The following is a 58,216-nucleotide window of genomic DNA, read 5'->3' on the forward strand; positions in this document are numbered from 1 at the left end:
GAATTCATTCAGTCAGAAGTGTCTTAGAAGCACGAAATGTTAGATATGAGAGCAAGTGAGTGCTGACAAGAGTAACAGTTTAATTTGGAGGAAACGTTTGGGTAGGAGATTAATAATAATATAAATTTAATCGCGTAGTTTTTTCGTAGGAGTCTGAACATGTTCAAATCAGGAAACTAAAGATGTACAGCAGGAATATAGCTGTTCATTCTATCCTATCATCTATTTGTGTGCCAATAGAAACAGGCTGTCATCCTTTGCTTCTTGCACATTATTTCATGCAGTGACAGAACGATTATTACTATCTGTACTATTTTAGTTAATGTGTATATTCCCTGGATCATTTTACTGTGTAGCAAATGTTACCGCACCTTATCAGACTGGCTGGCTGAACTCTCCTTCAGTGAAACGTCATTCTAAAAGTTATTTGCATATCCCTCACGAGATTAAATTGAAATCTAGTTTATAACAATCAGGTCGCCAGTTTGAATATAAAAATGTTTTGCATTATAGTATAATCACCTACATACTAGATTAAATGAAATCTTTTAACCAATTTAAATTATGGCTATTTTATTTCTATCTCAGGTTTTTATCTAATCATTGTTTCTCACTACTCACAATATATTCCAATTCTGATGATGAATGGGTGCTTAGTTTTATAGATTCATCGTATATATTATTTGAAATATATCTATGGTGTGTGGCATCCCGATCTGTGTAATCCTGGAATATTTGTTATGCCAAACCTGTTCAGCTTAAAATCATAAACAAAATCACAAAAACATGAAACGCCCTTTATTCTCAACTAGCTATTGCAAATTATATTATATAAAACCTTTATATATATTTTTTTTCAATAAATTCATCGCTATAACATTGTAACACTATATAGTTTAGCATTTTTTTATTTATTTAAAGTGTAATAAGGACTTTTTAAAATTATTACTATCAACTAAGGGTGAATAATTGTTAGATAAACGTTCTAGTTCCAATTATATATCATTACCGACCATATAAAATGAAAGAATAACTTCACAATCAACATCGATTATTTGGATTACATATTCTTTTTGTATTACATAATAATAATTTTCTATTTCGGGAATATTTTGAATAATGGCCTCGAAATATTTCTGAAGACTGTTTTTACTTTTGCTGAATGGATATCTTCAATGATTCTGAAGGATTTTCTAACGGTCCACCAGTTTCTGTAAAATAGGGATGATAATGCACTAAATTTTATTAGAAAACTGAATCGACAACAGAGAAACATGAATTACTGTAATTGAAAAGCAATGATAAATATTCTTAGCCTCCTAGAAGGGATTTGTGCTCATGTTTTTCAAATCAAAATAGTTCTCTTATGATAGAGCTATGGAGGCTCTCAACTAATGTTGAAATAGCGTTAACAATAAATAAATAAATTGAAAATAAAATATAATCGAATAAGAAAATGGAATGGGTTGGGCCTGTGAAAATTAATAGCTAGACTAATGCTCAGAAGATTAATCATTAAAAAGACGATGTACTGAATGCATGTATTGAAGAATCCATAACTTACCACACCCCTGATCACACGAGCAATTCTGTAGCAGTTCCTGGTAAGCTATACGGAAAGAGAAAGAAACCATTAGTGGATATTATTTCAAGTGATACTCAACTTTGTCCAGCAAAATAAAATTCGTTACAACTGTTTTATATCAGCCTATGCATACAAATTACATATTTTATCATTCTTTTAAGGAAAAGTTGTCATTATTGTGAAAGTTTGTTCAAAAGAGTTGTCAATTCTTTGTTGATATACGTAATCCATATATATATTATCTGTTTCTTATTTATTCGTATTATATTCCGAATGAGTCCTTGAGCTTCTATCAAGGTGACACGTAATAATAATAATAATTTTTAATAATATTAATTTTAATAATATTTTTAATTAAAATCATGATTACTTATTTAGAATACATTACATTACACCTAATACATACATCTCATACATCGGTTACATTACATACATTTGATTATATTGATACATGTAATCAAATGTATTTAATTCAATCCTTTTTTACTATTAAAATTATGATCGCAGATTGTGATTATATATTTACAACGCATATGATTTACATATGATTATATAAAATACAACTCATATAGTTCGTTTTTTTTTTTTGCAAGAATGAAGTTCATACTATTTTTTCCGTTTTTCTATATAATACATTAAACGGTTTTACTGTACTTGGTAGTTCCGGTTGAATAACATACCATTTTACAGCATTTATACAGTAATAATGAATTATATATATATTTACAATTTTTCATTTTACTGTATTTAAGCACTGCAACTACAGCACTTAAATGTAATAGGTGGATTATCCCCATTTTTTTTTTGTTGATCTTGGTTAAAATGTAATTTCTGAGCTTGCATCCTCGAAGCTTTTTTATGAAACTTATCTGAGGATGATACCCGTTAGTTATTATTCATTGGTTTGATTGCTGTGTTGGAGGTAGGCTAATGTTTGATAGGTTTGATATCCACTACAACAGCCGCAGTAACTAACACACGCACGCACGAGCACACACACACACACACACACACACACACACACGCGCGCGCGCGCGCTCACGAAATTGGAATGTATTGATGCGTCGCTGAACTGGAAGCCTGAACGAATATATTGTGTTTCACTAAATTTGTATGATGTGTAGCGTGCGTGTTTCTTGTTCATAGTGTGTCCTTAGGACTCGTTTCAGGCTATTATAGTTTGTAAAGCTCCTGTATTCAAAAGGACAAATGGTAGTTTATTTGCCACGTCTGCGATGTAGATGCATCGTGTGGCCTTTCCGTAGTGATTGTTATATTTATATATGATATAAATAGTTGTCTGAGGTCTTATTATACGGCATGTATTTCTGCCTGTCCTCTAGTTGACACGAAATAACATTTTAGCATAGCTGCATAGCAAAATAAATGTTTTGCTTTTAGTATTTTGTGTTCTGACATTGCAATGTATATAAGGTCGTTATTTTCTCTTTGTTCCCAAAAGTTCAGTTTCATCATTTTGTACTGTAGCGACATTAATCTATTTACTTTGTAGGGTGCACAGAAAGCATAGGTTGTTATAGTATATCTTAGTATATTTTGGCATAGCTTTGTATATTAGTGTTTTTAGGCGTATGGGAACTATGTCTTTTAACCTGTACAGTTTGACAGTTTTTGTTCGGAGTTTGTTTTGTAGATGGTATGTGACTCTTCCAGTTCATATCTACATCAAAGTTAATTCCAAGGTATCATATTGTTACAACCTGATTGATGGTAGTGGATTTAATGTTCTGTGTTTTTTTTTTCTTATGTCGGAGTGTGGTTATGTTTTATGTTATCAACTGGTCGAATCAGGGGATTTCTGAATATAATTAATTTTGTGTTATCTAATTTTAGGTGTATAAAGTTTTTGGTGAGTCAGTCTGTGATCAGATTTATATCATGTTGCATATTTGTTTGGGCTATGTTTGCGCTATTATGTATGGATATTATAGTTGTATAATATGCGTATTGTAATATCTTACGTTTGAGCGGTAGCTGATTAATATCGTGCGTGTAAATGTTGAGTAGCGTTGGGGAGAGAACAATTCTCTGTGGCACTCGACAGGTTACAGTTAGCTCTCTACTTTGGTTTCATCCGATATTTGTGATATGCTTTCTATTTTGAAGGTAGGTTGCAAACCACCTGTGAAGAGGCCTGTCTATTCCAACATGTTGGAGCTTTTCTAATACGGTTGAGGTGTCATTGTGTCGAATGCTTTAGTGAAATCAATGAAGACTACCGTGGCAATATTGGTTTTATTTAAGGCGGTATTAATTACGTCTGCGAAGTCTTCCAAGAGAGATGTTGTTCCCTTATTTTTCTGAAAACCATATTGTGTTTTGGGGATAATATGAAAGTTGTCTGTATATGTTGCGAATTTCCCAAACACGATTCAGCCCATAATTTGATTCATAATTGGTAGTGTTGCTATGGGTCTGTAATTGCTGATTAAATTTCTTTTTCCATGTTTATATATGGGTGTGATTATGGTAGTATTTAACATACTTGGTATCATGAAGCTGTGTTGTAGGTTTTTTCAGAGGCAGTGTTATTGGAAGCAAAATGTAGCACCTCGTTGATCAGTTGCCAGGTTTGTTCCATGAAGAGATTCATTTGTCACTGTAGTAGTTTCTGTTTGCATTTCTTATTTGCGTTGTAAGACGAATCCTTGTAATCTTATATTCGGTTTTTAAAGCTGCGTTATTTGGATATCGCTTTAATTGTTTCCACAGAGTGTCCTATCTCTGTATATCTAGGATTACGTTTTGCAATATCCAAAGATTATTTGGCTTCTTTCTGATTAAATTCTGACTTTCTTTGCAGCTTTCTTATTTATTTCCTCCAGTGTGAGTTTAATGTTGTTGCATAAGATATCTGTTAGATCTGGTGATCTCACGTGTTCCCAGTAGATTTTACTTATTTCGTGGTGAATATTTCTTCGTCGATTATTGTTTTGTGTTGCTTTTCATATCTGGAGCATTGCATGCATAATGTCTTAGTGCGCAGGACCATGAAGTAATGATCTGCTACTTTGCACTTTATGACTGATGCAGTGTAACTCTTTGGTGGTGCTCGGATGTTTATATGATCTAGGCAGTAAGTAGTTATGGTATCTCCGAATATATCTTCTCTATAACATGGGGTTATTGTTGGTATTAGGTTATACATGATTAGCATGTCTGGTATAGTACAGAGTTGTTCTGGTTTTCGTTTGCAATATTTATGTTTATATCGCCATTTTTATTAGGTATTCGGTTGAGCATATTTCTTGGGTTGAAAGCCAGTAATTGAGTTCATGCAAGAAATGTATCACGTTTAACTTTGGGGGTCTGTAAACAGCATTTAGTATTATGGAATACTCTCTATTGGTGGTATTAATGAATCTGATGCGAAGGGTTTGGGCATGCTCAAATGATAAACAGTTTCTTTTGCTATATTACTTTATGTTCGGTAAATACTAATATTCCACCCCCTCTTTTTGTTTGGGGCATGACCTATGCTGTTGAAAGCCTGGAAGTTAGAAAACAGTTCCTTCGCCATTAGTAACGGCTACTTCTGTTAGGACCAATATATCAATAACATCGGTGTAATTCTTCAGATAAGCTTTTAGTTTTAACCGATGTTTTCTAATGCTTCTGATATTAATATGCAGGATGGAGAGCCCTCTCGCTTATACAATGTATTGTTTCCATGCATCGAGCTATTCAAAAGTGCAATTGCTGTTTGTTATTATGCTGTTGTGTTAAAGGTTTCTTTTTTATCTAATTATGAGTCTTTCGTTTCACTGGGCAGCCTATCTATGCCTTCCAAGCTTTGATTTGTATCGACTTTGAAGTTTGTGACTTTCTCAAGAATATCTTGCCGTCTCTGATAACAGCGATATTTTTTTCTGTTTTTGGTTTTCTTGTTTTCAACTGGTCCTGGTTGAATAGTGGTAAATATTCAGATAGAAAGATTGGTTTATTGTCTTTCAACGTTCCTGTCCTTTTCAACATTTTTTTTTCAATCTTGCTGGTTAGATGAACTATGAGTGGTGTGGGTTCTGGCAAGCCTAGATTTTTTCTTCCTGGGAATCCTATTTACGGTCTGAATGCCGTTAGATTGTAGGGGCATCTCAATTGCATGGCCTAACTTTAAAACAACGTCTGTGAGATTTTCTATAGGTGCAGTTTCAGGAAGATCGTTTATAACAAGATCTTCTTTATATTGTTGCTGATTTAAACTTTCGTATTATAGTTTTAGGGAATTAAGTTCTTCACGGTCTTTCATCAAACTGTGTTGCTTGTCAGTTAGAACGTTACTACTGATTTTCATGTCTTTTACCATTTGCAAACTTATGCACTGTTGAATTATTAGATTTAATAAAATTTTTAATCCACGTTGACTTGTAATTCCAGGATGATATCTCACTAGAGACTATGACTTTGAAGAGCAGAAATTAGTCAAGATTCAGGATATCCTATCTGAACCAAAAATGTAGGCATTGATTCGCTTATAGTAGAAATTTTCGTTTATACACTTTTTCTAATGGAGACCTAGCTAAAACGTTGTTATTCTACAGTAATTATGAAGTACAGCTAATTTAAAAATCATAATTTCAAATATTTAAATGTGATCATCGCAACTTTTGTTATGCCTATAATTATACTAAACAGTTAAAATGCAACTGTGGGCTAATTGATACCCTTAATCAAAAGAATTTTTAAAAAATGTGGAATGATCGGAATCCAGGAAGGATTCTTAACTTTCAAGAAAAGGAATGGAAAATAGTTCACGCGAAAGATTTGTAATTTTATAAGCTCTTTTCGAAGTCTAAATTTTAAATGCCAATATTTAAATGGTATTTTCTCACTATATGTAAATTAATAAATCTGACTATATGCAAATGACTTCACAACCAATTTTGTTCCTTATGTTATTTACTCCATGCAATATGTAGTTTTAGACTGTGAGCACAAGGCACCAACTGTTTCTTTCTCCACTGCCAGAGAGAGCAAAATCTTAGAATGTCATCATTGTATTCCTTCAAATGTCACAAGTAGATTCTGCTGTTCTTTATATAAGGTTAGGAAATCGTGCATCAGTGTAGCAGATAACCGTAACCAAAGTGATATCAACACAGTCAAAAGATACCAAACGCCAACAGGTAGCCTTGACGAAAACATCCCCTAAATCGCCTCAGCAAAGCTAAGAAACAGACATCAAAGAATACATGATGAAAATAGTAAAGTAAAAAACACTTTAAAAGGGCAATGCGAGTCAAATATCTAAGGAAATTAGCGATCCACAACTGCACATCTTTGATCTGCCGCAGTACCATTTTCCCTTTGAAAGGAAGGTGAAGGAAATACTGTTCCTGATACTTCTATTACTTTCAGGAACTTGTCTTACTAAAATAGTAACTGACATGTGTTACTTGAGTTTCTGAATTTAGCAATCGGAGCTCGAAACGCATTCAAGTAACTCGAAATAATAGAAAACATTCTGATCTACTATGTTATAATACTTCATTACATAATTCGAGTTATTAAAATTCGTCAATATTCAAAGAATATTAAATAGTTATTTAATATGTATATAATTCAGAGTACTTCGTAATTAATTAATTTATATATATATATAAATTTAAATTATTATAAAATCACAATCCTAATTGCTAAAGACTGTATTATTATTTATTACCGCTCATGAGTTTAGACTGAAGCTGCACATCTATCTGACCCAACAACCCGGATATTTCTCTCACTGATGCACTAGCTAATTTGATATATTCTCGACCGACAGGTTTCGGAAGGAAACTCACAGTTTTGAAACTCTTAATCAACTGTTAAAATAAAAAAATAATAATTTATTTAGATAATGACTTTTAGCAATACAATTAACTGCATATGCTAGACGAAAAGAAACGTAATCAGCTATAATAAAATTCTCATCCGAGAACAATACATTGCAATTATGGGATGCAGAGATACATTTTGTACGAACATTGCTGAGTATATAAAGACACAAAACATGTGGTTGCTAAATGCTTAATAATAACCTTCGAATAACCATTTTTATTTTCTTGATGAATGAATGATAGAAATGTAAACGACAAATTTATTACTGCAAAGTAGAGGGGTTTTAAGAATATTAAATTATCATACGAGGCATTTCCACCATTTCAAAGTAATTTTTAGCTGATTCAATGGGAAGTTACAAACACTCTGAATAAACCTCAGATGAAAATCACGATATTGCCTTAATTAGCGTTTTGAGTGGTTATTGCCAAAACTTCATATTGATGGTTTATTAGGTATGCTCTATCGACTTCAATGTAAGATTTCATCATCTTCGTCTTCTTCTTCGTAATGCGAATTACGAATTCAGATCCTATTAGTCTCTTCAGATCTTATTATCCATCCTGTTTTGAGGTCTATCCGGATTTCACTTTCAACCCTTTGGTAAAAATATAATTCTATTAATGCACTTGAATTTTTTTTTCTCAAGGACTTCCGAGAAAAGACTGTTTCTGTAATCCAGATTATCTCTAATGAAATCCATGAAATCCATTTAATTTAATATTCCTCAGTGCAATTTATAAAGGCTATTCTATTAAATATACAGAACTAAAATTAACAAGGACAAGGTACGTTCATACAATGTTGCTCCAATTAGCCGTGTTACATCCTTCATTGTTGAATTTCGTTTTGTTCATCAGGGGATTTTAACTCTCATCAGTCTTTTACACTAGTTGTTCTTTCTAACAAGATAAACAGTGGTGCACAAACACTCTGAAATCTTTTTTTTTCATATTTCCATAGCTATGTTTCATTTAACATGTTGCTCCAAAAAGCAGTTTGATAGGAAGAGCATGAAACGGCAGGAACAAATTAATTAATGCTATTACAACTTGTGCAGATAGACACCACTTCTATGACGAAAATCTCATAATTATCAAAGAAATGTTTTAACTAAAGTGAAAGAAAGGTAGCTTTTATTATCTGTTTTGAAATATCTGTTTCAGAGATTTCATGAATGATCTTTCCAATTGGTGAAAGTGCAAATGCGGACTTAAGTTCGCAGATTATAAAACATGAAAATATTTTGCAGGCGGAGAATTCTGTGGCTAATTGGTTCAAAAGACATATTTCGGTGATTACACCACATTTTATTATTCAGTTATACAATATACTGAAATAATAGTTCCCGACAAGTTTCGTAAATCGTAGGATTTACATCTTAAGTATTGAATCGTTCAGTATTGTTCAACGTCAATAACGTTACATATCTGCATTCTGTTATTTGAGTTTATGAATAGCCAGACGGTTATGATTTGTATTTATTAATTTCTCTTGCCTAAACTTTAAGTTATACTATTTACCCCTGAAGATGTAAATCTTACGATTTACGAAAATTGTCGGGAATTATTATTATTTCAGTATATTGTATAACTGAATAATAAAAAATGTGGTGTAATCACCGAAAATATTTTATCAAGAAGGGGTATATGCGGTACTTCATGATAAGGAAAAAGCTGAAATCTGTGCGATGGCATAACACACTTCAGGAGAAAGGTCGTTAGTAGTGCATACGATATAGTTTCCAGGTTCATCTTGAGGAAGCAATATTAAATTGTATACCTAGATTTAGGAGGGTTGATTAAGTAGGAGATAGATGGATGAGTAATATAATTAAGCAGGAAGAAACGCTGCGGAAGGTATATAAAGAGAAAGGTGACCAGCAAACTCAAGAACAGTACAAGATTCAGGAAAAAAAGATGACCAGCCTGGCAAAGAAGGCAAAACCAGATTATGAGAAGAATCTAACCGAGCAGGCCAAAAGAAATCCCAAAGATTTATTTTGTTATGGGGAAAGTATGAGCAAGAATGACTATGAAAGATTACCCTTAAGAAATGATGATGGTCACGTGGTGACAGAAACAGATAAAATAGTTGAGTTACTGAGTGACAACTTTGCAAGGATATATCATCCTAATGTGATTGTTGCTATAACATCTGTGACGGACACTGATGTGGGAACAGGTGGATGAATTGGAGTTTCCTTGGATATCCCAGAATCTCAGTGTAAATAGAAATGTGGGACTAGAGGGGATATCAGCTAGATAAAAATATGATACAGTATGAGGATGAACATGGCATGGTGAACGGTCGGCCATGCATTAGTAATTTATTAACTTATTATAATAGAATAGAAGCTCAGTGTAATATAGCAAATGGCTACGCGATAATTCTGCTTTATTTTGCAACGACGTCAGTCAAAATACCACACGGAATTCTGTTACGCAAATTAAAACAAATGGGGATGGATATGACACTGATTAAGTAGATAAGAGGGTGGTGGTTGCTGGAGAGATAACAAAAAGTGGTATCTGGAGCGCAGCATCGAGACGAATACTGGTGACTAGTGGGGTGTGGCAAGGTTCAGTGCTGGGACCATTGATGTTTAATTTGGTCATAAATGATATATAAAATAAACTTAAAGGAAATATTTGGTTGTTTGCTGAAAACACGAACTTCGGTAGAGTAATAATTAATCAAAGCGAATGGTGAGCTTGTGGGATATTTTAAATAGGCTGTCAGTATCGGCAAGAGAAAATGGTTCTCAGTTTAATGTACAGAAATATAAAGCTATGCATTTTGAGATAAATACATTAAAATCATATAGCACATTGATGGCAATGTACTACAGGAATTAGAGGAAGAAAGAGATTAGGGGTTGGTAGTAGACAGAGAGCGGAAATTTAGAAGACATATTGCTAAGGTTGCTATGTTAGTCCATAAGATTACTTAGCTATTGAAGACCACATTAACCCGTACAGATAATGAAGCTGTTGTTCCACTTCAGATGGCCTTAGTACGTTTACATCTGGATTACTGTTTACTAATGGTCTCCTGGACTTCCCGTGAATGAGGAAGCTGGGGAGAGGATTCAGGAGCGAGTGACCAAGATGGTGAGTGATCTGTGGAATGTTCCGTATGTGGATAGATTGAAGATGTGTAGATTCAAGAAAACGAGGGGATGTGATAAAAACATTCAAGTTGCGTAAAGAGTTTTGTAGGTAGATGTAAGGGTAATGTTTCAGCGGTTGGCTAGAAGCACCAGAGCAGGGGTCATTCCTGGAAGTTGGGTTGAAGGAGAGGCATTGAGTGGATGAATTTGTTTTCCAGCGATGAGTCTTCGGACTGCAAGGAGTTGCCTGTATAATAATAATAATAATAATAATAATAATAATAATAATTTTCAGAGAAAACTAGTATATATGATGAGATGTGAAATGTGTCTATCAACTGGAATTTACCAATTTTATTTTTAGCCTGCATATGGTACTGAATATTTCGATAAAGAATCGCAAGCGTTATTCCTTTCCATTAATTACAGCTTGTGCTGTTCGCGAAGTATTGCCACTTATCAGCTTCTACCCGCCTTGATTTTGTTTTGCAAGCATACCCAATCATATGAACAGAAAAGTAAAGTTCCAGGACGAGCATTCTGTTTACTTTTCATCGCGCTATGGTTTAATACGATATTCTAGATTGAGCAAACGTAAACGTAAGAAAGGCAACAAGCGTGCGTCACTCAATATCAGATACCCAGTTATTTATGAATTCTTAACTTTTTTATGCAGTTCTCATAGACGGAAGTTTTATTAATCAACATATAGTAGATTCGACCCTCGGGCGGATAAAGATTAACGTTTGAATTTTCATTGATTATATATATATATATATATATATATATATATATATATATATATATATATATATATATATTCCAGTAATTATATATTTAACCAATTCAATACATATAAATATGTCACTCTTGTGAAGGCTTTTGGAGCCTACCTCTGAATTTTATATGTATATACCTCTGAATTTTACTTAGAGAGAGAGAGAGAGAGAGAGAGAGTGAATTAATTATATAATTTTGTACTTCAGAATGCTACCATAACAGTTTCAGCTGAAATTTCTCAAATGTAACCTACCTTCTTCACTACGACAGCTAGTTCTTCGATGTTTACTTTTCTGTCGGTGTCGATGATTACTTTTCTGTCGGTGTCGATGTTTACTTTTCTGTCGGTGTCGATGTTTACTATTCTGCCGGTGTCACAACCAATGTCACAACCAGGAGGGACAGTGGTAGAAGTTGTTTTGTAACCGAATATTTTCTGGTACACATATACCACAAGCTTCTTTAGCTGCCACAGAAGGTACGCTATAATGCTACCAGGATTAAATACATATCAAGTAAGACAACGTCCAGTTACGAGAACTGCAAATCTATTATGAAACTATTTCCACAATACAAAACATACATTAAAGAAAAACAGCTTCACCAATTATTGTTCTTTCAGGAATATATAAGAATATAACAATCAAAATTTTTAAAAAATTAATTCAGCATGGTGAATGAACAGTTTTAGTAAAATAAACATCACTGTTTTCCTTCAGCATTAAATGTTCTTTCAAAAATTATATAACAGGAAATGATAGGAGTTCTGAAAGAATAAAGTGTCGGTTAATAAAGGAAGTGGTCATCCTTTAGGCTCACGAAAGTCGCTAAGTAATGAATCTTAGAATAGGGATAGTCTGTAGTTTGTTTCTGTGAGAACCTGTGTAGCTCAGTAGAAGAGGCTTTTGCACTCTGCACCGCTTGACCGCACGACGAAAGGCGTTCGAATCTAGTCACCGACTAGAGGAACTTTTTCTAAGTCTTGTCTCGACCAGTTCCAGAGTTAGCCGATCTCTGGCACGGACTAGCGGGTTTTTTCTCCCGGAAAGTCAGGTTTTTCGTCCCGTAAACTCAAGAAAATCGACCGTCGAACCCACACTATTTTCAGACATTACAAATATGTGTTAAGGTTAGGGACCACCAGATGGTGGCACTTACTAGCCGCTTTCTTCACTGCGTGCCGGTTAATTAGTAATATCCTTGCGCCAGCTATCTCTGATTGGCTACCAGTGGAGATTGAACTGCCCACTCAGTCCCGAAAAGTTAGATAGGGCTATGAAACGGCCTCGCCTACTCCCTATATGGAACAAAAAGGCGTTAGTTGATTTTTGATTCTTTTTTTTTGTATTTTGTTTCTTGTGGATGAATCCAAATCTTTGATTCATATCTATCTTTGTTGGTTGGCGACATATATTTCCAAAGATGTACATGCTCTATAGTGCGAAGATGAGACCAGCTACGTTTTCCCTCTTTCTGAGTATTATTTCCCTTGTGTAGAAGATGAATGAAATATCAATCAGGTTTTGTATTTCCTTCCATTGGTATTTCATTATTTCTTTTTTTTTCACCTTTGCTGTTTTTGAAGGGAGAAACTTTCTCAAAGTTATTCTTGTGATTCTTTGTTTTTCTATTTTTCTGAAGGAAGGGGGTGGTCCTTTATTTGTTGTGAGTTTTTACTTTTTTTGATGATAGGCGACTTTAAGGTTTTTATAGTGTATCCTCGATTATTAACAAAACAATAATCGCGCAGTGAAACAAGCAAACAAAAAAAAACTACTTTCCATTCCGTACTTTCAAACAGACAGCTTTTCACCTTTCTAATAAAGCAATGAAATAAAAAACGTTTTAAGTAATTATAAACAGCAAATCCGCATAATGATTGGAATCATGTATTTAATATTCATAATTTTCTGAAATTTTCAAATCATAATTAACGTAATATTAAAAAAAAAACAAAGGAAAATATAAAAATATTAAAATACATAACAGAATACGCAAGTAAATTAGAAATGTGTTTAGATCACAACCAAATAGAAAAATCACGAGTTTTTGTTATTTCGAGAATAATTTTAATATTTATTTTATGATAAATATTAAATAAATAAACAAAATATCATAATAAAAATAATAATACTTGAGCGGTACAAGGTGTTGATGTAGAGGAATAGTTGTAGAATTGGGTGCAGACAGAGTTGCAGAGTATGTACCCTTCCTCGATGAGTTTTGGACTGCCTGGAGGTGTCACGTAATAATAATAATAATAATAATAATAATAATTTATAAAATTAATGAATTATATCATTTTATTCGATTTTATATCTGAATTATTATCTCTGAATTATTTTTATTATTGTTATTATCTCACAATTATTCATATTTAATAAATATGTTTATTTTAATTATTGAATTAATTTTAATATTTTAATAAATTTATTTTAATTGTTTAATTAGTTTTAATAATATTAGTATTTTATACATTTATTTTAATTATTTAACGTTAAATTATTATTATATCTTGGAAAAACTGTAATAATTTAAAAAATATGAATAGTGATATTTTTCAATAGAAAAGTGAGTTAGAAGATCTCATACGAAAGTATGAGTTCAGGTTTTTGTTGGTTTGTTTTGTGACGCTCACAGAACACAACTAAATGCCAGTTTAGAGACAAAACTCTGCTGTCTCTTATCAGAAAGGGCAAACTAAGTACAATTAAAACTATAATTTCTTTGTATATGCCGCGTTGTTGAGAGCTCTCCAGACAGAAATATGAAGACATATTGCTGACAAGAACAAAGAAGAAAATTATGCTCAAAGGAGTCCCCAGGGCTGAAAAAATTACATCATGAAAAGTAATATAAATCCTTACTCTATAGACACCATTAAGACATGTATGAAAACATTCGGTTCACTCAGAGAAGGAAGCGATTCCCTTATCTGGTTCTTTCAAGACAGTCATCCAATATACTCATGCTGAAAATATGCTCTTTCTGAAATGGCAAGTTCTTGGCGAATTTAGAGCAGCGCTTCCCAAACTGGGGGCCGTAGGTTTTGTTGAGGGAGGCCGCGAAATAATGAAAAGAAACTTGAAATGTTTTAAGACCAAATAGATTTTTTTATTTTAAAAGAAACGTATTTAACTTTTATTATTTATTATTTCCTTTTTGTTATTTGTTATATTTTAATGGAAAAATTCACACATTGGTGTTGGTTCACAAACTTTGCTGCCTGCGTATTTCGGCGCTTAATGAATATTAGTAAATATTGCTTATTCATATGTTTCATTTCAAAGCAGTGGTTAAATGTATTTACTTCGAATACGCTCCAGGGAAGCTCCAAATCTTCCTGTCCCTTTCATTAATCAGGGACTCTTGATATTGACTTTATATACATATCAAAACTCGTTTTATATTATCACTGTCATCCGAGCTAGTTTTCTGTTACCAATAAAAGTTTCGCATATACTTCACACATGAAAAAACGATTAAACAAGTTCATGTGGGGAGATAGTAACTCGTTTGCAGTGGTAACACGCCCTCCCTAACAGCCACTATACTGCAGAAGCAATAAAAACAAGTACTTTTATTATTCCAGTGAATAAGTTATGAGGAATCTGTGTAATATATTTCTCAACAAATATGCAATTAGAGACAACTGGGATAAAAATACACTAATTAATGAATCACATGTCCCCTCATATAGAAACTATGCTATATAGACTGAAACAAAACCATATGTTGCATGGGCAAACACAGTATCTAACTAAAAACTATTGTTATTGATTAGATGTGTGTGAGTTCGATTTCCAAAGGCAGCAATGAAATTCAACCGAACGTGATAAAATTCGTAAACGTGTTAAAACTATGTAATATATATATATATATATATATAATAAATGTTATGGCAGTTTCACATATGGCATTCGGTTGAAGAGAGTTAGCATTTCAACTCAATTATCAGCTATGCTTTTATCTTTCAGTTGCGCGATCTTTTGTTAATACCGAACGAATCATATGCACGTTTTATTAACCTACATTTGCTGTCTGTTTCGCATTAGGCTTAATTACCGTAAAGGGAGAAAAGTCAAAAAAGAGAAAAATGTTCCTGGTCCGAGATTTCCCTCTTATTCAGGTAATATACAGTAATTTCATGTTATCAGTCTGTGGTGTGCCAGTATCGGTAAGTGGTGATATTATTTGATCTATTCTACGTTAAAATTTTAACCCTGAGATGGATAAGTGGCTGATAAACAAAAAAAAAATCCCGCGAACAGAAAAAAGCAGAAACAGACACTAAAAAAAAAAACAGGACAGTATTTCATATTTTACCAGAACAGCCTGCATCGTCTTCAGAATCAAACGGTAAGAGGCAAAAAATGTAATATATGCATTTGATTTTTGCAATATTCGCTGTGTATGTTTTGTATTGAATATAAATACAATAAATATTATAATAATATATCTCTCTACTAAGATTTTTTTTTCGAGGGGGGGCCGTGAAATATTTTAATTTTTGCAAAGGGGAACCTGACATCCAGAAGTTTGGGAAGCACTGTTTTAGAGGACAGAATTTCTTCATGTTTATGTGAAGAATGAAAAGCTTAAAAGTCTGTAGTGGCCTTGAACTTCTTTTAGTGTGCCTTTATGGGTATTTTGATTTCTTTCTTTGTGCACGAGTTTTTCAGAAAGGCTCCGTTGAAGTTAATTCCGTATTTTATCACAACAGCAAATATAGTATGTTCAACAGTACAAGAGGAAATTCATTAAAACAGCCACTCGCATTAAAAAAACAAAACACTCAGAACAAATAAACAAAATCCCATCAAGAAAGACAAAAACTGAATACGAAAGAATGTGAAAGCAAACGTTTCGCCTCAACGAAGTTTGCAGATTATAAAACTAACAAAACGAAGTCATAAACAATATCAAAAATGCAACCAAAATATATATAAAACAACAAAAACCCATAGAAGAAAAAAACGATTCCTGACATTTTGTAGCCTTAACACAGTACGAGCGATAAATACCGCCGTCACTACTTCATCTGAAGTATACGATATTTCACAAAAAAAGGGCACAAATCACTCAAAAATACTGTCCACCTTTATTATCTGAACTCTAACTTGCGTAATTTCTTCTCCAAGAAGGACGAGACATGTGTACCCTCATAACATTGATCTTTCCATGTTGAAAATAGGACACCTAGAATTTCTTATATCTCATGTCACTGACTGAAAATCTCTTTGGTTTGCTTTGTTGCCATGGATATCAGCAGCAGCAGCACCTTCTTGGTAGTTAAGAGTACAGGCTTTCCAAGTTTTATTTCCTACAGAATGTCGTGCAACCACACATTTGCAATCTCGTCCTTATCCTTTTGTTCTATAATGCTACCAAATGCGACAGAGCTGTGAATTCTAATGCTCATTCTCATAATCTCATGATTGCTCAACTCTCGAAATCGAAACAATTGTTTCGAATAAATAATAGGAATGGTTCTTGTTGAAATGTTAACTGCTATCTCTCACTTGGCCCAAAAGGAGATATTAATATCTATGCTAGTTTCTACGATTGGTATCCCAAAGCAATTCAGTATAAAAATTAAGCATATTGCAAAGCAAACGGTGTATGCCAAAATGTCTCAGCTTATACCACTTCCTGTAAGATTCGCAAAAAAAAAAAAAAAAAGAATCAAAATCGAAGTTTGAAGATACCAAATCCAAAAAAATCGCCTGCTGGCAGCAAAACTTTGGTTCTTCCCAAAGCTGGGCACAGGTTGTCTAAATTCTGCCCAAACACATTAGTTCAACTTTTGATAAACGAGCCATCCCAGACATGAGTTTAAAATAGGTGAACACGTTGGACGTAGATTATGGCAATAGCTTTCGCAATAGAAAGAATGCGGGTCTAAAATGCGGATATATGCGGATATAGGCCAAATTCTGTATTTGACCTGTTCAATATCAGTTTTCGAGGTGTTAATAGTTTGATGCAGATTTGTTATGAAGAACGAAGGAAAATAGAAATTTCTAAGACCGGCAATTACGATATTGTATATATATATATATATATATATATCTTCGACTCTGGTATGAAATATATTTTCAATACGAATACGAATGCTTCGACAGCACAATCGACAGAATATCTGAAGACTGAAAGCAACAATCCAGCGAAGGAAATGAACTTCCAAATTAAAATTCTCGACAGATGAGTGACAGAGACTGTATAATATTACCTTATTGGGAAAGAGCATCAACATTAGATTGTAGTCATAATGCGCAGATAGGAATAACACTCTACATGGCACAAACATTATCAATATTATTAGTAATATAGGGATACTATTGAGGAAGAGATGTAGAGCGTTTAGACAGTGGTTAGGTATGAGTTATCTCACATTCTGCTACGCAATGAATGATTCGTCTACAATTATTGATGATATAAATGCCTCAGTATCTCTTCCTGATAGATGAGTGCAGCTGGATAAGGAAAGGCAGTGTGAATTTGATAAAATATTGTCCAGAGAGAGACAGATAAACATACAGACAGAGAGGGGGATATGGTTCCTGCAGACTGACAGGGTCACTGAAGGAATGTGATCACCAAAATTTGTTAGCGGAACATAGAGATTTTAATTAATGAACAGGTTTTTCCTACTCTTCGGGTGTTCTTCGTCTTCGCAAGTAACGCAATGAAATATTCATGGCGTGCTCAAAATGTGGATCTGAAGGAAGAGAAAATTCAGTAGAAGCACATGGAGCAGATATGCTGACTGATCTAATGGTCACCAATCCAACATGCTATTATGGGGGGATTCTGAATTTCAATAGTTTTCGATTGGACTACAAAGCAATTTGAATATTTCATACCATTGAAAGAAATTTCACGGTTCTGTCATATTCAGTTCGAATCATCATCGTTGAACAGTGCACAACACGGCTATGCAATTATCAAAAGAATTTGCCACAACGTATAAAGAACTGTAATCACCCAGCGAAATCTCCTCTCAATTAAAAATTATACTTACACGATCGTCCGTTTGGGACGCTTGAGTTCTTTTCCATCTCCAGCAGAACGTTTTTCTACAAGAAACCATGTGAAATATTACACAGCAGAAAATATGGTTAAAATCCATGTTTGTTTTCATAATAAAGCAGAATAATGCATATTTTACTTACGACGGAGATGAGCGGCGGCAGCGATACCAACAAGGCAGACCAAAATGAGAAGCTTCATGGCTAAGAAAATACACAAAACTGGATACTTTTGAATTATATGGATACATATTCATTAGATAAATGTAGATAATAAACCGTTATGTGGAAAACTGTTATGTAATGAACTGCTGTTATGTGATAAAACGTTTATATAATTAAGACGAAACTTTTAAAGACTTCATTTTCTTACGACCAAAGTTTACACATTTGTTGCACACTTTTGTCATTTTATTCTCAAGAAAGATCGAGAGAGAGAGAGAGACAGTAAAAGTCCTCAAGTTATTCTAAGTCATAAAGAAAATCCTGTAAAATACCCCAACTCGATATCAACTATGAAACTTGAAAATGGAATGTAACTAGTAATATTTTAGAAAAACATCGAATAAGAACAGTGTTAACTCTTTACATAATGTAGATGATATTATACTTCTAAATAAATCCAGTAGAAATATGCTGAATGGCCTGACCATATTCAATAACGTTTTAATAAATGTGCTTAGAAAATCAGCAATAAAATTACAAAAGAATGAAAATGAGCACGAGTATTGAAAATATCAACTGGATGCTGAATGGAGAAAGAATAGGAAGTTTCAGATATTTAGCGACAGTTTTAGTGAAGAGATAAAATCAATTATGGCAATATGTAGCAGAATTAGAAAAGCTGGTATGGTAAGTTTTTAAATGAATAAATATATGTGAAATAAATGATGCAATTGGTGATTAGACGTGTAGAGGACCTTCAAACCAAAGATATCTTATGAATCTCTAATGTCGTGTAGAAATAGAACACGTGGACAAAGACGATAAATCACTCTGAGTGTTCTGAATAAGATTTATTTTTCATTTTTTCTATCGTATATAGCAATCTACATACAATTATAAAAGCGAACCAGTCTATTTCAGGTGGTGTCGCTTCCAAGAAGTGATGACTAGTATACAGCGATGATTGCACTCAGTTGAAATATGATAGATTGATTGGTTCGGGTGTCCACAGTCACACTCCGGTTAGGGAATTCCCCCACCCCTCCACTTGTACAGAAAGCTTGCACATCTTCTGTGGCCGGTACGAATCCTGTTCAGTGTTATCCATGTCTTTCGGCACAACTCCCTAACCGGGATATAGAGACAGCTCTTATCAAACCCAAATTTCAAGTTTTGCATTAGTATTTATGCTCTATGTTCGTTTCCATTGTTCTTTGGTATTGTAGTTGGTCGTTCTCACATGTTTAGCTTCCGAAGAATGTTTTTTCTTGACCTTAATCTGTCAGGCTGTATTTCAGATATATCATTATGTATAGGCAGTTCAGTATTTCTGAGGATTTGGTCATATTCTCGTAATACTGTAGAGCATCACATCTTCTTAGATTTGGAGGTATTATGTCACTCACCATTGGACGCTAATAAAAAGGAGTTGTTTTTATGGTTGTAGACAAAATGTCGCATTGTTGTGTTAAGCTGTCGGTCAATTAGTTTAGTATGGCAGCTATTGAGCCAGACTACAGAACAGTACTCCTCCACCGAAAAAAAAACCAGACCGAGTGCAGATATTCGTACTATGTTTGCTGCAGCACCACAGGAAGTGCCATATAATTTCTGAATGATGTTATTTCCAGTTCTTATTTTTCCAGTTATGTTTTCAGCGTGTTTATTATATGATAGGGTACGGTCGAGTGTAATTCCTAGATACTTAAGGTATTTATTATGGCGTAGCACTGAATTTCCAAATGAGATGTTCAACACGTCGAGTGCCAAGTTCTTATTGAGATGAAAAATTGGCGTTTCGGTTTTACTTTGGCTTTGTTGTATTCTCCATTTCTTAAATTAAATATGCATGGAGGCAAGGTCGTTTGTGAGGATACGATAGAAGTTTCGTTATTTTATACATTATGCCCGCTCTCCAGATAAAGTCATATGCAGCAATTAGATCAAGAAAAATGGGGATGTTTTTAGATTTCGTTGAAAGCCATCTTCTATGTATGACGTCAGCGCCAGAACCTGGTCATAACAATTAGGTTAGGCCTAAAGCCTGCCTGTTCAATCGGGACGTGTTCGAGGATGGTATTGCTTATGGAGTTATGCAGTAATCTTTCCAGTAATAGCTCGTAAATGGGCAGCTTAATAGTGCAATTTGTCGAGAGTTTTGTGAGTCGTTAACTGGTTTTCAAGGTTTAGAAGGAGCAATTATCTTAGCTTTCTTAAATTCTTTCAGTAACACGCCGGTGTTCATTATTTCCGCAAAAAAAAAAACGGGGGAGCCATGTTTTGATGTCTTTGCCAGCATGAATAAGAAATTCCTGGTGAACTCCGTCGAAATCCGCAGTCTTTTCCGTATTTGTGTCGTTTAATGCATTGTTGATTTCCTCGTTGCTGAAAGGTCTCGCATATTCTGATTTAGTTTCCCCTTTAAGTATTTGGCTTTTCTTTGAACTTCGATTATATGATTTCTGTCATTTTTACCATCTCTAGATTTTAATAATGTAATTAGCAACTTCGTGTGGTGTAGCACTGTCTTTTTTGTACTCACCATAGTGGTGCCTCCTAGCTCCGTAACACACTCTGAACCTTTCTACTGGAATGCTTAAAGTCCACTCTCTTAATTATTTTTAGTCCCGCATTGCTGTCTTAATGCATCTAATTCATGAAGGAGATCATTTGCTTTTTTCAAATCACCACTTTCCAAAAATTTCAAATAAAGTTGTTCCCTCAATTCTTTCCATCCAGCAGGAATATGTTCCTTTAACCCATAGGGATATGTTTTTAGCTATCTCCTACAAATCGGTTGTAGTTATTGGGTACAGGGTATATGAAGCTCTCTCTCTCTCTCTCTCTCTCTCTCTCTCTCTCTCTCTCTCTCTCTCTCACACACACACACACACACACACACACACACACACACACACACACACACACACACACACACACACACACACACACACACACACACACACACCACTTGTCAAGATCAGTGGCATATTTTTCCCCATCGGCACTTCGGAAATTCCTTCTCAGGCGAGGAGTTAATCGGACAAGGAGTATTTTTATACCTACATCAAGGAGGACTGACCGGTGTTGGCTTTGAGGGAAGTCACTAAGAACTCATCTCTGAATAGGTAGAGGTTCATTTATGTAACTAGAAGTGATGAAACAGAGGTCAAGATTATACTCTCTTCTCCACACTGCTGTATTGAAGGTACCACGCTCTCTGGCGTCAAAGATCAAGAGGAGATTGAGAGACTCAGCCCAATCGGCGAGAGCTATAACGCTTTCATCATTGTGGTCGTACTTCCATAACTCATGATGGCTTTTGAAATCTCCCACATATATTGTTGGATGATTCAAAAGGGAAAGGACTTGTTGAACCCTTCGAACGTTTGGTGGCTTGTAGACATTAAGAAGTGTCAGTTCGCCCAGCTTCGTCACGAGCTGGTTAATATCACCATCGTCATCACTCGCCGCAGTAACAAGTTCGATTTGCTCGATGTTGTTGCGGACATATTTCGCTACGTTATGTGCATGATAGCAGTTTGGTCCCACGAGCTAGTAACCATATATTCTCCCTCTTACAAGTTTTCATCTGTGGCGACATTTGTTTCCTGGAAGAGCACGGTGTCTGTATTTTGGTAAAGAAGGATTTTTGAAAGATATTCACATTTTGATTTATTAATTCTTTCGATGTTAAGATGACAAATTCCGACTTGGGATCCGAGATGGTTTGTTGTTTTATCAAATGGGTCTTGTAAGGACCGTTCACTTCTAACTGCTGCGTGCAGTTAGTAGTTAGGAGATCCGTGGATAGGCTTGCTGCCATAATCGCCCTAGGTCATTTAGCGTTGTCCAAGGTGCACCAGGAGGCGAGCAGATTTGCAACCCGTGAGTGAGATTAAGGGAGTAAGCGGATCGCATGAATGGCAGTAACTTCTTAAAAATGAGGTCAAGAAGAACTTACCTTGTTAGCATTCATTCAGGAATGTGTTAACAGAGGTAATCTCGAGTGATATAGGCACTTAACCAGAAAGGAGGAGGTAACGGTAGTTATGTAAAACACGTGTTCCTTCCGATGATGGTAGTAAAAATTAAAACGAAGAAAATTAACAGATGGATGGAAGGAATACATGGTGACATACGTGAACAAATATTTTGCATTTGCGCTCGTAAGTGACATTCACCTACCTCTGCGTAAAGGTTTTTAATTCATATGTACGTAAGCAATACGGTGTGATTAACCAATTAAAATACGCGGAATATCATCCTATTTTACTTAAACGCGTAAATAAGTGTTTATACGTTTAGATGTTACTTAAACGCGTAAACAGATGTTACGTGTAAACGCGGACACCGGCCGCTTTTACAAGTATTTACTTGAGAAGATGACTGGATTCTTTAAAACAGGAATAAATGAGGTTGAAAACATGAATATATTTCTTATCATGAAACTACGCTGTCCAACCCACTGAAAACGTGAGTTAAAATATTTTCCTAAATACTTTAACCGACTGGATTCTTCTTCAGCATACGACCAAAGCGATGCAATATTTGGAATAAAAGGGTTTCAATTAATAAATGTTAGCTATTATTTTTTTTCCTTTCTATCTGAGAGATCGCGGAAGAAAACGTTTCCCTAGCTATAAAAGAAATAACTCGATTATTGACAAATTAGATAATCAGTCGAATACTGTCCATCTCTGAACCATTCTGAGTGCACCTGTGGCCTGTCAGGATAGGATCGTGTGTGTGTGTGTGTGTGTGTGATAGAAGCATTGGAGAATGGTAGATGCAGATTGCAGCTTCCTACACTGAAGTAGTTGAGTTACGAACCTGTTAAAATGACAGAATGAAGAAATGTTGGAATAGAAAAGACAGATTGAGTCAAGGTGTTCAGCGTACCCATCAAGATCCCAATAGTTATTGGAACTGTAACCAATTTTCCCACAGGAATAGTAGGTACATTCATCTATTTCACAAAAATGTACCACCGGTACATTTTTCTGAAATAGATGAAGTGGTGACATCATCCACGGAGATGAGATTTAATTAAACAGTTGGTTGTGGTTACTTATTTGAAAGAGTTAAATATTAAAAAATTTAGTCAGGCTGATTCCGGTTATTTCTCATTAGTCATATTCATATACTTGTTACTAATCAATAGTAAATGAAATTTCTCCGTTCTATTAGAGTCAGTGGCTTGTCATGATGTTAATTTGCTTCTTAGAAACCTGCTTACTACTTATGATGAGTTGATTATTATCTGCATCCTCTTCAATGTTTGTTAATTTCGCGTGTTCGATGAGAGGCTTAGCCTATTTTACATCATAAACGAATATCTCACTGTTTTTAACACTTTCATTGCCAAGCTGAAAATTGGAATTTCGTGTGGTGGCCAAATTTTTTTTATTTTTTTATTTATTTAGCGACGTCAACGCAATAACGCGTGATCGGACGTTTGGTCAGAACTCTCATTGCCCGATATCGCGTGATTGGCAATGAACGTGTTAAAAGCAATCTCATCTTCTTTAGAAAAATATCTGAAAGATTAATCGTTTCCTGGTTGGGGATCCAACCAGCGTTTTCTGACCAAAGGCCATCATCAATATTGAATAAAATATGGAGAACAAATAAACGCAAATTAAATAGAACTTTATTAGCATTAGTGAGATCTGGTTAACAGAAGAGGATATAATGACAATGATAACATGAGTTAATATTATCAAATAGTTTGAGATTGTTGGAATATATTAGCAAATCCTTTATACAAAATAGATAATTAGATTGGTATCCGTTGATGAAACATGGCTTCGTCACTATGACCCAGACAACAAACAACAGCCAATGGAGTGGAGACACAAAGGTTCTCCATGGCCAAAGAAGTTTCGAACCAAACAGTCAGCAGGGAAAGTTCTTGCCATTGTCTTTTAGGATATCGATGGTGTAATCCTTACCTTACCTCAAGAAATGTGAAACTGTTACAGCAGCTCTGAAAGAAAGAAACTAAGCAGAGGCGTGTTGCTTTTGCAGGACAATGCACCTGCTTATGAAATCCAACAGACAATATAAGACTTGGGATTTCAATAACTAACTCAAATACCATATTCAGACTGTGCCCAAGGCCGGCCCTAGAAATTTTGTCGCCACGTGCACTAGCATATTTTTCCGCCCCTCCCCCTTAAAAAAACTCTTTTAATGACGTCTTAAAAGCCATGATATTAATCTAGGCTTCAACATCTCTGATCATAAATTCTAAATAGCAGCATTTAGAATTTATAGCATCCTACGTTTATCAAGGATGTCAAGCCTTATATCAGGGAGTTTAACCTGAAGGTGAGTTAGCCTGTCTCATAAGAGGGTGGAAGGTTTTTCCTCTCTGAAACTTGGTTTTTTTCTTGCCGAAAAACAATGAACCGAATTGAAAAAACACGCATGGATTTAAGGCCAGTTGCTTCTTCCTTAATTCAAAACAACTCGACCCAATTCCAATTTCCTTTAGCACTGTGTTTTCTAACTGTGATCTGGCGACCACTGACATCCTTCAAAAGTCGAATAAGACTTCCCACCGCTGCTCATCTAAATATAACACCAGATGAGTATGCTTCTAAAAGGTTTACAGGTTTGTTTTTTAAGACTCTTTATTCATCATTCCTATTTTATTATTTTCCTTTCCTATAGAATATTTTAACCTTTTAAACAGATTACCTCCTCAAAACCCATAAATATAGCCATACATATACTCATTAGTATTCTTAGCCTAATCCTCCCTGTATCAAATGCAATTACTTGCTTTCGAGGTTATTCGGGAAATAAGTGCATGTGGCACTCCTGTCGTTGAGGAATAGCAGAAACAGGAGTAAATAAGTGAAACATGATTGAAAATTCTTCAGGAATGAATGTTTTTTCAATTTTTCCAATATTTTTACTCTGAATTCCTGTATATTTTATTATTATATTGTGAAAAATATTTACATCAAAGAATCAATTTATTATTATTAGTAGTAGTAGTAGTAGTAGTAATATTAATGATTAATACTATTTTCCCTTATCCTCCTCAATATAATGATTGTTGGTATTGGAATGCCACTTTACTAAGGAATAATTACAAAACAATATGGATTCTTATTGTCTTTCTTGTCCGATTTGCCTATTTCCAGGAGGAAAAGTCCAGTCATCTCAGTATTAGGCCTACTAACTAACGTTCAGTAAATTTATTTATTTATTACATTCATTAAGGGAAAAAGTTTATTTGGATTCCATATTTGAAACTCTTACAAAAAATGTCGAACCGTTCCAGTTTTCAGTTCAGCTATATTTGGGGATACAAAGAAAAGTATCGAAATTATGTATTACAACAACTCGCAGACTTAGCAGAATTCGCAGAGGTTTTCAGAACAAGAATCTGAATGCACGATTCAGTTTTAGTTCGTAATGGATCACTTTTATCATGACAATTCGGTAAAGAAGTTCCTAAATGATATTAGCAATTTCGCTCTGGCTGGATGAAATTTAATGAAATTTTTAATTTCAATCGACTAGACTTATTGTGACAAGATTTGCTAGAACGAATTTCTTTGCCTATTCCTCCCCTTATTAACTACAATTACATGTTTTCGAGTTTATTCGGGAGATAAGTGCATGTGGTACTCCTTTTTCCCTACCGATAAATCGCTAACTGTACAATGAAGTAGGATGTACACTACATTAAAAGCTCTAAAATGCAAGAAAATAATTATTACGTTTCAATGACCACTTCCATGTGTTGTATGCATCATGAGTAATGATCCGTATTGTTACTGAACATTTTCTAAACAATAGTTTGCAAGAAAAATGACTTTTCGATGAATTATGAAAGAATTCATCGAAAATTTTTCGGTGAATTGTTTTTTCGATGAATTGCATTTTCGACAAAATGTCGTTCGACGAATTGTCACTCGAAGAATTGGTCATTCGATGAATTGCTTTTCGACGAATTGCCATTCGTTAAATTGTCGTTCGGCAAATTGTTTATTCTGCGAATTGCTTTTTCGATGAATTGCTGTTCGATGAATTACATTCGATGAATTGCTGTTCGATGAATGACATTCGATGAATTGTCTTTAGATTAATTGTTTTTCGATGCCTGTAACCAATTAGGTGAGGCTATTCAAAACTTCCGAATCGACAAAAAGAAGGAATTCTTCTTTTAAACAGTTTTGAACTTACAGGATGGTTGAGGTTCATATACTGTTTATATACCGCACAGAGCTTGTCTCATGAGCAGCTGACATTTTAATCTCCACGAGTTTCAAGTAAATTATAGAATTCCACATGATACTGACTTCACTATATATCACCTCCACACACGAAAGATCCCACGATCATTGATCAGACAATCGGGTACTTGGCCAAGTGATGAAGAGAGGAAAGGGACCTCGTGGTGTTATTTTTAAGAAACAGCAGTTGCATTCATATGGATAAAGATTAGGGATAACATTTCCAAAGAAGTGAGATATATGGAATGAAAGAAAGAAAATTGAAAAGCTGGTTTGGTTTCTTTAGACACGAACGGCATGCGTTTGTTGTCATATGAAATTCTCCAGAAATGATATGTGGAAAAATATTCATATATCAGTGACTATTTTTTAAACCAACTATTAAATGTATACATAAATGATATTCGAGAATTGCGTAATGAAATCAAATATATCAACACACTGATTATACCATATTGTTACTTCTACCGAAATTCAGTGATTATGTATTTTACTGCAGCACACAACACTATAACGCAAATCCAAATGATAAAAATCACACACCATACACTACCGATGATACAGTCACATACATGAATAACTATAGCTGCCACTGTTCAGAAATTACTCTCAAAATGGAGGTAAAAACCTCACTTTCTACATGAGCAGCTATATCAAGTGGAAGAAACGTACGCAATATTACTTACAATTTGAACCATACCTACAAAAGTTTCCAAGCAAAATTGATGACGCCAGAAAAAGTGGAAACTTCATATATTACAATTTATTAAACAATGCTAAGTACTGTATAATTGTCTATGAAAATAGAGCAAATAATCTCTTCAGAAATCTAGAAATTGCACAGCGAAGAATCGTTTCAACTGCTTCCCCCTCAAAATCCCAGATATTTATCGTTATTCAACAAAATGCACTTCATTAATTTACGATATTCATTACTTCGTCATTAGCGTAATTTAGACAACTTTATTGATTTGATTTATTAAATTTCTTTATCTATTCGCTGTTTTCGTTAAATACTTCAGAAAAAATAATTACTTGATAGTAGAAAGAGAAATAAATATCTCTTCAAACTCTTGTAGAAAATTATTTGCATTTCCCATCAGCCTTATTTTATAAAAATTGCTAGGCAACGCCAAAATATATTAACAATTCAAAAATATTTGTTTTATTACTACGAAGAGACTGCCTTCTTTCGAGTATTGGAGAGGCAACAAGCTGAAACGAAAAACAAGACGATAGCAGCAATACATTTCGCTTGCAGCACAGCACTTTGTGAATGTTTAGGCGGTCAGTAACAAAATGCCATTATTGTTATTTGGAGAAAGGTTGGTTTTTACATATTAAAGAATCAACTTTGAAATCGTTTGTCCATGCAATGAGAAAGCGTTTATTTATTTGAATTTCGGTTATACATATTTCGTATGTTTGAAAAATTTTAAATAATTTAATTAACAGAAATTCGTTAATATAAAATAATTCTTGTTAAAAATTACGGTGTTGTACATTGCTGTTTAAAATGGAAGTACTCACCTGATTTCTTAGGTGAATAAATCGCAAGTACTGCCAGTGCAGAACAGTTAGGTGTCGAAGAAATCAGCCTTTTCTTAATTTTTTATCTTTTAGAAAGTAGACTAGATATAAGTAACAAGGTAATTATTGATTTGCATTAATAATTCCCTGTTTAAATCATAATCAATTTTTCTGTAAATTCTGACTGAATCTTACAGAAAAATCTTTAAGCCCTGCTTGGGCACTTTTCCATACACGTACAGTAAATAGACATAACTTGCACGGAATGAGAAACTTTAATACACCGCTGTTGGACCTACCTTTTCCGGATTATCGTAGAGATCATGTTTCGCATAGATTCAACAAAGTAGTGTTCAATTGCATCTACCTCTACGACATACCATGACTTCACCTGAGTGCTCCTTAACCGGCTCAGATTTCCTGGAAGGGAGGTTTACTCCTTCTACACTTTCTATAAGAATTTGAATATGTCTAAGAATCATTTGTTTCGATCGAGAAACAAATAAAATTCACAATAATTAAATATCTAAGTTTAGAATTTGGAAATTTGCTGAAAACGATTAACCTCATACAATGGTTTTGTGTCAGTTGAGCATCAGACATCAGTCCGTTCAAATGGATAAAAATGTTCATCGAAAAATACGAACATGGCCGTGTATGCTCATCTTCGCTCTCGAATTGTCTGAGAAAGGTAAATACAAATATGGTTACATAAGCGAAATATGAAAAATTCGATTTTAATTGGTAATAAATATTTTTTCGTTTTTTCGAGCATGTAATAAAATAACAGACTAAAAGGAATGAAATGCGGGTAATGTATTTTACCTTGTATGCCATTCAAAACCCAAAAAGATCAAAAGTATTATCGATGGCATGAAAAATCATCTCTGTAATACATGAATTTGATTTCATTTCTTACTGCTAAATATTTTAAGAGACTTCAACCTTCTTCGCCATTTCATGAAGGCTAATGCAATTTTAGGAATAAAAACGTTCAAATATTAAATGTATAAAATAATTTAAAATTATTACCTTCGTATCTGCCAAGAGTAGGAGGAAACATTTCCCGCAGCAAGTAAAGAATAACACGATTATTGGAGATTAAGATAATCGTAGGTTACCATCCATCTCAGACTCATTCTGTCTCCTCTATTGCTTATCAGAATGAGTACAAATGAGTCATGAAATGAAGATTACTATTTGCAACACTGAAGTAATTGAATTCCGGACCCGTTAAGAGGGGAGAATGAGAAACTGCATACGAGAAGAGAAATCCTACGTGTTTAAGTTTGGTTATTACAGTCCTGATAGTTTTTATGACTATGACAAACTTTACAGCACGAATATTTTTATCAAATTGGGGAAACGGCGATATCCGTGACTTCGATGGTAATTAAGTTTAAGAGTCAGTCGTGATCAGATATTTGAATGGGTCATGTTTTAAGAAATTTAGTAAGGCTGAGTGAAACTGGTTAATTGATATTAGTCAACTTGACCTTTCTGTTCGTAATTTGTTTCGCAACTTTTGTATTCTCTTACACTCGATGGCTTTTCTTAGTGTAACTCATCTTCGTTACTACTTATGAAACTTTTATAAATTGAATCTCCATCTTATGCTGTTTGTAAATTTTGAGGACTCCTCTAATAGAGTTTCCCGGTTTGTAGAATAAAAGAATGTCTTCCTATCTGAACAGCAAACGCTATCTCGTTTGAAAATATTCGGAAATATTCTTCGCTTCCTGGATTTGAATACAACACAAGATTTTTGTTTAACCAAAGTCATCACCAATCTAGAATAAAATATGAAGACGGGAGTAAATGCAAATTAATCAGAATATGTTGGCGTTAGTGTGTCCTAGTTAGCATAAGATGATATCCTTTCTGTAAGAATACGATGGTCACAGTGTATTCAAGGAAAAATGAAAGAATATCAAAGACGGTGAGAAAAGTGACAAGTACCAAAAATGATTGCACCCAACTACAGCAGTGATTGGGGATGACAATGAAAACATAAATAACCTTCATCTAATAGTTTGTTATTGTTTGCTACAAATTAGCAGTTTGTTAGCCGAAATGCACAATTTTGTATTGATAACCAGTTATCGATAGAAAAATGTCTATCTTCCTGTTTCAACCTTTTGCGAATGGAAAGGATGTTGAAGTTTGATAACCTGTTTATATACAACACAGTTGTGGTTTGATGACCAGCTTAAGTTTCGGTCTCTACAATTTTTATGTGTATCATAGAACTCGTCTCTAAGGTACTGATTATAGTATATATATATATATATATATATATATATATACACATCAACTGCATACGGTCATTAAGAGGAGAATGCCATACTGCCATACGTGGTCAAGTGAGGAATGAGATGAAAAGAATCTAATGTTGCTTTTCATAAAATTACATTCATTAAGAAAACATTATTAGGGAAGGCTGTTGCAAATGAGATATTCAAATGAAAGAAAGAAAACTTGAAAGGTGATTTTGTGATTTGGGAGGCGAATTGCATCGGACGTTGACCAGTATATGCTCACATAGCAGAAGACAAAACATCAGGAAAAAAATTAGGCACGTGTCATTTTCAGGGATATAAGTGAAATGAAAATCTTGAAGAAGCGATATTGCTCAGGATTGTTGTTTAGTACAGAATGATGACCATATACAATAAATAATCAAAAATAGCAATGTGCAGATGATACCGCGTTACTGTTTGTATCCCAATTCAGTTATTGAAAACACAACTAAAACGCAAATCCGTAAAATCACACACCCTACACCACTCACGACAAAATGAAACTTACAACTGCAACCACTACTGTAGCTATCCGTGTTCCGAAATCACACTCATAGCATAAGCTAAAACCTCAGTCTCTTCATAAGCAGCTACATCGATTGAAATAAACACAATAAACGTTACTTAACGCATCTCACACGATTGCTGAAAAGTGATTATGCCGATAAAGGTAGAAAATTTCGGAAATCACGGACTTCGTGAAAGAGTAATAAGCTATCAGCGTATAAGTTGCATGCAATACAGAAAATATTCATGTAGGAAATTTAGAAATAATACACCAACGAGTCTTTGCAACGGTGCTTTGAACGGCAAATATACACCGTTCTTATCCGAAAAACCTCTTAGAATACAAAGAACAACATCCTCAGCATAACAACACACTATGCTCTTGAGATCTAATAGTACTATTTCGTAATTGTAGTTTCTTAATAGTATATTACAATAAAAACAAAAAGTAATAATACAAACTCCTATCTCATAACACGTCCTTCTGCATAACTAAGCAGGGTAGCAACTTTTATAGTGCGCAGCTGTGTGACGTCATCTCGTACCATAACCACATCGCTCAGGAATCTGTCACACAATATACAACATCTGCAAAGTTATAATTGACACAACGCATTCAGTCCAAATAAGGTCATCCGTACATTATTAAAATTAGAAATCGAATTAACAAACACATAGCATCACCACTACAACAACAATCTAAATATCTTATGTTGATCACATTCATTTTCTTCAGACTCCCCTCCCCATTCCCAGCTATGTATCGTTATTTAATGAACTCACTACACAAATTTATTCAGTTTAATTTTAGCGTGAAATAGACAGACAGACACGCATCCATCCATTCACCCATACTCTCTCATACACACACTGACCACAGACATTTGAAAATATATGTAATATATATTGTACAATAGAACATTTCTTTATACCATACTTTGGTGTTCACACCAAAGAATTCCAGATCTCTCTCTCTCTCGCTCGCTCTGTATCTCCGTTACTGTTTGTTTTTTTTTTTTTTTCAATTTTTAATACAGTCTAATTTTCTGGGTGTTTAGGACCATAATCATGTAAATGAATTTACCTAACAAAATACAATCAGGAATAAATATGTACTAAGAAAAAATGTATTTTTACTTCACGTATTGTAGGTCGATTGTAGAAATCTCTACTTTTCTATAAATCGTATTTACATTTATTGCAATTAACTCCTTACAAAACTCATCTATTCCAATATTGGAATAGAAGAGTTTCAATTAATAAATGTTAACTGTTATTTTATTTTCCTTTCTATCTGAGAGATCGCGAAGAAAAACACGTTTCCCTAGCTATGAAAGAAATAACCCAATTATTGAAAAATTAGATAATCAGTCCAATACCGTCCATCACTGAACCATTCTGAGTGCACCTGTGGCCTGTCAGGATAGGATGGTGTGTGTGATAAAGGCATGGGAGAATAGTAGATGCAGATTGCAGCTTCCTAGAGTGAAGTAGTTGAGTTACGAATTGGGATCTTGATGGGTACGCTTGTTCAGCATACCCATCAATATCCCAATAGTTTTTGGAACTGTAACCAAATAGATGAAGTGGTGAGATCATCCACGGAGATGGGATTTAATTTAACACTCGGTTGTGGTTACTTATTTGAAAGGGTCAAATATTAAGAAATTTATTCAGGCTGATACCGGTTACTTCTCATTACTCATTTTCATATACTTGTTACTAATCAAGAGTAAATGAAATTTCTCCGTTCTATTAGAGTCAGTGACTTGACATGATGTTAATGTGTTTCTTAGAAACATGCTTACTCTTATGATGAGCTGTTAAACCTATCTGCATCCTCTTCAATGTTTGTTAATTTCGAGTGTTCACTGAGAGGCTTAGCCTATTTTACATCATAAACGAACATCTCACTGTTTTAAGAAGCAATCTCATCATCTTTTGAAAGATATTTCAATGATTAATCGTTTCCTGGTTTGTGATCCAACCCGCCGTTTTTCTGACCGAAGGCCATTATCAATATTTAATGAAATATGGAAAACTAGTAAACGCAAATTAAAGAGAATTTTATTAGCATTAGTAACATCTGGTTAACAGAAGAGGATATCCGTATTGTAACACAAAGCGAGGGGCACAGCATATTCGGAGAAGTAGTTGAAGTCGTAACTCAACTACTTCTCCGAATATCCTGTGCTCCTCGCTTTGTCAGGGGCAAAGGATATTCGGTAATTAGGTGAGGCTATTTCTGAAAAATACTGCAGACAACTAGGGAAATGATTTTAAATGACAATAATAACATAAGTTAATATTATCAAATAGTTTGAGATTGTTTGGAATATATTAGCAGATCCGTTATACAAAATAGATAATTAGTTGGGTATCCAGAGATTTCATCGAATAACAGTTTACCGAACGACAATTCTTCGAAGGCAATTCATCGAACAACAATTAATCGAAAAAGCAATTCATCGAAAGACAATTCCCCGAAAAAGCAATTCACCGATGATCAATGAATCGAAAAGACAATTCATCGAAACGCAATTGATCGAAAAACAACAATTCATTGAAAAATCACAATTCATCGAAAATACAGCTCACCGAAAAATGAATTATTAGGCATGTGGGGGAGAAGATGTGTGTTCATTTTTTTTTGTTTGTTTTGAATTATTTTGAGAGGTATATATCTTTTTATTATCCTACTCTTTATAACTACTATTTATCCTACTTCGTTCGGAAAGAGATATTTTGGCGGGGCATACTGGTTGCAGCGAATGATATCCACTGAGACGGGTATAGTTGAGATGTTAAAAGAACATTTCATAAAGGGATTTAATCCTCGTGAAAATGTTTAGTTCATATTCTTACCGTTGATGAAACATGGCTTCGTCACTATGACCCAGAGAACAAACAACAGCCAATGGAGTGGAGACACAAAGGTTCTCCATGGCCAAAGAAGTTTCGAACCAAACAGTCAGCAGGGAAAGTTCTTGCCATTGTCTTTTAGGATATCGATGGTGTAATCCTTACCTTACCTCAAGAAAGGTGAGTCTGTTACAGCAGCTCTGAAGGAATTGATGGAGGTACTGAAGGAAAATCGGTTCCAGAAACTAAGCAGAGACGTGTTGCTTTTGCAGGACAATGCACCTGCTTATGAAATCCAACAGACAATATAAGACTTGGGATTTCAATATCTACCTCAAACACCATATTCAGACTGTGCCCAAGGCCGGCCCTAGAAATTTTGTCGCCACGTGCAGTAGCATATTTTTCCGCCCATTCCCCTTAATAAAAATTCTTTTAATGACGTCTTAAAAGCCATGATATTAATCTAGGCTTCAACATCTCTGATCATAAATTCTAAATAGCAGCATTTAGAATTTATAGCATCCTACGTTTATCAAGGATGTCAAGCCTTATATCAGGGCGTTTAACCTGAATGTGAGTTAGCCTGTCTCATACGAGGGTGGAAGGTTTTTCCTCTCTGAAACTTGGTTTTTTTCTTGCCGAAAAACAAGTGAACCGAATTGGAAAAACGCGCATGGATTTAAGGCAAGTTGCTTCTTCCTTAATTCAAAACAACTCAACCCAATTCCAATTTTCTTTAGCACTGTGTTTTCTAACTGTGATCTGCCGACCACTGGCATCCTTCAAAAGTCGAATAAGACTTCCAACCGCTGCTCATCTAAATATAACACCAGAAGAGTATGCTTCTAAAAGATTTACAGGTTTGTTTTTTAAGACTCTTTATTCATCATTCTTATTTTATTATTTTCCTTTCCTATAGAATATTTTAACCTTTTAAACCGATCACCTCCTCAAATCCCAGAAATATAGCCACACATATACTCATTAGTATTCTTAGCCTAATCCTCCCTGTATCAAATGCAATTACTTGCTTTCGAGGTTATTCGGGAAATAAGTGCATGTGGCACTCCTGTCGTAGAGGAATAGCAGAAACAGGAGTAAATAAGTGAAACATGATTGAAAATTCTTCAGGAATGAATTTTTTTTCAATTTTTCCAATATTTTTACTCTGAATTCCTGTATATTTTATTATTATATTGTGAAAAATATTTACACCAAAGAATCAATTTATTATTATTAGTAGTAGTAGTAGTAATATTAATGATTAATACTATTTTCCCTCATCCTCCTCAATATAACGATTGTTGGTATAGCAATGGTGCTTTACTAAGGAATAATTACAAAACAATATGGATTCTTATTGTCTTTCTTGTCCGATTTGCCTATTTTCAGGAGGAAAAGCCTAGTCATCACAGTATTAGGCCTACTAACTTACGTTCAGTAAATTTATTTATTTATTACATTTATTAATGAAAAAAGTTATTTGATTTCCGTATTTGAAACTTTTCCAAAAAATTTCGAACCGTTCAAGTTTTCTGTTCAGCTATATTTGGGGCTACAAAGGAAAATATCGAAATTATGTATTACAACAACTCCCAGACTTAGGAGAATTCGCAGAAGGTTTCAGAACACGAAGCTGAATGCAAGGTTCAATTTTAGTACGTAATGGATCACTTTTATCATGACATTTCTGTAAAGAAGTTCCTAAATGATATTAGCATGATATTAGCAATTTCGCTCTGGCTGGATGAAATTTAATGAAATTTTTAATTTCAATCGACTAGACTTATTGTGACAAAATTTGGTAGAACGAATTTCTTTGCGTATTCCTCCCCTTATTAACTGGAATTACATGTTTTCGAGGTTATTCGGGAGTTAATTGCATGTGGTACTCCTTTTTCCCTACAGATAAATCGCTAACTGTACAATGAAGTAGGATGTACACTTACATTAACTGCTCTAAAATGCGAGAAAATAATTTTTACGTTTCAATGACCACTTCCATGTATTGTATGCATCATGAATAACGTTCCGTATTGTTACTGAACATTTTCTAAACAATAGTTTGCAAGAAAAATGATTTTCGATGAATTATGAAAGAATTCATCGAAAATATTTCGGTGAATTGTTTTTTCGATGAATTGCATTTTCGACGAAATGGCGTTCGCTGAATTGTCATTCGAGGAATTGGTCATTCGATGAATTGCCTTTTCGACGAATTGCCATTCGTTAAATTGTCGTTCGGCGAATTGTTTATTCGGCGAATTGTTTATTCGGCGAATTGCTTTTTCGATGTATTGCTGTTCGATGAATTGCATTCGATGAATTGTCTTTAGATTAATTGTTTTTCGATGAATTTGCCTGTAACCAATTAGGTGAGGCTATTCAAAACTTCGGAATCGACAAAAAGAAGGAATTCTTCTTTTAAACATTTTTGAACTTACAGGATGGTTGAGATTCATATCCTGTTTATATACCGCACAGAGCATGTCTTATGAGCAGCTGACATTTTAATCTCCACGAGTTTCAAGTAAATTATAGAATTCTGCATGAAACTGACTTCACTATATATCACCTCTACACACGAAAGATCCCACGGTCATTGATCAGACAATCGGGTACTTGGCCAAGTGATGAAGAGAGGAAAGGGACCTCGTGGTGTTATTTTTAAGAAACAGCAGTTGCATTCATTTGGATAAAGATTAATGATAACATTCCCAAAGAAGTGAGAAATGAAAGAAAGAAAATTGAAAAGCTAGTTTGGTTTCTTTAGACACGAACGGCATGCGTATGTTGACATGTGAAATTTTCTAGAAATGATATGTGAAAAAAATAGTCATATATCAGTGACTATTTTTTAAACCAACTATTAAATGTATACATAAATGATATTCGCGAATTGCGTAATGAAATCAAATATATCAACACACCGATTATACCATATTGGTACTTCTACCGAAATTCAGTGATTATATTTTACTGCAGCACACAACACTATAACGCAAATCCAAATGATAAAAATCACACACCATACACTACCGATGATACAATCACATACATGAATAACTATAGCTGGCACTGTTCCGAAATTACACTCAAAATGAAGGTAAAACGCTCACTTTCTACATGAGAAGCTATATCAACTGGAAGAAACGTATGGAATATTACTTAAAATTTGAACCACACATACAAAAGTTTCCAAGCAAAATTGATGACTCCAGAAAAAGTAGAAAACTTCATATATCACAATTTATTAAGCAGTGCTAAGTACTGTATAATTGTCTATACAAATAGAGCAAATAATCTCTTCAGAAATTTAGAAATTAAACGCGAAGAATCGTTTCAACTGTGCTTTTGGAAGTCGAATATACCCCAAACCTTATCCGAAGATCCCCTTCGCATAACACCAAAAATCCTAATCATAAGAAATAAAGACACAACTTACTATTAAAAACTGCTGTTTCTATATCTTAAATGTTGTTTCTTAATAGTATATTACAATAAACCACACTTACCGTAAGAATATAGACACTTATCTTATAACACTTTCTCCCTCCTTCTATACAACTAAGAGCGATAACAAGTTTCACAGTGCGCAGCTGTGTGAGATCGTCTCGTAATACAAGAACAGTGCTCAACACTCTGCCACGCACTCTGAAACAAGCAGCATAGTCATAGGCGATTAAAACTTCAACTGCGGTTGGAACAGCGCACTTGAATCAACTGTGTGCATTCGTATCGTAATGAAAGGAGAAACCCTGTTAAGAAGCACCTAACATCACCACCGAAAAAGCAACATAAATTACTTATGTTGATCACATTCATTCTCCTTCCCCCTCAAAATCCCAGTTTATCGTTATTCAACAAAATGCACTCATTAATTTACAATTTTCATTACTTTTAGCGTAATTTAGACACATTTATTGATTTCATTTATTAAATTTCTTTATCTATTCGCTGTTTTTGTTAAATACTTGAGAAGAAATAATTACTAGATAGTAGTAAAGGATCTATTTGTAAAGTATACATTCATTGAAAAGTACTTGTTATTATAGGAGTGCTTTAGATTTTAGTATTACAAAAATAAAGAAATAAATATCTCTTCAAACTCTTGCAGAAAATTATTTGCATATCTCATCAGCCTTATTTTATAAAAATTGCTAGGCAACCCCAAAAAATATTAACAATTCAAAAATATTTGTTTTTTACTACGGACAGACTGCCTTCTTTCGAGTATTGGAGATGCAACAAGCTGAACGAGAAACAAGACGATAGCAGCAATACGTTTTGCTTGCAGCACCGCACTTTGTGAATGTTTAGGCGGTCAGTAACAAAATGCCATTATTGTTATTTGGAGAAAGGTTGGTTTTTACATATTAAGGAAACAACTTTAAAATCTTTTGTCCATACAATGAGAAAGCGTTTATTTATTTGAATTTCGGTTCTACACATTTCGTATGTTTGAAAAATTTTAAATAATTTAATTAACAGAAATTCGTTAAAATAAAATAATTCTTCTTAAAAATTACGGTGTTGTGCAAAGCTGTTTAAATGAAAGTACCCACCTGATTTCTTAGATGAATAAATCGCAAGTACTGCCAGTGCAGAACAGTTAGGTGTCGAAGGAAGCAGCCTTTTCTTAATTTTTTATCTTTTAGAAAGTAGATTAGATATAAGTATCAAGGTAAATTATTCATTTGCATTAATAATTCCCTGTTTAAATCACAATCAATTTTTCTGTAAATTCTGTGACTGAATCTTAGAGAAAAAACTTTAAGCCCTGCTTGGGCACTTTTCCATACACGTACAGTAAATAGACATAACTTGCACGGAATGTGAAAATTTAATACACCGCTGTTGGACCTACCTTTTCCAGATTATCGTAGATATCATGTTTAGCATAGATTCAACAAAGTAGTGTTTAATTTCTTCTACCTCTACGACGTACCATGACTTCACCTGAGTGCTCCTTAACCGGCTCAGATTGCCTGGAAGAGAGGTTTACTCTTTCTACACTTTCCATAGGAATTTGAATATGTCTAAGAATCGTTTGTTTCGATCGAGAAACAAACAAAATTCACAATAATTAAATATCTACGATTAGAATTTGGATATTTGCTGAAAACGATTAACCTCATACAATGCATTTGTGTCAGTTGAGCATCAGACATCAGTCCGTTCTAATGGATAAACATTTTCATCAAAAAATACGAACATGGCCGTGTATGGTCATCTTCGCTCTCGAATTGTCTGAGAAAGGTAAATGCAAATATGGTTAAATAAGCGAAATATGAAAAATTCGATTTTAATTGGTAATAAATACTTTTTAGTTTTTTCGAGCATGTAATAAAATAACAGACTCAAAGGAATGAAATGCGGGTAATGTATTTTACCTTGTATGCCATTCAAAACCCAAAAAGATCAAAAGTATTATCGATGGCATGAAAAATCATCTCTTTAATACATGAATTTGATTTCATTTCTTACTACTAAATATTTTAAGAGACTTAACCCTTCGTCACCATTTGATGAAGGCTAATGCAATTTTAGGAATAAACACGTTTAAATATTAAGTGTATAAAATAATTTAAAATTATTTCCTTCGTATCTGCCAAGAGGAGGAGGAAACATATCCCGCTGCAAGTAGAGAATAACACGATTATTGGAGATTAAGATAATCGTAGGTTACCATCCATCTCAGACTCATTCTGTTCGCTCTATAGTTTATCAGAATGAGTATAAATGAGTGTTGGAGTCATGAAATGAAGTTCACGACTTGCAACACTAACGTAATTGAATTCTGGACCTGTTAACGGGGGAGAATGAGAAACTGCATACGAGAAGAGCGATCCTACGTGTGTAAGCTTTCGTATTATAGTCCTGATAGTTATTATAACTATGACAAACTTTACAACACGAATATTTTTATCAAATTGGGGAAACGGCGATATCCGTGACTTAGATAGTAATTTACTTTAAGAGTCAGTCGTGATTACATATTTGAATGGGTCAGGTTTTAAGAAATTTAGTAAGGCTGAGTGATACTGATTAATTGTTATTAGTCAATTTTACCTTTCTGTTCCTAATCTGTTTCGAAACATTCGTATTCTCTTACACTCAATGGCTTTTCTTAGTGTAACTCATCTTTACTACTTATGAAACTTTTATAAATTGAATCTCCATCTTATGCTGTTTGAAAATTTTGAGGATTCCTCTGATAGGGTTTCTCGGTTTGATAACGTTTGCCGATCCCTATCTGAACAGCAAAAGTTATCTCTTTTGAAAGAGATCGAAAGTATTCTTCGCTTACTGGATTTGAATACAACACAAGATGGTTGTTTAACCAAAGTCATCACCAATCTAGAATAAAATATGAAGACGGGAGTAAATGCAAATTAATCAGAATATGTTGGCGTTAGTGTGTCCTAGTTAGCATAAGATGATATCCTTTCTGTAAGAATACGATGGTCACAGTGTATTCAAGGAAAAATGAAAGAATATCAAAGACGGTGAGAAAAGTGACAAGTACCAAAAATGATTGCACCCAACTACAGCAGTGATTGGGGATGACAATGAAAACATAAATAACCTTCATCTAATAGTTTGTTATTGTTTGCTACAAATTAACAGTTTGTTAGCCGAAATGCACAATTTTGTATTGATAACCAGTTATCGATAGAAAAATATCTATCTTCCTGTTTCAACCTTTTGCGAATGGAAAGGATGTTGAAGTTTGATAACCTGTTTATATACAATATATAACCTGTTTATATACAATATATATATATATATATATATATATATATATATATATATATATATACATCAACTTCACATGGTCATTACGAGGAGAATGTCATACGTGGAGAAGTGAGGAATGAGATGAAAAGAATCTAATGATGGTTTTCAGAAAATTACATTCATTAGGAAAACATCATTAGGGAAGGCTGTTGCAAATGAGATATTCAAATGAAAGAAAGAAAACTTGAAAGGTGATTTTGTGATTTGGGAGGCGAATTGCATCGGACGTTGACCAGTATATGTTCACATAATAGAAGCCAAAACATCAGGAACAAACTTAGGCACGTGTCATTTTCAGGGATACAAGTGAAATGAATATCTTGAAGAAGCGATATTGCTCGGGATTGTTGTTTAGTACAGAATAATAAACATATATAATAAATAATCAAAAATAGCAATGTGCAGATGATACCGCGTTACTGTTTGTATCCCAATTCAGTTATTGAAATCACCACTAAAACGCAAATCCATAAAATCACACACCCTACACCACTCAGAATAAAATGACACTTACAACTGCAACCACTACTGTAGCTATCCGTGTTCCGAAATCGCACTCATAGGATAAGCTAAAACCTCAGTTTCTTCATAAGCAGCTACATCGATTGAACTAAACACAATAAACGTTACTTAACACATCTCACACGATTGCTGAAAAGTGATTATGCCGATAAAGGTAGAAAAATTCGGAAATCACGGGCTTCGTGAAAGAGTAATAAGCTATCAGCGTATAAGTTGCATGCAATACAGAAAATATTCATGTAGGAAATTTAGAAATAATACACCAACGAGTCTTTGCAACGGTGCTTTGAACGGCAAATATACACCGTTCTTATCCGAAAAACCTCTTAGAATACAAAGAACAACATCCTCAGCATAACAACACACTATGCTCTTGAGATCTAATAGTACTATTTCGTAATTGTAGTTTCTTAATAGTATATTACAATAAAAACAAAAAGTAATAATACAAACTCCTATCTCATAACACGCCCTCTGCATAACTAAGCAGGGTAGCAACTTTTATAGTGCGCAGCTGTGTGACGTCATCTCGTACCATAACCACATCTCTCAGGAATCTCTCACACAATCTAAAACATCAGCAAAGTCATAATTGACACAACGCATTTAGTTCAAATGAGGTCATCCGTACATTATTGAAATTAGAAATCAAATTAACAAACACATAGCATCACCACTACAACAACAATCTAAATATCTCATGTTGATCACATTCATTCTATTCAGACTCCCCACCCTATTCTAGGCTATGTATCGTTATTTAATGAACTCACTACACAAATTTAATCTGCTTAATTTTAGCGTAAAATATACAGACAGACACACATCGATCCATCCACCCATACTCTCTCATACACACACTGACCACAGGCATTTGAAAATATATGTAATATATATTGCACCATAGAACATTTCTTTATACCATACTTTGGTGTTCACACCAAAGAATTCCAGATCTTTCTGGGTGTTTAGGACCATAATCATGTAAATTAATTTACCTAACAAAATACAATCAGAAATAAATATGTACTAAGAAAAAATGTATTTTTACTTCACCTATTGTAGGTCGATTGTAAAAATGTCTACCTTTGCTATAAATCATATTTACATTTATTGCAATTAACTCCTTACAAAACTCTTCTATTCCAATATTTGGAATAGAAGAGTTTCAATTAATAAATGTTAACTGTTATTTTTTTTCCTTTCTATCTGAGAGATCGCGAAGAAAAACACGTTTCCCTAGCTATGAAAGAAATAACTCGATTATTGAAAAATTAGATAATCAGTCCAATACCGTCCATCACTGAAACATTCTGAGTGCACCTGTGGCCTGTCAGGATAGGATCGTGTGTGTGATAAAGGCATGGGAGAATAGTAGATGCAGATTGCAGCTTCCTAGACTGAATTAGTTGAGTTACGAACCTGTTAAAATGAGAGGATGAAAAAATGTAGGAACAGAAGAGAGAACGAGAGAGAGAGAGTGAGTCAAGGTGTTCAGCGTACCGATCAATATCCCAATAGTTATTGGAACTGTAACCAAATACATGAAGTGGTGAGATCATCCACGGAGATGGGATTTAATTTAACACTCGGTTGTGGTTACTTATTTGAAAGGGTCAAATATTAAGAAATTTAGTCAGGCTGATACCGGTTATTTCTCATTAGTCATAATCATATACTTGTTACTAATGAATAGTAAATGAAATTTCTCCGTTCTATTAGAGTCAGTGGCTTGTCATGTTGTCATGATGTTAATGTGTTTCTTAGAAAACTGCTTACTCTTATGATGAGCTGTTAAACCTATCTGCATCCTCTTCAACGTTTGTTAATTTCGAGTGTTCACTGAGAGGCTTAGCCTATTTTACATCATAAACGAACATCTCACTGTTTTAAAAAGCAATCTCATCATCTTTTGAAAGAGATTTGAAATTAATCGTTTCCTTGTTTGGGATCCAACCGCGTTTTTCTGACCGAAGGCCATCATCAATATTGAATGAAATATGGAAAACTAGTAAACGCAAATTAAAGAGAATTTTATTAGCATTAGTGACATCTGGTTAAAAGAACGGGGATATCCGTATTCTAACACAAAGCGAGGGCCACAGGATATTCGTAGAAGTAGTTGAGTTCGTAACTCAACTACTTCTCGAATATCCTGTGCTCTTCGCTTTGTCAGGGGCACAGGATATTCGGTAATTAGGTGAGGCTATTTCTGAAAAATAGTGCAGACAACTAGGGAAATGATTTTAAATGACAATGATAACATGAGTTAATATTATCAAATAGTTTGAGATTGTTTGGAATATATTAGCAGATCCTTTATACAAAATAGATAATTAGGTGGGTATCCGGAGAGTTCATCGAAAAACAGTTGACCGAACGACAATTCATCGAAGGCAATTCATCGAACAACAATTAATCGAAAAAGAAATTCATCGAAAGACAATTCCCCGAAAAAGCAATTCACCGATGAGCAATGAATCGAAAAGACAATGCATCGAAACGCAATTGATCGAAAAACAATTCATCGAAAAATCACAATTCATCGAAAATGCAGTTCACCGAAAAATGAATTATAAGGCATGTGGGGGCGAAGATGTGTGTTCATTTTTTTTTTGTTTGTTTTGAATTATTTTGAGAGGTATATATCTTTTTATTATCCTACTCTTTATAACTACTATTTATCCTACTTCGTTCGGAAAGAGATATTTTGGCGGGGTATACTGGTTGCAGCGAATGATATCCACTGAGGCGGGTATAGTTGAGATGTTAAAAGAACATTTCATAAAGGGATTTCATCCTGGTGAAATTTTTTAGCTCATATTTTAACCGTTGATGAAACATGGCTTCGTCACTATGACCCAGAGAAAAAACAACAGCCAATGGATTGGAGACACAAAGGTTTTGCATGGCCAAAGAAGTTTCGAACCAAACAGTCAGCAGGGAAAGTTCTTGCCATTGTCTTTTAGGATATCGATGGTGTAATCCTTACCTTACCTCAAGAAAGGTGAGTCTGTTATAGCAGCTCTGAAGGAATTGAAGGAGGTACTGAAGGAAAATCGGTTCGAGAAACTAAGCAGAGGCGTGTTGCTTTTGCAGGACAATGCACCTGCTTATGATTCCAACAGACAATATACGACTTGGGTTTTCAATATCTACCTCAAACACCATATTCAGACTGTGCCCAAGGCCTGCCCTAGAAATTTTGTCGCCACGTGCAATAGCATATTTTTCCGCCCATTCCCCTTAATAAAAATTCTTTTAATGACGTCTTAAAAGCCATGATATTAATCTAGGCTTCAACATCTCTGATCATAAATTCTAAATAGCAGCATTTAGAATTTATAGCATCCTACGTTTATGTCAAGCCCTTTATCAGGGCGTTTAACCTGAAGGTGAGTTAGCCTGTCTCATACGAGGGTGGAAGGTTTTTCCTCTCTGAAACATGGTTTTTTTCTTGCCGAAAAACAAGTGAACCGAATTGTAAAAACACGCAGTGATTTAAGGCCAGTTGCTTCTTCCTTAATTCAAAACAACTCAAACCAATTCCAATTTCCTTTACCACTGTGTTTTCTAACTGTGATCTGCCGAACACTGGCATCCTTCAAAAGTCGAATAAGACTTCCAACCGCTGCTCATCTAAATATAACACCAGAAGAGTATGCTTCTAAAAGGTTTACAGGTTTGTTTTTTAAGACTCTTTATTCATCATTCCTATTTTATTATTTTCCTTTCCTATAGAATATTTTAACCTTTTAAACCGATCACCTCCTCAAATCACAGAAATATAGCCACACATATACTCATTAGTATTCTTAGCCTAATCCTCCCTGTATCAAATGCAATTACTTGCTTTCGAGGTTATTCGGGAAATAAGTTCATGTGGCACTCATGTCGTTGAGGAATAGCAGAAACAGGAGTAAATAAGTGAAACATGATTGAAAATTCTTCAGGAATGAATTTTTTTCATTTTTTCCAATATTTTTACTCTGAATTCCTGTATATTTTATTATTATATTGTGAAAAATAGTTACATCAAAGAATCAATTTATTATTAGTAGTAGTGGTAGTAGTAGTAATATTAATGATTAATACTATATTCCCTCATCCTCCTCAATATAATGATTGTTGGTATACCAATGCTGCTTTACTAAGGAATAATTACAAAACAATATGCATTCTTATTGTCTTTCTTGTCCGATTTGCCTATTTCCAGCAGAAAAAGCCTAGTCATCTCAGTATTAGGCCTACTAACTTACGTTCAGTAAATTTATTTATTTATTACATTTATTAATGAAAAAAGTTTATTTGGATTCCGTATTTGAAACTTTTACAAAAAATGTCGAACCGTTACAGTTTTCAGTTCAGCTATATTTGGGGCTACAAAAAAAAGTGTCGAAATTATATATTACAACAACTCCCAGACCTAGCAGAATTCGCAGACGTTTTCAGAACAAGAAGCTGAATGCAGGGTTCAGCTTTAGTTCGTAATGGATCACTTTTATCATGACATTTCCGTAAAGAAGTTCCTAAATGATATCAGCAATTTCGCTCTGGCTGGATGAAATTTAATGAAATTTTTAATTTCAATCGACTAAACTTATTGTGACAAAATTTGGTAGAACGAATTTCTTTGCGTATTCCTCCCCTTATTAACTGCAATTACATGTTTTCGAGTTTATTCGGGAGATACGTGCATGTGGTACTCCTTTTTCCCTACAGATATATCGCTAACTGTACAATAAAGTAGGATGTACACTTATATTAAATGCTCTAAAATGCAAGAAAATAATTATTACGTTTCAATGACCACTTCCCCGTGTTGTATGCATAATGATTAACGTTCCGTATTGTTACTGAACATTTTCTAAACAATAGTTTGCAAGAAAAATGACTTTTCGATGAATTATGAAAGAATTCATCGAAAGTTTTTCGGTGAATTGTTTTTTGATGAATTGCATTTTCGACGAAATGTCGTTCGACGAATTGCCACTCGAAGAATTGGTCATTCGATGAATTGCCTTTTCGACGAATTGCCATTCGTTAAATTGTCGTTCGGTGAATTGTTTATTCGGCGAATTGCTTTTTCGATGAATTGTCTTTAGATTAATTGCTTTTTCGATGAATTGTCTTTAGATTAATTGTTTTTCGATGAATTTGCCTGTAACCAATTAGGTGAGGCTATTCAAAACTTCCGAATCGACAAAAAGAAAGAATTCTGTTTTAAACATTTTTGAACTTACAGGATGGTTGAGATTCATATACTGTTTATATACCGCACAGAGCATGTCTCATGAGCAGCTGACATTTTAATCTCCTCGAGTTTCAAGTAAATTATAGAATTCTGCATGATACTGACTTCACTATATATCACCTCCACACACGAAAGATGCCACGATCATTGATCAGACAATCGGGTACTTGGCCAAGTGATGAAGAGAGGAAAGGGACCTCGTCGTGTTATTATTAAGAGTCAGCAGTTGCATTCATTTGGATAAAGATTAGGGATAACATTTCCAAAGCAGTGCGATATATGGAATGAAAGAAAGAAAATTGAAAAGCTGGTTTGGTTTGTTTCTTTAGACACGAACGGCATGCGTTTGTTGACATGTGAAATTCTCCAGAAATGATATGTGAAAAAAAAATTCATATATCAGTGCCTATTTTTTAAACCAACTATTTAATGTATACATAAATGATATTCGCGAATTGCGTAATGAAATCAAATATATCAACACACTGATTATACCATATTAGTACTTCTACCGAAATTCAGTGATTATGTATTTTACTGCGGCACACAACACTAAAACGCAAATCCAAATGATAAAAATCACACACCATACACTACCGATGATACAGTCACATACATGAATAACTATAGCTGCCACTGTTCCGAAATTACTCTCAAAATGAATGTAAAAATCTCACTTTCTACATGAGCAGCTATATCAACTGGAAGAAACGTATGGAATATTACTTAAAATTTGAACCATACATACAAAAGTTTCCAAGCAAAATTGATGACGCCAGAAAAAGTAGAAAACTTCATATATTACAGTTTATTAAGCAATGCTAAATACGTTATAATTGTCTATGCAAATAGAGCAATAATCTCTTCAGAAATTTAGAAATTGCACAGCGAAGAATCGTTTCAACTGTGCTTTTGGAAGCCGAATATACGCCACACCTTATCCGAAGATCCACGTAGCGTAACACCAAAAATCCTAATGATGAGAAATAAAGACACAACATACTATTAAAATCTGTTCTTTCTATATCTTAAATGTTGTTTCTTAATAGTATATTACAGTAAACCACACTTATCGTAAGAATATAGACACTTACCTTGTAACACTTTCTCCCTCCTTCTATACAACTAAGAGCGGCGATAACAAGTTTCACAGTGCGCAGCTGTGTGAGATCGTCTTGTAATACAAGAACAGTGCTCAACACTCTGCCACGCAATCTGAAACAAGCTGCATAGTCATAGGCGATTAAAACTTCAACTGTGGTGGAAACAGTGCACTTAAATCAACTGTGTGCATTCGTATCGTAACAAAAGAAGAACCCCGTTAAGAAGCACCTAACATCACCACCGAAAGAGCAACATAAATTACTGACGTTAATCACATTTATTCTCCTTTCCCCTCAAAATCCCAGATATTTATCGTTATTCAACAAAATGCACTTCATTAGTTTACGATATTCATTACTTTGTCTTTAGCGTAATTAAACACATTTATTGATTTGATTTATTAAATTTCTTTATCTATTCGCTGTTTTCGTTAAATACTTCAGAAAGACTAATTACTAGATAGTAGTGAAGGAGCTATTTGTAAAGTATACATTCACTGAAAGGTACTTGTTACTATAGAAGTGCTTTATATTTTAGTATTAAAAAAATAAAGAAATAAATATCTCTTCAAATTCTTGTAGAAAATTATTTGCATATCTCATCAGCCTTATTTTATAAAAATTGCTAGGCAACCCCAAAAATATTAACTATTCAAAAATATATGTTTTATTACTACGGAGAGACTGCCTTCTTTCGAGTATTGGAGATGCAACAAGCTGAAACGAAAAACAAGACGATAGCAGCAATACGTTTTGCTTGCAGCACCGCATTTTTTGAATGTTTAGGCGGTCAGTAACAAAATGCCTTTATTGTTATTTGGAGAAAGGTTGGTTTTTACATATTAAGGAAACAACTTTAAAATCGTTTGTCCATACAATGAGAAAGCGTTTATTTATTTGAATTTTGGTTCTACATATTTCGTATGTTTGAAAAATTTTGAATAATTTAATTAACAGAAATTCGTTAAAATAAAATAATTCTTCTTAAAAATTACGGTGTTGTGCATTGCTGTTTAAAATGGAAGTACTCACCTGATTTCTTAGGTGAATAAATCGCAAGTACTGCCCGTGCAGAAAAGTAAGGTGTCGAAGAAATCAGCCTTTATTAATTTTTTATCTTTTAGAAAGTAGATTAGATATAAGTGTCAAGGTAATTATTGATTTGCATTAATAATTCCCTGTTTAAATCACAATCAATTTTTCTGTAAATTCTGTGACTGAATCTTACAGAAAAATCTTTAAGCCCTGCTTAGGCACTTTGGAATACACGTGCAGTAAATAGACATAACTTGCACCGAATGAGAAACTTGAATACACCGCTGTTGAACCTACCTTTTCGGATTATCGTAGAGATCATGTTTAGCATAGATTCAACAAAGTAGTGTTCAACTGCATCTACCTCTACGACATACCATGACTTCACCTGAGTGCTCCTTAACCGGCTCAGATTTCCTGGAAGAAAGGTTTACTCTTTCTACACTTTCCATAAGAATTTGAATATGTCTAAGAATCATTTGTTTCGATCGAGAAACAAATAAAATTCACAATAATTAAATATCTACGTTTAGAATTTGAAAATTTGCTGAAAACTATTAACCTCATACAATGGTTTTGTGTCAGTTGAGCATCAGACATCAGTCCGTTCTAATGGATAAAAATGTTCATCGAAAAATACCAACATGGCCGTGTATGTTGGTATTTTGATTTGAGAAAGGTTGTCTGAGAAAGGTAAATACAAATATGGTTACATAAGCGAAATATGAAAAATTCCATTTTAATTGGTAATAAATATTTTTTCGTTTTTTCGAGCATGTAATAAAATAACAGACTCAAAGGAATGAAATGCAGGTAATATATTTTACCTTGTATGCCATTCAAAACCCAAAAAGATCAAAACTATTATCGATGGCATGAAAAATCATCTCTTTAATACATGAATTTGATTTCATTTCTTACTGCCAAATATTTTAAGAGACTTCAACCTTCGTCACCATTTGATGTAGGCTAATGCAAATTTAGGGAAAAAACGTTTAAATATTAAGTGTATAAAATAATTTAAAATTATTTCCTTCGTATCTGCCAAAAGGAGGAGGAAACATATCCCGCTGCAAGTAGAGAATAACACGATTATTGGAGATTAAGATAATCGTAGGTTACCATCCATCTCAGACTCATTTTGTCCCCTCCTATAGCTTATCAGAATGAGTATAAATGAGTGTTAGCGTCATGGAATGAAGATTACGACTTGCTACTCTGCAGTAATTGAATTCTTGACCTGTTAACAAGGGAGAATGAGAAACTGCATAAGAGAAGAGAGAGTCTACGTGTTTAAGCTTTCCTATTGCAGTCCTGATAGTTATTATGACTATGACAAACTTTACAACACGAATATTTTTATCAAATTGGGGAAACGGCGATATCCGTGCCTTCGATGGTAATTTAGTTTAAGCGTCAGTCGTGATTACATATTTGAATGGGTCAGGTTTTAAGAAATTTAGTAAGGCTGAGTGATACTGATAAATTGTTATTAGTCAACTTTACCTTTCTGTTCGTAATTTGTTTCGCAACTTTTGTATTCTCTTACACTCAATGGCTTTTTTTAGTGTAACTCATCTTCGTTACTACTTATGAAACTTTTATAAATTGAATCTCCATCTTATGCTGTCTGAAAATTTTGAGGATTCCTCTAATAGGGTTTCCCGGTTTTTAGAATAAAAGAATGTCTTCCTATCTGAAAAGCAAGCGCTATCTCTTTTGAAAATGATCGGAAATATTCTTCGCTTCCTGGATTTGAATACAACACAAGATTTTTGTTTAACCAAAGTCATCACCAATCTAGAATAAAATATGAGACGGGAGTAAATGCATATCAATCAGAATTTTCTGGCGTTAGTGTTTCCTTGTTTGCATAAGATGATATCCTTTCTGTAAGAATTGTTATTTGGAGAAAGTTTGGTTTTTACATATTAAGGAAACAACTTTAAAATCGTTTGTCCATACAATGAGAAAGCGTTTATTTATTTGAATTTCGGTTCTGCATATTTCGTATGTTTGAAAAATTTTAAATAATTTAATTAACAGAAATTCGTTAATTTCTGTTAATTAAATGGTCACAGTGTATTCAAGAAAATCTGAAAGAATATCAAAGACGGTGAGAAAAGTGATAAGTACTAAAAATGATTGCACCGAACTACAGCAGTGATTGGGGATGACAATGAAAGCATAAATAACCTTCATCTAATAGTTTGATATTGTTTGCTACAAATTAGCAGTTTGTTAGTCGAAATGCACAATTTTGTATTGATAACCAGTTATCGATAGAAAAATGTCTATCTTCCTCTTTCAACCTTTTGCGAATGGAAAGGATGTTGAAGTTTGATAACCTGTTTATATACCACACAGTCGTGGTTTGATGACCAGTTTAAGTTTCGATCTCTACAATTTTTATGTGTATCATAGAACTCGTCTTGAAGGTACTGATTTCAGTATATATATGTATACATCAACTTTCCACGATCATTAACAGGAGAATGCCATATGTGGTCAAGTGAGGAATGAAAGGAAAGGAATATAATGATGCTTTTCAGGAAATTATATTCATTAGGAAAACATCATTAGGGAAGGCTGTTGCAAATGAGATATTGAAATGAAAGAAAGAAACGTTGAATAGTGATTTTGTGATTTTGGAGCATATATCAACATCCGAATTACATCGGATGTTGATATATGCTCACATAACAGAAGACAAAACATCAGGAACAAAATTGGGCACGTGTCATTTTCACGGATACAAGTGAAATGAAGATCTTGAAGAAGCGATATTGCTCGGGATTGTTATTCAATCCAGAATGATGAATATATACAATAAATAATCAAATATAGCAATGTGCAGATGATACCGCGTGGTGTTTCAATTCAGTTATTGAAAGCACCACGCGGTTTTCAATAACTGAATTGAAAACACCGCGTTTTCAATTCAGTTATTTCACGATAAAATCACACTTACAACTGCAACCACTATTGTAGGTATCTATGTTTCGAAATCACACTCATAACATAAGCTAAAACCTCAGTCTCTTTATAACAGCCACCTCGATTGAACTAAACACAATAAACATTGCTTAACACATCTCACACAATTGCTGAAAAGTGATTATGCCGATAAAGGTTGAAAAATTCGTAAATCACGGACTTCGTGAAAGGGTAATAAGCTATCAGCGTATACGTTGCTTGCAATGTAGAAAATATTCATGTAGGAAATTTAGAAATAATACACCAAAGAGTCTTTGCAACGGTGCTTTGAACGGCAAATATACACCATTCCTATATACACCATTCAAATATACACCATTCCTATCCGGAAAACATCTTAGAATACAAAGAACAACATTCTCAGCATAACAACACACTATATACTATTAAGAACTAATAGTATTATTTCGTAATTGTGGTTTCTTAATAATATATTACAATAAAAACAAAAAGTAATAATACAATACAAACTCCTATCTCATAACATGTCCTTCTGCATAACTAAGCGGGGTAGCAACTTTTATAGTGCGCAGCTGTGTGAGATCATCTCGTACCATAACCACATCGCTCAGGAATCTGTCACACAATATACAACATCTGCAAAGTTATAATTGACACAACGCATTCAGTCCAAATAAGGTCATCCGTACATTATTAAAATTAGAAATCGAATTAACAAACACATAGCATCACCACTACAACAACAATCTAAATATCTTATGTTGATCACATTCATTTTCTTCAGACTCCCCTCCCCATTCCCAGCTATGTATCGTTATTTAATGAACTCACTACACAAATTTATTCAGTTTAATTTTAGCGTGAAATAGACAGACAGACACGCATCCATCCATCCACCCATACTCTCTCATACACACACTGATTACACGCATTTGAAAATATATGTAATATATATTGTACAATAGAACATTTGTTTATACCATACTTTGTTGTTCACACCAAAGAATACCAGATCTTTCTTTTTGTTGTATCTCTATCTCTCTCTCTCTCTCGCTCGCTCGCTCGCTCGCTGCTCTGTATCTCCTTTACTGTTTTTAATAATGCAGTCTAATTTTCTGGGTGTTTAGGACCATACTCATCACGTAAATTAATTTACCTAACAAAATACAAACAAGAATAAATATGTACTAAGAAAAAAATGTATTTTTACTTCACGTATTGTACATCGAATGTAGAAATGTCTACCTTTTCTATAAACGGTATTTACATTTATTGCTATTAACTGTGTACAATTCCTAGCATAGCTGGATTTAAAGCCAATTATGTGTAGAAAGGAAATATGGTAGAGTATTATTTGTTTTGTTAATTAAACTATTGAGAACTATAAATAATTTTCATTTTAAGCATTGCGTAGTAATGACACCAATGCGATTGTTCACAGAGAACACTTTAGCAATCATAAATTCTTGACGATTATTTCGGATTCAAAAGAAGTTTACTCCATTTGGGCTTCATCCCAATCACTATAGAAAGGATGGATTTAGTAGATTTTCAACCATCTGTGGTTTGGGTCAAATACTTCAGAAGGAATAATAATAAGAACGGATTGTGCTTTCCACTTTCAAAATATACGACCATGGATATTAATCCTTTGCAAAAAAGTTTCTCCAAAAAACAGGTATACATCATGTTAAGTAGTTCATCTGCGTAAAGCCATGACAGAAAAAAATTCGTTAGAATTTTATTCCACTATAAGGAGAATACGAGACCCTTTTAAGCTTATCTAACTCTTTGGAGGCTTAGGGAAGTGGTTGAGAATTCACCATAGCCAATCATAAATAGCTGGGCCAAGATTTTCACAAATTGTAAGCGGCATCCTTTAAATCGATGAAAGAAATATTCTGTCATCTCGTGCTCCTTAATCCTATCGCAATACTTTATTATCTGAAATAGTGAAAATGGTACGGTCCATGTTTTCGGTTTATGAGTAAAAAAAAAAAACCGTACCCTTTCTTTCACGGGTTCTAGACACTGACAATCCCTAGAACCCGCGGAACAAAGTAATCAAAAGGTTTCTCTAGACGACTATTAGAATTGAGATTGTAATGTCTTTCTTCCAGTAGCCTATCGCTATGAATGCAAACGCCACTTCCACCGGTCAATCAACATTGGAATTCTAAGCCTTTAATGAAGACATATTTCGATTACGGTTATGAATTCAGTTGTCAAGCGTGTTACCAGGGGATTCATTTTATACAATCAAAAACTGACCCCCGTTATGGGAACAACTAACATGCCTTCATTTGAAAAGTCCTTTAAAGGTTCTTCGAATTCTATATGGAATTAGAATAGGCTCCTTCCCATCTAAAAGAAAATTCTGGTGCAAAATTTACTACCATGCTCCGTATGTGCCATTTGTAAAACCGTCTTGAAATGGTTATGATATTTTCACTCTTGCTTGATTCATTTCAATGATATTTCGGTTTACTATAAAATGTTTTTACTGCCTCCTTCTCCCATTGCTACTTTCCTTATTTGGAAAGAGTGTATACATTTTCATATATGCTGCTTCGAAGAAACATAACATACTTCTCCATGGGAAAGGCGTATCGTCCCGTCTAACGAATAAGATGTTTGCACCCGGTAGAGATTGGAGGATTATGATGCTCATAAGTGAGAGCAAGGGTACTGAAGGAGTTTCAAAGAGATATTTTCCTAGGATACCATGTTGCTAGCTTTCTCTCTTTCTGGAATATTGTTGACAAATTGCTCAATCACTGGTAACCAGTTCGAGATACTACACTGGAGAACAGTCACACTGGAAGCGCAGGGAATCAGCTGCAATTGCTACGTGAAATAGATGACCCATCACACTCACCGAATAGGGTGCAAAGTAGGATAATATGTTAAAACTGCCATTCCCAGGCCGAAAGTTTAAATGTGGAGTTCGAACCATCGAATGGAATAATAATCTGCACAAAAACATTCAGTAAACAGTCTTACATTATGGGGATTTCCATGAGAGGATCGCAAAATGCAAGCACTACGTTACCCGAAGATGTATGCGTCGTCCTCAGTGGCCCAAAAGACGTGTACAGTGGGACGTGGAACCTGGGAAAGCTGTTTTATGAAGTGAAGCATTACCCTATGTTCTCTATCGAGTAGATGGTGGTGTGTCGGATGCCCGCTGAACGTCTCTACCCACTATGAAATTCGGAGGTGGCAATGTGATGAGAGGATTCGCATTTTCCTCGTTTCGCCTGGGATCTCCGTTTGTGTGCTACACGAAAATTGAACTCCGAGAAAAATATCAGCATTCAGAACAATGCAATGCTTTTTAGTTTTTTTAATTTATACGCAACTGACCGTTGTATACTGCAGCAAGAAAAATGCACTGTCATAAGGTTGATGGTGTATCCGCGTATTTTTGGACATGAAGTTGCTCACTATCCTCCTCTGACTATCCTCCACTGATCCATGATTTCAACCCTATGGAATGTATTAGGATAAACTGGAGTGTCGGGTGTGGTCAAGGGACTTCCAACTCAAGTCCTCATTACATGCTTACAGGAAGAATGTGGCAATATTCCCATTGATGGCTACCGTGCGTTTGTGCAAAGCATGCGTAGGATTGCTGCTATAATCGTAGTGAAGTGAAGTCCTACATCGTATTAAGTAGAGCACATGGCTGCTTTTACCTCTTATGATGGAGTCCGTGGACTTTTGTTTTCAAGATGTGTATCTATGAATGTTCAAAATAAGGAATCGAAGGAGAAAACCTTTCTAGTTGCACACCATATAGAATGTAACCTCAATACGGTATGAGGGCATAACGCAATCCAATTAAATGTAAACACACTGCGAACCGCAAACCACAAAATATATAAATGCATTTAAGAAGAGATTCTACGATGTGTTACATACAAATAAACTAGTGATACTGAATCTGCAATTGAATAATGGTTGGGGGAATACTTATTACTTCGGAAGGTTCCAGAAAGTAATTGAAAGGGTGTTTACATGGGGGCTCTTTCTAAAAAATCTACAGAACTTAGGCTAAAGGGTCGAAAATCTTGAACAACACATTAATACTGTGATCGAGGTACTCGACGATCAGTGCTCCATCGCAACTGAACCCTGTCACATCAATCAACTCTGCAAACTAATTTACCTCAACTCTACCCGAGTCGATCGAGACCGAAAACAGGAGATGTTGTTTAGAACTTTCGGACGGAGAATGTTAAATCATTCAAAGAAAACATCAGCAAATTAGCAGGAGAATTCAACTTCGATTCCAAAAATATCGTCAGATGCCATCGTTTAGCACCCAAAAATAAAAGGAACGAAATTTCCCCGTCTCAGGAAAGTGACCTGTCATCATCATCATCAGCTGCATTAGTCTTGGGACTGGTAGCTCAGCAGCAATTTCCTCCATTCCGCTCTGTCATTGGCTTTCTTCTTAACCTCCGGGTAATTCCTCAAACCCGTGCTGTCTTTGACTTGGTCAAGAAAGCTTTTCCTTGGTCTGTCTCTTCTTCTTTTCCCCCTCTATTTTGCCTTCAGTTATTCTTTTCACAAGTCCATCATGTCGAAGTATATGTCCAAACCACCTATCCCTTCTAATTTTGATCGATTTTATTAGAGTTCTTGTTTCGTTTATCTCTCTCGGGATTTGTTGATTTGATTTTTTTTTCTGTCCATTTTATTTTGTTCATGCAGCGCCAGTACCACATTTCACAAGCCTCCAATCTTTTTACATCTTCTCTGTCTAGAATCCAGGTTTCACATCCATACAGTGCAATGCTCCATATCAATGTCTTTACTATTTTTTTTCAATTGTAGGTTGAGGTTTCCTGTTAAAATGCTTTTCATCTTAGAGAATTTGGCTTATTCTTGATCTTATGTCTTCTCTTGTTCTGCCATCTTCTGTTATTAGGCTACCTAAATATTTAAAGCTTTTCACTTGTTTTATTTGTTCCCCGCTGATGTCTATATGCTCTGTAATGATATGGATTTTGCCTGTAACAATGATTTTAGTCTTATCTGTGTTGATTTTCATTTTATATTTTTCAAGGTTATTATTTAGTAATTCTAGCATTGGTTTTAACGTTCTTCTGTTTTCTGCTACAAGGGCTATGTCATCAGCAAATCTTATACACATGACTTGCTAACCATTTATCTTTATGCCACTATTTATTTTATCTTTAGTTTCCTGAATGGCCTTTTCAATAAATAAATTAAATAAAAGTGGTGAAAGTATACATCCCTGTCTTAATCCACACCTGATATTTATTATTTTCTCCTTATCATTGATTTTAATCCGTCCATTTTGATTTTTGTAAATTTGATAAATTATTTTCCTATCCCTCAAATCTATGCCGATATTAGTTAGACAATTTAGGAGTATTTTCTGGTTTACTTTATCAAACGCTTTCTCTAAATCAAGGAAGTAAATGTAAGTATTTTGACTAAGCTCTAATATTCTCTCTATTATTGTTCTTAAACAGAGTATTGCCTCTCTTGTTCCTTTATTATTTCTGAATCCAAATTGGTCTTTATCCAATAGTCAATCTATTTTTAAATAAATTCTATTTTGAATAATTTTTAGCAGAATTTTGCTAACATGTGGGATTAAAGCTATCGTTCTAAATTGGCTGCATTTGTTTGCATTATTCTTTTTTGGTATTGATATTATGGTTGATTTCATAAACTCCTTTGGTATTTCTCCTCTATCATAGATTTGGGCTATTAATTGATAGAGTAAGGTTTTTGTCTCAGCACCTAGATTTTGTAGCAGTTCTATAGGAATATTGTCTACACCTGGACTTTTTCCCTTACTCATTTCGGACAGTGCTTTATCAAATTCTTCTCGCATTATTTGGGGTCCTAGATTATCTTCATTTTGATTTTCTATGCTGATATCAACATCAAGTTCGTCGCCATTATAGAGATTTTCAAGATAATTCTTGCATTCCATTAATGTATTCTCAGATTCTATTAGTAATTTTCCATTTTCATCTTTGATGGCATTGTTTTTGCTGGTCTTATTAAATTTAAGTCAATTTTTTAATTTCTTTATAGGTTCTCTCTATGTTTTCTTTTTAAATAATTCATCTATGTTATTACAATGTTCTTCCAGGTATTCGTTTTTGGCTTGTCTACATTTTCTTGTAATTTGATTTTTAAGATATTTTTTGTATTTGGCAATATCTTCTTCTTTAATAGCATTTTTATATTTTCTTCTTTCATCCATAAGACCAAGTATTTCATCTGTCATCCAATGTTTTCTTTTTTCTTTTTCTGCATTTTTCAATAACTGATTTGATGAATTTGTAATGGAACTTTTAATAGTGTATTTGCTATAATAACTGTTTTTGTGTACAAAATTCTATTAATTGCTTTCCTCTTTTATTCCTACGTCCAAGACCAAATCTTCCTGAAACATTATCATTGCTCCTTTCTCCCACTATAACATTCCAATCTCCCATTATTATTGTATTGTCTCTGTCTTTAAAGCTGCTCTAGATTTCTTCTATTTGTTCATAAATTTCTTCTATTTCTTCATTGCTATG

General features: G+C 34.2%; 1 protein-coding gene and 1 long non-coding RNA gene across 2 annotated transcripts; both read right to left on the reverse strand.

Annotated features, from left to right (window-relative positions):
* Positions 1 to 781: 781 nt before the first annotated feature.
* LOC150096191 (uncharacterized) lies at positions 782 to 7,406 on the reverse strand. The gene is made up of 3 exons (XR_016549941.1): positions 7,269 to 7,406; positions 1,565 to 1,609; positions 782 to 1,211 (listed from the first exon to the last, which is right to left on the reverse strand). It is a non-coding gene; the product is annotated as an uncharacterized LOC150096191 (long non-coding RNA).
* A 4,150-nt stretch (positions 7,407 to 11,556) lies between these two features.
* Positions 11,557 to 37,641, reverse strand: LOC150096192 (uncharacterized). Its single transcript, XM_090409000.1, has 4 exons — positions 37,487 to 37,641; positions 18,494 to 18,553; positions 18,343 to 18,397; positions 11,557 to 11,809 (listed from the first exon to the last, which is right to left on the reverse strand). Exons 2-4 carry the CDS (start codon positions 18,549 to 18,551, stop codon positions 11,557 to 11,559), a joined length of 366 nt encoding a protein of 121 aa, XP_090265126.1. The 5' UTR covers positions 18,552 to 18,553; positions 37,487 to 37,641.
* Between the last annotated feature and the right edge of the window lie 20,575 nt (positions 37,642 to 58,216).

This window comes from Typopeltis vanoorti, chromosome 19, assembly GCF_054136105.1.
Source record: "Typopeltis vanoorti isolate ZY-2024b chromosome 19, IOZ_Tvanoo_1.0, whole genome shotgun sequence".
Classification (NCBI taxonomy): Eukaryota; Metazoa; Arthropoda; class Arachnida; order Uropygi; family Thelyphonidae; genus Typopeltis; species Typopeltis vanoorti.

Excerpts from the sequence above, each read along its gene's own strand:
- LOC150096192 (XM_090409000.1), bottom strand. The coding sequence starts at position 18,551 with ATGAAGCTTCTCATTTTGGTCTGCCTTGTTGGTATCGCTGCCGCCGCT. Across the intron at positions 18,398-18,493 it reads TGCCGCCGCTCATCTCCGTC|AAAAACGTTCTGCTGGAGAT; the intron begins GTAAGTAAAATA and ends GGTTTCTTGTAG. Across the intron at positions 11,810-18,342 it reads CGTCCCAAACGGACGATCGT|CATTATAGCGTACCTTCTGT; the intron begins GTAAGTATAATT and ends TAATCCTGGTAG.